General features: G+C 38.3%; 5 protein-coding genes and 1 long non-coding RNA gene across 11 annotated transcripts; 1 reads left to right on the top strand and 5 right to left on the bottom strand.

Annotated features, from left to right (window-relative positions):
- Positions 1 to 1,391: 1,391 nt before the first annotated feature.
- LOC105054837 (probable CoA ligase CCL9) lies at positions 1,392 to 3,553 on the bottom strand. 2 transcript variants are annotated; one of them, XM_029267528.2, is made up of 4 exons: positions 3,163 to 3,553; positions 2,029 to 3,100; positions 1,840 to 1,943; positions 1,392 to 1,738 (listed from the first exon to the last, which is right to left on the bottom strand). In XM_029267528.2, exons 1-4 carry the CDS (start codon positions 3,361 to 3,363, stop codon positions 1,532 to 1,534), a joined length of 1,584 nt encoding a protein of 527 aa, XP_029123361.1. In that variant the 5' UTR covers positions 3,364 to 3,553; the 3' UTR covers positions 1,392 to 1,531. The 2 variants fall into 2 exon arrangements, with proteins under 2 accessions (XP_029123361.1, XP_010934751.1); XM_010936449.4 differs by having other exon boundaries at positions 2,029 to 3,079; positions 3,163 to 3,494.
- An 18,954-nt stretch (positions 3,554 to 22,507) lies between these two features.
- On the top strand, positions 22,508 to 31,773 carry LOC105054838 (FT-interacting protein 3). Of its 2 annotated transcripts, none has more exons than XM_010936451.4 (4): positions 22,508 to 22,649; positions 22,763 to 22,840; positions 24,413 to 24,450; positions 28,551 to 31,773. In XM_010936451.4, exon 4 carries the CDS (start codon positions 28,590 to 28,592, stop codon positions 31,602 to 31,604), a length of 3,015 nt encoding a protein of 1,004 aa, XP_010934753.1. In that variant the 5' UTR covers positions 22,508 to 22,649; positions 22,763 to 22,840; positions 24,413 to 24,450; positions 28,551 to 28,589; the 3' UTR covers positions 31,605 to 31,773. The 2 variants fall into 2 exon arrangements, with proteins under 2 accessions (XP_010934753.1, XP_010934752.1); XM_010936450.4 differs by having other exon boundaries at positions 24,373 to 24,450.
- Positions 31,774 to 33,957: 2,184 nt separating this feature from the next.
- LOC105054839 (AT-hook motif nuclear-localized protein 9) lies at positions 33,958 to 43,030 on the bottom strand. Of its 3 annotated transcripts, XM_010936456.4 has the most exons (7): positions 42,181 to 42,370; positions 42,004 to 42,063; positions 41,395 to 41,929; positions 39,847 to 39,914; positions 37,387 to 37,518; positions 35,290 to 35,451; positions 33,958 to 34,503 (listed from the first exon to the last, which is right to left on the bottom strand). In XM_010936456.4, the coding sequence occupies exons 3-7, from the start codon at positions 41,867 to 41,869 to the stop codon at positions 34,273 to 34,275; spliced, it is 1,068 nt and encodes a 355-aa protein (XP_010934758.1). In that variant the 5' UTR covers positions 41,870 to 41,929; positions 42,004 to 42,063; positions 42,181 to 42,370; the 3' UTR covers positions 33,958 to 34,272. The 3 variants fall into 3 exon arrangements, with proteins under 3 accessions (XP_010934758.1, XP_010934757.1, XP_010934756.1); XM_010936455.4 differs by lacking the exons at positions 42,004 to 42,063; positions 42,181 to 42,370 and adding an exon at positions 42,621 to 43,030; XM_010936454.4 differs by having other exon boundaries at positions 42,004 to 42,370.
- A 4,897-nt stretch (positions 43,031 to 47,927) lies between these two features.
- Positions 47,928 to 51,128, bottom strand: LOC105054840 (uncharacterized). Its single transcript, XM_010936458.2, has 3 exons — positions 50,885 to 51,128; positions 50,736 to 50,797; positions 47,928 to 48,277 (listed from the first exon to the last, which is right to left on the bottom strand). The coding sequence occupies exons 1-3, from the start codon at positions 50,940 to 50,942 to the stop codon at positions 48,140 to 48,142; spliced, it is 258 nt and encodes an 85-aa protein (XP_010934760.1). The 5' UTR covers positions 50,943 to 51,128; the 3' UTR covers positions 47,928 to 48,139.
- Positions 51,129 to 54,465: 3,337 nt separating this feature from the next.
- LOC105054842 (uncharacterized) lies at positions 54,466 to 56,004 on the bottom strand. Its single transcript, XM_010936459.4, has 3 exons — positions 55,864 to 56,004; positions 55,230 to 55,559; positions 54,466 to 54,854 (listed from the first exon to the last, which is right to left on the bottom strand). Exons 1-3 carry the CDS (start codon positions 55,925 to 55,927, stop codon positions 54,682 to 54,684), a joined length of 567 nt encoding a protein of 188 aa, XP_010934761.2. The 5' UTR covers positions 55,928 to 56,004; the 3' UTR covers positions 54,466 to 54,681.
- A 6,758-nt stretch (positions 56,005 to 62,762) lies between these two features.
- LOC105054841 (uncharacterized) lies at positions 62,763 to 67,875 on the bottom strand. 2 transcript variants are annotated; one of them, XR_012135984.1, is made up of 3 exons: positions 67,169 to 67,875; positions 64,887 to 64,970; positions 62,763 to 63,596 (listed from the first exon to the last, which is right to left on the bottom strand). It is a non-coding gene; the product is annotated as an uncharacterized lncRNA (long non-coding RNA). The 2 variants fall into 2 exon arrangements; XR_012135983.1 differs by lacking the exon at positions 62,763 to 63,596 and adding an exon at positions 63,909 to 64,315.
- Between the last annotated feature and the right edge of the window lie 3,241 nt (positions 67,876 to 71,116).

The raw sequence follows: 71,116 nt of genomic DNA, 5'->3' as shown, positions 1-71,116 counted from the left end.
GCTGATTGGACCAGGGGATCTGACTTGTATCCACCATTCAAATACATAACATATGATGAGAAAAAGGAATTAAAGAAGTGGAAGAGAATCGCCACCAGCCTTCTGAGATTGGGGCTGTGTCTCACTGAGTCTCTTCCATTCGTTTTCCATGGATAAATTGGCTCTCCAACGAATAAATTTGTTAAGAATCTCTTTCATTTCCTTTTTCCGTGGATAAATTAGCTCTCTAATAGATAAATTGGTTTATTTGGGTCTCATGGCCATAATGATCAATGTTTATCATGAGTAACAACAAATGCAGTGATATTATATTTGTGGATCATGTAAAGTTTTTTTTTCCCCTTATTTTTTAATTTTTGTTCTGCAAAGTTGCACTTTTCTTGGGGATATTTCGTAAGCATGTCAAACATTTTTTCTTCAATGTCTGCATATAAGCTTCACGTGAACATAGAAGACATCAAAAGCTCATTTTAAAATTCCTTTCTCCTACTAATATTCGAGTAAGAGATAAACCTTACATGGCCTGAATTGGAGAACCAACAGGCTCATATATAATTCTCCGGTGTCACAAGATGCAATTTCTACTTCTTTCATAAAACTAGGTTTGCTCATCTTTCCTATTGTTTTTTAGTCAAAATGTGGTGGGTGTACATACCACTATCTACTTATTGGATGGATAAATAACTAATCTCCACATTAAAATTTGCAAGCCAAAACTTTAATTACATTTTTTTAATGTTAATATTAATCATGACAACAAAATATGTACCATATTTTGGGGTGACATCCCAAGAGCAACTTATCCTAAAACTCCTGGCTAGGGCACGAAAGTTCTCCCACAAATTTACTATATTGCACCATTAATGCATTCCAAAATATTTTGAACATGTTTAGAATTAGAATCGGAATGGATTGAAATAAAAATTATAATGATTTTATCTCCCCATGCATTTGATTTGGAGTTGGAATTAAAATTGTAATAGACTTTAAATATTTGAAAAGAGTTAGGAGATGGAGACATTCTTATTTCTTTCTGGAATTAGAATAAAAATAATTTTTTTTTAACTAAATTAGAACGGAATTCACTCACTTTCTAAGTCCAACTTTTTCCAATCAAACGTGCCCCTAATCCTTTCGATCTTTCTTAACCAGACAAGCTGGAAAAATGCTAGGGAATCTTGCAGGGTTTTAATTGAATGATTGCTCTGTATTTGTCGTGCATATTCCTCAATAAGGTAAGAGGGTCAGGTTGCCTGGCAATATACAAATGTAACATGGACTGTTGGGGGAAGTTGCCACCCAGCTGCAGCCTTCCAGAAAAGTCCGTTACTTATGATGGACTTGGAAATGGATTACGTAATATCATCATGATGACGGCGAGAAAGTTTGCATTTCCGAATGCATCATCTAAAATCCATTGGTATGCTGTGAGAATAATGTTCAGCATTTTCATACAACACATAGTAAACTCTGTTTTCTTCTCTTTTCTTTTTTTTTTTTTTCCTCCCAAAAAAGAGCTTCTTATTTTTCTCTACGCTCCAGCCTTTGAAGCTTGCAACGCCACGAAATGCTCGGCCACTATCCGCCGCTGAATCTTCCCCGTCGCCGTCTTCGGCAGCGATTCCGTTATAAACACCTTCTTCGGCACCTTAAACGCCGCCAAATTCTTCCGGCAATACCTCAAAACCTCCTCCTCCTCCAATTTCGCACCTTCCCTCGGTATCACCGCACAATTTATCTAAACCCAATACCAATCAAGGTAATTAACAACCACAATAAATTTTCAACGGCCCAGATTTACCAAAAGCCAAACGGCATACGCATCTAATTTTCGCTTACCTCTTCGCCGAATTTATCGTCCGGCACACCAAACGCCACTGCCAGCGCCACGTCCGGATGCGACAACAACACCGCGTCCACCTCTATCGGCGATATCTTCTCCCCTGCCACATTCCCCCGAAACCGACACCATCAGACGGCTGTACTCAAAACAATTAATTCCAAAACTTGCACGATATTTAAGGTTACCTCCACGGTTGATGAGCTCTTTGATCCGACCGACGAGATGGAGGTATCCATCGGAATCCATGAACCCGACGTCTCCGGTGTGGAACCACTCGAATTTAAAGGCGGATTCGTTAGCCTCCGGGTTGTTCTTGTAGCCCTTGGTGACGTTGGGCCCACGGATGCACACCTCCCCCGGCACGTGTGCCGTCTGGCGAGCCCCCTCCTCATCCAGAACCGCCATCTCCTGCCCCACCGGTCGGCCCACCGAACCGGGTTTGTGCGGCCCGTCTTCCGGCAGCGGGTTCGACGACATCAGATGCGACGCCTCCGTCATCGCGTACGCCTCCAAGACCGGCGCCCCGAACGCCTCCTCGAGCCTGGCCAAGATCGCCGGGGCCAGCGACGCGCTGCAGCTACGGATGAACCGGAGTTTTGGGTAGTCCGGTTCGGGCCGGGTAAAATGGCGGTCGAGGAGGATCTGGTGGATGGTAGGGACGGCGGTGTACCAGGTGGCGTCGGCGGCGCGCATGTCGGACCAGAAGGTGGAGGCCGAGAATCGGCCGGAGGCGGGGAGGACGACGGCGGCACCGGAAGCGAGGGAGCTGAGGAGGCCGGCGAGGAGGCCGTGGACGTGGAAGAGGGGGAGGACGATCACGGTGGAGTCGGTCTCGGTGAGACGGTACACGGACCGGATGTTGTTGACGGAGGCGGCCAGGTTTTGCTGGGTCAGCGGCACTCCTTTAGGCCGGCTCGTGGTGCCGGATGTGTGGAGGAACAGCGCAACGTCGGCCGGCTCGTTGATGATCGCCGAGACCGAGTCGGCGATCGAGTCGGGCCTGTGAGGAAGGGAGATCTGGACCGGGCCGGCGGGGTCGGGAAGGGCGGCGGTCGAGTGGGGGATCTGGAGCTTCGCCGCCGCGGAGGCCGCGGCGGCGTTCCCCTCGGAGTTCGTTATCAAAACCTTCGCCTCGGAATCCGTGAGATAGAACTCGAACTCTTCCTGGGTGTACGCCGGATTGAGCGGCGCGGCCACGGCCCGGGCGCGGATCACGGCGAGGAACATGATCACCAACTGCACGGATATCCAAGCAAGCTGTCATTCCGATCGCAATTAGATGGTGGAGAAAATAAAGCAAGAGATATATAGATCCAGACCTCGACGGTGTTGGGGAAGGTGAGGGCGACGACGTCGGCGGGGCGGACGCCGGAGGAGACGAGATGGGCGGCGGCGGAGTCGATGAGGTCACGGAGGCGGGCGTGGGTGAGCTCGATCTTGCCAGGGACCGAGAGGGCTCGCTGGGAGGGGAATTCTCCAGCGGCCTCCGCGAGAACTCCGGTGAGCGTTATCCCTTCCATTCTGGTACTTCCTCTACGTCGTCTCTTCCAATATCTTCCCCCAGATATATTTTTTTTTTTCCTTTTGCTTTTGGACGACGATGAGAAAAATGGAATGGAGAAAGAGCTGAACGCGTCTGGTGTATATAATGGGAAAGGAAATGGATGGAGACGGCAGGGGAGCGCCGTGGGTGGGAGGGACTCGGGGAGGTGCCGACGCTTGTTGGTGTGGCTGCTTTTTCTAGGCAGCAATTTTTGTTTAAATAAAAAAAAAAAAAGATGTGATGCTTGGGCGGTTGGACTTGGGACCACGTGTCTCTTCTTAGACACGTGCAAGGATTCTCCATTACGTGAAGACCGATGTCGTACTACCTCTTTCCGGGATAACGAATCCCCCGGCTTTTGTGAACCGAGATTGACTTGGTTCACTGAGAAATTGGTTCAACTCTAGAATTTTGTCTCCCATTAATCCGGTTCTTATTTGGGGGGGGACATCGTGGGGAAGTACTAGCTTACTCCAAATATAGGATATTCTGTGTACTCTCATGAGTTACAGCCTGGCCCGGTTGTATCCGCTGTTCAATGTTTACCTTTTAAACAAACGCGAATGGGGACAATTTAAGGCGAACCATGGCTGCTGAGGCTCGACCCTTTTTGAGCCGCCGCGCAGGGCTCCGGACCGTTTCGGCAGACATCATGTGCGCACCATAAAAATTAAGAATGGACAACATTTCTATAAAAGACGATTCTACCACGGTTATTAACCGGATCTGAGATGAGCCCGTATGATTGAGAGCTCACCCACCATTTCATGGTATATAGGAGTCCCACAATCATTCCACTGTGACGGCTATTTAATATGTCAATCAAAAAAATGAATAATATCGTGGATTGAATTATTCTTTTTTTATATTTGATCACATCGTATTGAAATATTGTATGATATTTTATATTCTGATATTTCGATCTGCACTCATAGTAGAATGATGTAATCGTTCGTTTGTATTAAAAAAAAAAAAATCAGGATATTAGACTAACCACTCCATGTACAGCTCTGTAGCAATTTTATTTTTGTCTAAAAAAGAAACTCCATTTAAAGATGCCATGCGTTTGAATGTAGTTTTGTGCCTTTATGCCTTCTCTTTTGTGCGAGTACAACTAATCATCACCTGGAAGGCATCCCTATCCTAAATTTTTTATGTATGTGCAAGACATATGATTAAGGTATCAGCAAATGGAAGCTACTTCCTACAAATATTGGTATGTGAGTTCCTTGGATGCTGTGACAATTTGTTGCTCCATCTACATGGTTGGTGGACCAAATTTCGGAATCTTTTTCTCCAAGCCTCAGCAACCCTCATTTTGAGACGTGTCCTTGTTTCAAAGTGGATATCGGAAGACGTGATTCATCCAGCTGCCCAAAGTTGGCCAAACTGCAGCTATTTCATCGTGATGACCATTGGGCATATTTATCGAAAGATTAATAATACTACAGATTGAGTTATCTTTTTTATTATCTAATATATTGAAGTTTGAATCCGACATCAAGACGGTATGTATTCTCATGTTCTGAAATATATTTTATATTTTGATTTTTTGAACTACTAGAATGATGTGATTATCTATTTTGTATCGGAAGGAAAGAAGATGGCCGAGTTGCTTGAAGGGATCATTTGATGCTGGGTTTTTTTTTTTTTTTTGATAGGAGCTGGTTCTCCTGTATTAACTAATTAGTGTTCATGCCACTAGGCATGGTGTATGCGCAACACCCATGCTTGCACCCATTCTGGATTGCTGTGCGCCTTTGCCTATGCCTATGGCGACAAAAAGAGCTAACTGTTCCTCCGAGCGATAAGATACACTAACCAAGTGGAACCACAAAGATGATATTTTATGGAAGCTTTTAGGTACTCGCAATATAAGATAATACTATTTGGACTTTGTTACCTTAAACATTAAGTAAACGAATGATTTTTATTTTGTCCAAGTAGAACTTTAGATTTGCGGGGGGAAAAGATATCATGACCTTTTTTAACCATATTTATGACTATCCTGTGGACAATTGTGGGAAGAATTACCGGACAGATCAATAAATTAGAGATTCATTTACCTTGTGAATATCAGTTAATACTACTACTAATTTGCAAGACACTATTCAGATTCACATTTATCTTATACAGAATTAGTTTATGGCACAAAGACAAAAACCTGTTGACTCTCCTTCATGAGAAATGACCATAATCAACAAGAACAATTTTTCCTATCTGGTTGCCAGAATTAGCTAAACAGTCAACCCCGGCATAGATCCTTGAAACATCGGTAAACCTCGCATCACCGTAGATTTCTGGAAGGTGTCCTTAGGTTGAGCAAAAGGTCCCTAGCATAGCTCATTGGCACGTGTAGCAAGCATGCGAGGTCGCCAATGTGGACAAAACAAGCATCCGGGTTGAATAAGGAAGCCACGCCTGGTGGCCACCTGGGGGAGGCACCACCCGGCCATGACATGAGCACCCGCGTGTCCTTCCGCAAATTGGCTTGTGCCTTTCAAAGACCAACACATCATTTGTTTTAATTCAAACTTGGAAGACTGCCATGCGACATCCGACCGACATATCAAGTGCCGTTGCTTATACGTCCACATTCAGCCTTGTTTTAAGATACCAAAAAAAACAATACACGTTGCATCGAGACTCCGGGACAAAAGACGTCGAATGGGACATCAGAGCATCACGAGAGATCTGCAAGAGAAGTTCATTTACGTCAAAAAAAAAATGCTCCGACGAAGATCCTGCAATGCTTAAATCAATCAGAGCTTTAAGCACAATGAGAAAGAGTATGCTAGCTTAGTATAGCATTATATCTGTTACATTTTATGGATCTCCAAATTACCATTTGTATAGGGGAGATATTATAGTTTATTATACCTAAATCCATAGGTTGCCAAGATAGGGTTTCTATCCATCAACTAGATTATTAGTCATGGCCATGTAGCCACGCTTTGACAGTTTGTTAGAAAATTCTAACTAATTGTCCACGTGACCCAACTGATCGATGCGCTGAGGTCAGCCTATGGCCAAAGTGTTATTCCAATCAAATTTGGCCGAGATGGATCATGGGATCTTGTCTCTTGTGATCGATAAGATCTCGATTTGGAGATCGATAGAAGTTCGAGTCCATGTTGATTGCAGGATTTCATTCTTGGCATCAATGAGATATCGACTCGAAGGCCGATGGTACTCTGAGTTATGAGTTGGGTGGAAATCAATGATGAGATTATTTCATTTCTATGCTCTGAGGCAGATTTAATGATGCTCACCGTCAAAATTCATGCTGGTGTCTCCGTCAATTCAGGATTGTCGAGAATGAATCTCGAGGATATCTATCAAGATAGTATGACCTCGTAACAATACCTATATCATATATGCACATTGAAAAATTTCAAAAGAAAATAAAATGAAAAGAAAAGAGGAAAAAAACGAACATTGTAACGCTGTAATTGTGCATTGGTGTGCGTTATATTTGCTGGAACATGAAAGGTTGTAATTTGTGCATCGTAAAGATAAATATAATTTTAAGCATTTTTCGCAAGATATCGTGTGAAGGGAATGGAAGGTATGCTAATTTTCTACCACACAAACAAAAGGAAAGGTACGCTAATTTGGCAATTTGTGCCCCAACCTCAGTTTCGCAGTCCATTACCTGCACCGCAAATGGGCTACAAAGACTAAATTATGAGGAAGAAGGATACGTTAAGCAAGGCTAGTTTTATGAAAAAAAATAAAAGAAGCAAGATTAATCACCCTTGTTGGCATAAGGAACTTTTCATGCAACTAAATATAGCCTGATAGCATTTTCCTAGTATCTTTGTGACCAATATTGATATTAAATTATTAATGTCAAACTTGTACTTCAATGGCCCACTATGATGGATCTGACGGCCCAGAATTGTGACATGCTTGGGGGAGTACCTGGCCCAAGCCCAACCTCATGAAGTCCTTGCCACACAATATTTTGGGCTGCCATCTAATTTCAACCTGATGGTGCAAAATTTCAAATCATTTTTTTTTCTTCTAATTTTTTTTAGGTACACCTGAGATACTACATCACGTATCTAATCTAATATATATATATATATATATATATATATATATATGAAAGCAGAAACTGAGAGAAAGTATGTTAGCAAGTTAAGCTGTCCATGTAAGCATCAACTTATCATCTATAAATATCATGTTAATCAAAAAAAATTTATAAAGTATTATTAAATTAAATAAAAAAAATATTATAGTATTAAATGACTAAATTGAAGTCTATGTATATGAATTAAATGATGTGATAGAAGCATGATATTATTGTATTTTTATAATTAAAATCCACTCATGTATTTAACGGAAAATATGAATTGATATAAAAAATTTAGATGAAAATTATTTTATCATTTTTAATTTATTAGTCTAAAAAAAGTAATTTTAAAAAATACTCAATGATATAACTTAGAATCCACACACAACGTGCGGGCTCAAAACTAGTATAAATGTATGTACGGTGGTGGTCGAAGTACCAAATTTTCAACAGAGGAGAAGGGAGAGACGAATTGAGATCCCATAAGATGACTCCTGCATGTTTGGCCAAATTAATTGCTTTATCTATGAACAAGTTAAATGGCAGCATTCCCTTGCCTCGTGGAAGCAACGGCTATAAATCTCCCGAAGAATTACTCACAAGAATGAGCTTCATAGTTATTAGAAGAATTCTTCAAAGTTTGAAGTTTAAATTTCACAAATAACAATCTATCAGGATGAGTTCCTAGCTTGGTGTGTTCAGTTCCTAGCTCAGAGTTCGTAGCCCAGCGTGTTCTTAGCTCGGTTTGATCAACAATAATTTCGCCTGTGAGCTCCCTTCATCGTTGCAGAATTGCAAGCCTATACTTCTTTCGATCTTGATTACGAGAAGTTTAGTGGAGGCATTTGAACTTGGTTGGTAGAAAGCCCAATAAACTTGGTTATCCTCTGTCCTTTTCTTTTTTTTTTTCCTGACAAATTGGATATATTAAACCAAACGAGTATAAATGCATCCTTGGAAAATTGCAAACAAAATATCAAACAACGAATGTAGAATTCCATAACATCGAACCATGTGATTGGCCTAACTTGATCATCCTTAGCTTGCATCGGAGCTCACCTCGCCATCTCTCACAAAGTAAGCTCTCAGCGTCCTTAGAACCAACCTTTGACAACTTCAGTACCATAAAGGTTACTAACGGATCAGTGGCACCCATTTAGCCGACTTTATCAGCATCAGTGACTACACGGAGTTGATTGTTAAAGAGTAAGTATTATGGTATGACCAATTGCTTTCATCGTTAAAGATTATAGACCCCTCGGCAAACAGTTCAGCTGGAGATATATCAATGGAGCTAATGGACCTAATTGCACCAAAAACATTGTTTGTCTACAAAGAAACGTTTCAATAGTTAACCAGAGTTGTCTATCTCTCTCTCCCAATAAGATACAAAACTTTGGCAAATTTTAAATTTACTGGAGCCAAAGCCAAATAGTGAGAAATTATTATATGCTAGATTGATTTGAGATGAAAATGGGCCTTTATGTGGGCCGACTTGTACACTGTTTGAGGCAGGTCTTTGAGGTGGCGTAGTTGAAAACCCTAAAACCCTCATCCTAGGCCCAACTCATTTGGACATGTGCATGCTGTCATGTTGTGTTATTTGAGAAATATGGTGGGAGAAATCTCAGCCAAAAGTGGGATGAAGGTAAAACTCGAATCCAAGTTATTGTACCAATCCTAATAACTTTACTAATTACACTAATCTATAATTTATCATCAGCAATGCCACATAGCATCATGTGCAACTATAAAAAAAATTTATATGTTAGATTTATCACGGACCGAAATGGGCTCTGCGAAGAGACTTGTTGAAGTTAGGAAGAAAAGATGATGCATCGATTTAGATATTAGAATGCAATTCTTTCTAACAGCTCAATATCTATCCTTCTTTATCAAGTTACCCGACCTGAAAAAATAAATGCCAATCCTTCTTCTTCACATTATTTATTCACCCCTTAATATGTACATGCTGCTTCGTGACACCCATTTACTCTTTTGAGAGACTAAAATATGAAAATCTAGCTTGACTTAAAAGTTTAGACTGTTAGATTTTGAATCAAAATGTTTATTTCAATCTTTATTCATCGCATAATTTATCTCTTGTGGCACTAAACCTTATACTTGACCTTCAATATAGATCCGACATCATTTATGATTAAATAGCATGTAGCATTATGTATCATGTGAGTCAGAAAAGCAGCTCTAGAGCTTTATATATATATATATATATAGTTTTGCTGAAGAATGTTACATTGTTAATGATATAAGAGCCACAAACTAATGGACTAATACATGCTTAGCTCAAGTTCGGATAGAAGAAATGATAGTTATACTTTTCCAGTGAGAAAACTTTTGGTTATTATGGAGTTTTGGATACTTAAATATAAATCCTAAAGCTATGACAAGTTAAAAACACCATAACAGTTACCTTTACAAGAAAAAAAAAAGGAAAAAAAAATTCATGGGATATACAGTAATTTGACAATTGTCGTACATTAAAATGAGCATAAATGCTTTGCCTTTGAGGATGGCAACTGGGTCAAGTCAAATGAGACATGGATCAGGTCAGATTTAAGATAGATAAAAAATCTGTCAATCCAAACCATATCTGTTTATTAAATCGATCAAAAATACAGATTAGAACGTCATCATTTTATTAATTAAACAGATGATTTAACCTAATCTATAATAAATTAAAAAAATTTATACGGATTAAATAGTTAAGTATTGCCACCCTTAATTGTCTTCCTTCTTTTCTTCATATACATGTAGAAACATGTTTGTAGGCTTTGGATTATAAAGGAAGAGAGGTATCCAAACTCACAATTTGTAAACTCTTATATCTTAATTAGGGTAAGATTTCAAACATATCTTTGATATAACCACTACAAGCACCAAAGGACTGTCCCACCAAGCTCTCACATTGATGCTCTAAGTTAGCTTACCTGCTATATTAATAGAAGGGTGTTTGGAAGAGAACAAAGTTGACAACATTGGAGAGGACTGCAATTATGCCTATCAGCTAAGCCACTTACAATGGCAATTTGATTATTTGACAGTGTATCAAATGAAAGATATTTGCAGAGTCATTTGCTCTGGCACAAAATTAATTACCTTTACTTAGCGAATGGTGAAGCAGCTATAATAAGAAAAGCATTTTTAAGCAAGATAAGAGTGAAATACATGTTTGTGCTAATTTTAGATATACTAGTTTTGAGATTTAATTAATATCCTCATGAGAAGTGCAACAACAAATATGTTCTTCTATAAACATGTTTGTCACATTTCATTATCTAACTCTAATAATACATGTGTATAAATTCCTACAGATTTGGATTTGTAAACAATCAAAGTGGATGTGTAAGATTATCTACAAATCAATGGGTCATCCTTCTTCTCTCTCATTAAATTAATTTTTGCTGAGAAAAAGAATTTAAATTAATTTTGTCCATAGATTCATCTAAAAAGATTATCAGCCACATGTGTAATGCATTTTTGACCATCTTCTTTTGTATATTTGTTTGTAACTAATTTCATAGTACCTTCATGCATGTATTGTGATAGCCCAAAAACCCAACCCAAACAAAGCCCAGCCCAGCAGACCAAGCCCGAAATGAAAAAAAAAAAAAAACAGAGGATGCAAAACCGGGAAGAAGACTCCCGATAGGAGTCTTCTTCTCCGGCGAAACGCAGGCAAAATCGAACTCCTAGGACCCCTCGGAGTCCTAGGGTTCCCTAAAAGAATACCCTCTCCCCCTTGAGACCAAACATCGGCCTCTTCCCTCTCTTTTTCTCTCCATTTTTCTCGATCGAAGGCCGCGGACATCGTTTGATTTCTCACCGTGATTGCCGCCGACGAGGTCATCGGAGGCTGAGATAAGTCTCCTTCTTCTTTCCCTCCTTCTTCTCCTTCCTCCCATGCTCCTGTGCGCGGCTGCCGGCGACGAGAGTCGCCGATTTTCGAACGGGAAAGAGACCCTGTTTTTGAGTTTTTTTTTCTTTGGATTTTCCGGCGCCGGCGATCGGAATTGATCGCCGGCCACGCTCCTCCGTGACCGGGGGGTGGTCCCCATCTGCCGCCGGCCTCCGCCGTGGCGGCCGCGGCCCGAATGGCCGATCAAGGCCGGAGGACCAAGGATCCCCTGTTCCGACACGGGAAGAACCAAGAAAAAGAAGAAAAGAAGAAAAAAAAATGAAAAGAAAAGAAAATAATAATAATAATAATATATATATATATATATATTTATATATATATATATATGTATGAACAAATAAATAAATAAATAAATAAATAAATAAAAATTAAAATTGATGAGAGAGAGAGTTTCTCTCTCTTCTCTCAGTCTGAACCCTGACTTTCTCTCTCTGGAATTGGACTTTCTCTCTCTACTTTCTCTCTCTAGAATTTTCTCTCTCTAGCTTGTTTCTCTCTCTCTTGATGGATTTCTCTCTCTAAAGTTATCCTTCTAGGATTAGCATAGGGGAAGGCTTCATCTGATGATTCTGATCGAGTTTAGAGACGAGTCTGATTTTAAGCGAGATTTTAATTTTGGGATTTGTTAGATTTAATTTTGAATTAAATTAATATAAAAATATAATTTTGGATAATAGGCACGGAAGAATCTCCTAGAAGTTAGTCGATCTGTTCATTCAGTGCTCCGTGAAAGGTAAGTAATGAATCATCTTCTCGAGATATTCCATATTTATTCTGAAAATAAATAATTATTCTTTGAAATTATGCATGATTTATGAAATTATGTTTTTAAAGAAAAGTGCTTTTGAAATGTTATGGTATATCGATTTATGCACATATTTAGTGAAAGATTATGATATATATTATGGTACAAAGTGTTTTGATACAGATCGAATTTATGCTCTCAGTCTAACTATGTTTCTGTGGACCCTGCCAGTGGGGGTTGTGCGCTGGTATTTGTGGACCCTGCCAGTGGGGGTTGTGCGCTGGTGTTTGTGGACCCTGCCAGTGGGGGTTGTGCGCTGGTATTCTGTGGACCCCGCCAATGGGGGTTAAACGTAGGTCATAGTCAAGGCTGTTGAGTTACGAGTGTTTTGAATCGAATCGGATTTATGATTATATTATATGTGAATATTTGAAATTATTGGATTTGCATTAAATCAGCATGAAAAATATTTTTATGTTTATTTGCAGCATTATTCTTGAAAATTATATAATATCTGAAATATCTGGTAGAGATATTTGTTACTTACTGGGCTGTCTAGCTCATTACCTTTCTTTCTATTTTTCAGATTCAAATAATTAATATCGAGCGTGGGACGAAATATTGGGACAGAACTTTTAGAGGCGAGATTTAGCATTGTCAACTTCATTGAACTTAGATCTATTATTTTTATTTTTTTAGCAAAAATTTTATTGGATGTAAGATATTTGATTTAATTACTTGAATTAAAGTTGAATAATAATTATTTGAATTTATTCCGCTGTGATGCATTGATATCGTGATGAGATGCCTTGCATGCTTATGGAGAGAGTTCTTCATGAGTATGCGGTGGTTGCCGCGATCCTCGATCCACAAATCTCGGGTCGGGGACGTGACAATTAATATGGTATCAGAGCATAAGTGGATAAATTATGACACATAGAATTTGACATAGTATGAGTGTAGGTGGGTAAACATTAGGAATATTGGGACGTTAGAGTATGAGCATCATAATAAACCCATCCTAACAAATAGATAAATGAATCTAATAAGATTTTACTACTACAAGATTACCATGTCTCCCCGTAGAATGACAAGAACTACTCAAGGAATTGCAAGAGAGACATCACAACCACGGGATGGTAGCACTCCCCATCTGACCAGTGGCACCCCTCAGGAGGAGGGAGTCGTAGATCCTAATGGGAGTGCTTCGAGAGCACGTCAAGAACCAGGTATGGCTCAGTTAATGCAGACCCTAATCAGGATGGTACAAGTGCAACAATAAATACAGCAGCAAATATTTGAACAACAGCAGATACAACGAGATACACAACAACATCAGCATCCACCACCACAACATGGAGAGCAACCAGTACAACGGAACAACATTTCAGAATTTAAAAAGCTTGCTCCTTCAGCTTTCAAGGGGACTACTGAACCTTTGGAGGCTGACAACTGGATAATGGAGATGGAGAAGGCTTTCACTATCCAAGAGTGTCTTGATGAAGAAAAGATTCGATATGCAGCTTATTTACTACAAGGAGAAGCATACAACTGGTGTCAGCGACTACAGCGCAAGCATGAACAAGACGGCGAAATACTTACCTGGGAAAGATTTCGGATTGCATTCTATGATCAGTATTTTTCTCGGAGTATAAGGATCCAGAAAGAGCAAGAGTTTATTTATTTGATGCAAAAGGGTATGAGTGTGACTGAATATGAAGCAAAATTTACAGAGTTAGCAAAATTTGCTCCGAGATTAGTGGATGGTGAGCAAGAACGTGTTCACAAGTTTGAGATGGGACTGAGAACTGAGATTCGAAAATAAGTGGTTCCATATGAATTGACAACTTATGCAGATGTGGTAAACAAAGCACTGATAATTGAAAGGGAAGTCAATGCAGAACGCATGGAAAGGGAAAGAAGGCAAAGAAAGAGAGCAAGATCAAATGATACACAAGGGCAGAATAATAAAAACATCAAAAGATCAGCTAAGGGAGCAGTAGACAATAAGACTCAACAGATTGATGGTGAGCCGTGCTCCAGATGTGGCAAAAATCATGCAGACAAGGATTGCTATTGGAATACCGGTGCTTGTTTCAAATGTGGTCAGAAAGATCATAAAATTGCTAGCTGCCCGCTAAATATTGAAAATCAAGCTGGCAAAAGAACTCATGAAGGACAACATAAGGGTGGCGGACAGATTTCTAAAACCCAGGGAAGAGTTTATACGCTTACTCAATAGAATCCACAGGCTTCCAATACAATGGTAACAGGTATGAAAAATTTCGAGGACGAATTTTTTTTTTAGGGGTGAAGAATGTGATAGCCCAAAAACCCAACCCAAACAAAGCCCAGCCCAGCAAACCAAGCCCGAAACGAAAAAAAAAACAGAGGATGCAAAATCGGGAAGAAGACTCCCGATAGGAGTCTTCTTCTCCGGCGAAACCCAGGCAAAATCGGACTCCTAGGACCCCTCGGAGTCCTAGGGTTCCCTATAAGAATACCCTCTCCCCCTTGAGACCAAACATCGGCCTCTTCCCTCTCTTTTTCTCTCCGTTTTTCTCGATCGAAGGCCGCGGACATCGTTTGATTTCTCGCCGTGATTACCGCCGACGAGGTCATCGGAGGCTGAGGTGAGTCTCCTTCTTCTTTTCCTCCTTCTTCTCCTTCCTCCCATGCTCCTGTGCGCGGCTGCCGGTGACGAGAGTCGCCGATTTTCGAACAGGAAAGAGACCCTGTTTTTGAGTTTTTTTTTCTTTGGATTTTTCGGCGCCGGCGATTGGAATTGATCGCCGGCCACGCTCCTCCGTGATCGGGGGGGTGGTCCCCGTCTGCCGCCGGCCTCCGCCGTGGCGGCCGCGGTCCGAACGGCCGATCAAGGCCGGAGGACCAAGGATCCCCTGTTCCGGCACGGGAAGAACCAAGAAAAAGAAGAAAAGAAGAAAAAGAAAAGAAAAGAAAAGAAAATAATAATAATAATATATATATATATATATATATATATATGTATGTATGAATAAATAAATAAATAAATAAATAAAAAATTAAAATTGATGAGAGAGAGAGTTTCTCTCTCTTCTCTCTCTTCTCTCAGTTTGAACCCTGACTTTCTCTCTCTGAAATTAGACTTTCTCTCTCTACTTTCTCTCTCTAGAATTTTTTCTCTCTAGCTTGTTTCTCTCTCTCTTGATGGATTTCTCTCTCTAAAGTTATCCTTCTAGGATTAGCATAGGAGAAGGCTTCATCTGATGATTCTGATCGAGTTTAGAGACGAGTCTGATTTTAAGCGAGATTTTAATTTTGGGATTTGTTAGATTTAATTTTGAATTAAATTAATATAAAAATATAATTTTGGATAATAGGCACGGAAGAATCTCCTAGAAGTTAGTCGATCTGTTCATTCAGTGCTCCGTGAAAGGTAAGTAATGAATCATCTTCTCGAGATATTCTATATTTATTCTGAAAATAAATAATTATTCTCTGAAATTATGCATGATTTATGAAATTATGTTTTTAAAGAAAAGTGCTTTTGAAATATTATGATATATCGATTTATGCACATATTTAGTGAAAGATTATGATATATATTATGGTACAAAGTGTTTTGATACAGATCGAATTTATGCTCTCAGCCTAACTATGTTTCTGTGGACCCTGCCAGTGAGGGTTGTGCGCTGGTATTTGTGGACCCTGCTAGTGGGGGTTGTGCGCTGGTGTTTGTAGACCCTGCCAATGGGGGTTGTGCGCTGGTATTTATGGATCCTGCTAGTGGAGGTTGTGTGCTGGTATTCTGTGGACCCCGTCAATGGGGGTTAAACGTTGGTCATAGTCAAGGCTGTTGAGTTACGAGTGTTTTGAATCGAATCGGATTTATGATTATATTATATGTGAATATTTGAAATTATTGGATTTGCATTAAATCAGCATGAAATATATTTTTATGTTTATTTGCAGCATTATTCTTGAAAATTATATAATATCTGAAATATCTGGTAGAGATATTTGTTACTTACTGGGCTGTCTAGCTCATTACCTTTCTTTCTATTTTTCAGATTCAGATAATTAATATCGAGCGTGGGACGAAATATTGGGACAGAGCTTTTAGAGGCGAGATTTAGCATTGTCAACTTCATTGAACTTAGATCTATTGTTTTTATTTTTTTAGCAAAAATTTTATTGGATGTAAGACATTTGATTTAATTACTTGAATTAAAGTTGAATAATAATTATTTGAATTTATTCCGCTGTGATGCATTGATATCGTGATGAGATGCTTTGCATGCTTATGGAGAGAGTTCTTCATGAGTATGCGGCGGTTGCCGCGACCCTCGATCCACAAATCTCGGGTCGGGGGCGTGACATGTATACATACATATATACAATACTACATTATATATATATATATATATATATATATATATATATATATATATATATATATATCTTTGTCTATGACCAAATATCTAACATTATTTCATGAGATTAGTATATTTCAAGAAAAATATTTAGAAGAAATTATGCAGTTTTTTGTTATGCTGTCTACTATCAGTTTTTTTTTTTTTAATGTCAAGTCATTTTTGCAGCTAATCCCTAACATTTCATTCATAGGGGCAAAAAAATATATAAAATATTATGATCAAGGGCTCATGGCTTGGCACGTGAGATATTATCTGCTTTGACTTATAGGTCTCGTATTTTGCAGTTAAAAAGGTGCCAAATATAGGGAGAATGATCATTTTCTATATAAGCTAGAATCTCTCTTGACTTACAACCAATGTAAAACTAATATGCCTTCCCTCCTACACTGCAATATAGTTCTCCAATCAAAATAGAGTTTGTGTACAGACGAAAAGTGCTCTCTTCTTTATTTTTATTATAGCCTCTAATAAAAAAAAAATCTATGTATGGACGGAAGGTATCTTTCTCCTTATTTTTATTAAAGACCGTATACAAGCGGAAGGAGCCCCATAGTTGCAAAGGTGTTCCCTATCTAACATGTTATTATTATGGTCAAGGGCTCATAGCCGAATATATGAGGTGTTGTCCGCTCTGATCTATGGACCTCGCAATTTTGTCCTTCAAAAGATGATCTATTTTTATATAAATAAGAATATCTTTTAATTCATAAATAATGTGAGACTAATGATATCCTCTCTTTTATATTATAACATAAAAACTATCTTCTTCATATGTACATAATGGCACTGCTAAGCAATGAGATTCCTTTCCTGACCATCTCTTTATGTATATAATGGCAATGTCACGTAATGATTCCATCTATAATATGTCACTTCATTTTTATCTATTCCCTAGCTACAAATCACCAAAATTACTGCCTACCTCCTTTTGTATTCATAGTAGTGCAACATCATGCAAACCTCCATTTTTCTTATCTACAATTTATACTAATTATTTATGAGGTTGTTATAAGGTCCCGCGAAATAACACTATCTATGTTTCTTCGACTTGCAGTCACCTGCATCACATGCTTCATGCTATAGTTCAAAGTACAAGCAAAGCAATTAGCAATTGTCTTAGGAGAAGAGCAAACACTTTTTCACAATAAGATAAATGATATTTTAATGAAACATCATGTTAAAAGCTCTGCCTCATAATGGATCGGCGATGCTGCTGCAGATATTAAGTTTCAGGATCACGATAGGCTTTCGTGTCGCACCTATTAGGATCACAATAGGCTTTTGTGTCACACCTACCGCACGCAACTGGATCAGCTTCTGCAAAGGCAATACGCCTTTTCCTTGCTTTATATCCTTTTCGTCTTTTTTCCCCACGCAAAGAACCAAAGGGGAGCTTCCCCGACGACCACGTGGCCCCATCTTTTCTTCCACGTCGACATGCAGACAAAATCGTAGCCGCCCACCGTGTGGACCCCATCTGCACCACGGGATACTGGATAGGATTTCTTTCGGTATTATAATAAAATCACGGGGCGGCCCTTCACATGATCCACCCTGTGCCTTTGATGATGACGATGATGGGATGGGGTATCGAACCGTGGGTCACCTGACCGACCCATGGCCACGGTAACCTGCTGCTTTGACCGATTTAGTACCGTCCGATTTGGACACGTGTACGGTTCTTGACCGTTATAAGTCGTGCAGCACCGTCCATTGGGCTATCAGGCCTTCGTTCCTCGGTCGATGTGGAGCAATTGTTGCATGCACCAGGTCCAAGTGAACCGGGGCAAATCTCGGAGAATATGCATGATGGATGGCGCGCAATCAGGAATTGTAAAATAGGAGGGGTAACGTGGCGTATTATCCACCGTGGGATTTGGTGCGGTCCAACCGTACCTGGTGCATGCGATAGTTAGACGTCGGTGTGGGGTGCCTGAGGAGAGGAAGTAAGTGGGCAAGTGAAGTGACGTGAACGCCCTACCGAGAGTCGAGATATCACAAGTTTGCCATCCTGTATAAATATACGTCACGTGGTCGATCACGAGTCATGGTTTAGGAATTCTTCGCAGCAAAGTTTCTGTTCACGCGCACGGAGGCAGTCTCAGTGCACGTATTTTCCAGAGCCATGCAAGTCTAATTTGGAGCAGCAGTTCCCTTCTCAGCTGCCTACTGACTTAGGGTGCATTTGATTAATCATTAAAAAATATATATATATATATATATTTTAATTTTTAAAAAATAAAAATTAAAAAAATAATATTTAGTAATATTACGAAAAGTAAAAAGAAAAAATTAAAATAATTTAAATAATTATTTTATTTATAAAATAAAAATTTTTATTTTTTAAAATTTATTTTCTTTTATTTTATTTGTTTTTGTGTTTTCGCACGTTTAAAATACTAAACTAAAAAAGTAAAGAACTCGAATCTCCCCCTCATCGAGCTTTTCACCTCTTCATTTCTTTTTTTTTTTTTTTTTGAATTCTTCTTTCGAGCTCTTCACTTATTGTCTCCAAATACTATCTTTTGCTTTATAGCAACATAGTTACCAAACATATTTTTTATTTTTTATTTATTTTTATTTAATAATAAAAATTAAAAAAATAACAATTATTTATAACTAAATATACCTTTAGTTACTCTCTCCCATCGAATATATATATATATAAACTTATCGAATACTCTTTAAGAATGGACAGCTAATGTACCTATCTATTAAGCTTTTCCTAACGCTCCCTTGGTGAGTGTTAGTAGCTTCATTCTCTCGAAGTAAATATATAGATGAAGCCTTTTGCTCTTCCTTTTCCAAACAACAAAATCACGGCCTTAATTTCAAGTCTACCTATTGCTATGATGTAATTTTATAATTTAATGCATGCAATTTCTATTTTGAGTACCAAGACCTGGTGAAGCATGTTCCAACATTTTAAACATCCTTCTGAATGAGAGAAGAATATCTTAACATATAAGATTGAATGTGACATACCATGCAGTTTCATGAAATTATGTTAACACGACCTTAATTATAACATTGCAAAGTGATTTTGATGTATCGTAGGTTTTAAAATTTAAAAACCTAATTTTTATTTTATTGATCACCCATCAGAATGGAAATAAAAAAATTAATAACTTGCTATAACAAATAACAACTTATAATATATATATATAATTAAATAATGATACAATATATAATTGTTAATGAGCAAAACACATTAATGAACATGTGTCAAAAAAAGGGGTTTGATTTTCTGGCATCACGGGTAATTAGCTTGACAGAGTGCTCAATAACGGGGTCTACATATATGTAAATTATATTTTTATCATTAAAAATAGTGGAAAAATATCTTGTCCTAAAAAAAAAAAAAAAAAAAGAGTGAAAAAACTTTATATCCTTAACTTATAGTCAACTATATTCATTCATTTTTTTTGGAAAAAGAATTACATTCTAGGACTAAGTAAATAATTGAAATCCGAAGAAACACATCCAATCCGATCTAATAAACATCGATTTCGATCGGTTGAATGACTTAAATTAGATTGTGATTTATAAAAAATTTGATTAATTATGATCGATTCAATTTCTACATTTTTAACCTGCATGAAATCGAATCCAACTAACTAATATATTATTTTCAATACTTAGACTGTTTAGAGAATTAGAAATTGATCATTATGACATGTTATGTATTGACTTATGGATGTTATAAAATTATTATATTATAATTTTTATATGAATTAAATGGTGTATTGATTTGTGATACTTAAAATCAACATTGAAGTCCAAATCGATATAATTTATTCGAATCTGCTGCAAATCGTTAATTTTGATTTTAAATGATTTATATATGATAAACGATCGATAGTGGATTGAATTTTTTTCAATCCAATTAAATTCGATCGGATCAAATTTTTTTCTCAATTCAATCCAATTCGATCTGTGCTCAATCCTGTTATATTTATTCATTGATAGCAAACCACATGACATGGGGAATGGATGCTTTTACATAATTTATGCAACACCCCCTTGAATCACGCCAATCTTGTTTCGTCTCATAGCCTGACAACGGTATAACAAGGAAATGGTGGTGGGTGGGTCGCGCACAAAGCATGGGCTATGGACCGGTATCGCTTGCTACCGAACATAAAAGCCATCATACCACAGGCAACATGGTGTGGGAGGCTGCATGGATGGTGATTGCTGTTAATGGAACTTCCAAAGAGGGAAGACATTAATTGCATTTTGAAATGGCCTGAGAATTTTATCGGGTACAAGAACTCATAAATCGACAGTGACAGGTGGTATCTCCTCCCCCATGCCCACGGTTAGATATGATGACAAGCATTTCTTTGAGTTTTTTATTCTTATTTATGTTCTCTCCTTTCTGCAAAAATGTGACAAAGACCTTGCCCAGTGGGACCAAATTTTATTCCCATGAACTGCATGAAGCTTCTAAAATCCAATATTTTATAGCGACACATCCGTCCCGTTTCTTTCTTTGCTACGCAAGACAAAAAGGCAAAATTGGAAGGCTTGCTTTGGGAAAAGTTTAGGGTAATTTACGTAAAAGGACAACACGCGCATGACACATTGGTCCCATCTTGTTCGTTGAGGGGAAGAGACCTTCTGGAATGCTTTCATTGTGTTTCCACTGGATTGAATGGAATCGTCGTCAGATTTCGATTGCTGACCGGGGACTTGGCGGGTTGTACACTCAACCGGACCATCGCCACCCCTGGATTTTGACTAGCCTACCCTCGAGCCTTTTTCTCGCGCATGCTCCGGTAGTTTCTGACTTCCTGCACGCTGCAAGGGTGAAATTGAATGCGTCCTCAAAGTTGAGTCAATTGAGCATGCCACATGCATGATTCAACGTTTATTTATATATGCATACCAAGTAATTGCATTAATGTCTCCTTACAAGTATATGAAGCAGCATGTATGATGAGTAGCATCTAAGTTGTTTCTTGGCTTTGATCCGGGGGTTCAACATAACTCCAAATCAGTCGTTCAAAACGCATGCTTAGAACTAGTAAATATGCTCATAAATTTAGATTTTTTTATTTTATAATAAAAAAAAATTATGAGCAAAAACTATCCCCACAAAACCTTCCCATCAAGAATAGGAATGCACCATCTTCCTTCACCTGCATTCATTGTAAACTTCTTTCAAGTGTTACTTGACATTATTTCAAAAACCCTTTTTTTTTTTTTTTTTTTTGTCATATGGTTTCGGAGTAGCAGCAGATGTAGGATGGATGGTAACATAGTAGCGACATATATAATAGACAATCGATCAAGCAACAACAATGACAACTATATTTATTGTTTCTCTCCATACTATACCATAAATCATTCACTACCACACCACCTCATTTCTGGGTTCAATTAGATTTCAGGTAGCGTGGCATCAGGTCCAATAGGCTATGCCATGAAAGGTTCGAACCGATTTGGTCAACCGGGGGTTGAACGGGTTAGACCGGGTTGATGTAGGACCCGTCCGCTATCCGGTCCATTTTCACTTCCCAAATACCCTTCGTCGGGTAGGCCTTGCACCTGCGTAGAAGACGGCGAAGGGCGAAATTCGCCATTTGATCTCTATCTTCCGCATAATGTCTCGCTCCCCATTTCCCCGTTACCAAGAAATTCGCCCTCGTTGGCTCAACCATTTTTCAAATCTAACCACGTCATCATCACAAAGCTTAAACCTTGTTACAAATCCTTTTCACCATATCCGTCGTTCATTCCGTGGACCCCAGAGAAACTATTACAAAACAGACGGCTAGGGATCCTTCACACCGGTATTTCCGACAGGCACGGCCCACACCGGACGGTTTCCATTTGTTTATAATTTTAATCTACAACGTTAAGGAGCATTCATTTTCCTTTAATCCCAACGCGAAGTTGTTTCTAATTTTTCTCTACAACGTTAAAAAGCCTCCATTAATATTTAATCCCAACCTTAATTCTAATTAGAAAGACGACGAAGAAGGGCGGAGCCGAGGAAAAAGCTTTTCTCGAGCGCGGAAGCGCGATAAGAACGAGGTTGCCACCGCCTTCCACTGCGAGCCTTCGTCTCTGAAAAAAGGTTTCCTCTTTTTCTCTCTCTTCCTGTCTCTTTTCCCCTACGCGGCGAGCGACTCCGCGGCCGTGTTTGATGGCTTTCTTTGACTGGTTTTCTGCTTGTTTTTGATCTTGAAGGTTGTCTAAAGAGCTCATTGGAGTTGAGATCGACATCCGAAGGGGCGAGAACGGAGCTGGAGGTGATCAGCCGAGAAGGTGAGGTGGTCTGCGTTTTGATTTGATTCTTTTTGGTTGTGGTCTTGTTCTTAGCGTATATTTTCGTTTTAAGGGTTTTTTTTTTTTTGGGTACGGATTGAGTGATTTTTGTTTGATTTTGAGCTGTATTGTGGTTTTGTTGGAGTGGGATGGGTTCGAGTGGTTTGAGTTCTTCAAGAACTGGAAAATGGCTGATTTGTGGAGTTGTGGGGCTTTGGACCTTCATAAAACAACGATCTCGTGTTGAGGAGATGGAAGGTGGGCTTTGATTTTTTTTTCCCCCTTGTCTTTCTTTTCTCCTTCCCTTCCGTGATTGGGAGACAGTGATTCCTTTCATCCATAATCCATCCGAAGCTGGACACGTTTCGGCACTGTTAAAGATCTTCTGTTTGATGCTTTTAATATCTCGATTCCATTCTTGCAACCAATAAGTGGTGAGTTTGCAATGGGGGCACCTCTTTCTGTTTGCTGACATGGAGAATTTTGAGTATTTTTTTCCCCACTCTGTTCACTCTGTTGCATGTGCATTTTTCTGTCTCTTTGCTTCTGTTGTTTTAATTTATGGGCCTTCCATTTTGGTCTAGCTCTGGTCAGAGATGTGAAAAAGGTGATGTTTTTTTTAGTTCTTGCATACTCGCAGGGACTGAAATGCTTGTTGATTTGTTAATTTGCGGTCCATCCTTGATTCTTCCTTCTGTCTCGTTGAGATTATAAGAACTTGACCATTCTATTTAGTTAAGATCACATCCATGACCTTTGAAAGTAAGGCATTTAGAAGCTAAGCTCGAAATCTGCGCTTGGTTCTTCTGGGCTTAAGTTGGAAAAAGTAAATGAACTATAAATTGTAGAAACTCATCCATGTTAACTGAAGCTTGAATCATGCCAAGAAATTATGCTTTTTTGATGCTTTTGTGAGTTTCCACCATGTATATTTGTATATTTTTGCTATTAGTTTCATGTAACTGTAGGATGAGACCTTTTACTATGCTTTGGGCATTTTTTATCAGATTGATTTATTCTTAATTTTAAATAAAAAGCTTATATTTTTAATTGGTCGTGTTTTGCTGGTCATATATTTTATGTAAGTTTCTGAGTGGACACACAAGTCTTTAGCTTACCAGTCTTATGGTTTATTAGCCACAATGGTTAGATGACAAGTTTTTTTTAACATACACCTCAGAAAAAAAAAAAGAAAAAAAGAAGGTATGTACTAGAAGGATTTGATCACTTAACAATTATAAATTATGCTGTGCTTAGTATACTTTAAGGTGATTTTGACACTTAAATCATGTATGAAAGCATGTGGCAGAGAACCAGTAATTCTACTATTCCGGCATGTTGGGAATATCCTTGGCAAGTATTAAAAAAGAAGCTCCATGGTTGAACTTTCAAAAATTATGGATCTTCTCTACTTTCTTTTTTAGTCTTTGTACTTTTAATTTTTTTGGCTCATTGCTTGTGTTACTTTAGGTTTAAGACTAATATTTCTTGATGCTTACTCATTGTCCTGATTTCATTTGTAAAATTTAAAGAATTTGAAGCTTCAATGCAATACTTTTGCATTTCTGCCAGGCCAACACTTCAGTTGCTTCTAGTGGGAAAATTTTGAGGTAAGAAATGTGTTCATCCTTTAAATTTACTTTAATGGTTCATTTGTTATTATTTCTCACAGATTGTCCTTCCTGTGTTTACCATTAGGAGGTGAAAAATACTAAGTCTACTAATCTTGAAAAGTGAAACTCTTTCTTAAAAAAAAAAAAAAGGAATTTGAAAATCTTTAGATATTTACTTTGATATTATCTTAGATCTTTGTTATATTCACTTGGTTCTTTAATGGTTCTGATTGTTCGGTTCTTTTATTTGACTTCCCCCCATTTGATCACAGATTTAATGATCAATCAAGGTTAACATTGATGATTTTGGCAGTAAGAGTAGTTCAAAGTACACTACTAATCCTCAAGAACTCTAGTCAGCATGTTCAGCTGTGCACTTTTTTACCCTTCAAAGATGTCCAACGTACCCATCCAAATTCTTCGACTCTATACTCTTAGAATAACTTTTCTCTGAAAGTTTCCATCAGACCTTGCTTTTGCTGTAGTGAAGTCCAAAAATGCCAGCAATGCATTTCCCAAAAATTCTCTAATGCCATGATATTTACTGATTATTAAAATGCTTTAATAGAAGTGCTACAATTTACATTATCAAAGAAAGAAACAAATTTCAGGATACATAAGCTGCCGTCTGCTATAATCAAGTGTGGTTACTGCTGAAAATTGAACTTATGTTCTACTTATGCTGCTTGCATTGAGGCGATATCATTTCTGTTTTATATTGTCGCTATGATTATGGGATCTCTCATTCATTTCAAAGTAGTGAAATCTGGCAGATAAACTCCATTACGAAGTCATATGCTATTGTTGTGGATGATAGTCCTATGCGCATGCAAGAAATTTTATCTGTTAATTCCAGTAATTGGAGAACAAAGTCTTACCCCGTGACCATATATGTATAAGTAGTAATCTTCTGAAATGTTCTCTTTCTTCGTACAATAAATGTGTTAAATTTGGACCATATCTCAAAATCTGCCCTGTCATTACATAACTGGATTCATTGCCTGCATTCTTGGATTGCAAAGTTCTGAGTAGCTCTTTGATAGATTACTTTAACTATGCTCTGCTCTAGATTTGAGATCTCAAAAAGAGACAAAAAAAAATCATTCCTCCTTGTGTTGTTCTTTCCATTAATGGTATCTACAAATTTTATAAATATTGACTGTCATTTAAAAAGTCTGAAGCATCAATACAACCAGTTATTCCAAATAAATGTCTTCTTGTTGTAGCATGTTTCAATGAGTTGGTGTATTTTCAAAACCTTATTTATGATGTTTCAACTGCTTCATGTCCCATTTTCCACTAGCACCCAAAGTTTTGTTTCAAATGTGCCCAAACCCTTTAATTGCAAATAAGGAACTCTATGATCTATTCAGAGCTAACATTCTTTCAACTTTAACATGGCTCATGATTTTCTCTTATATATTTGGTCTTTAATCTTCTTCAGAAAATGCTGCAAATTACCTCGTATACTGCCATAAAATGCTGCTTACAACTCGAACAGAAAATATAAATAATGTGGTTCGAAGACACCTTTATGCAATCAAATAATTCAATTCTTTAGGATACATAAACAACCAAAGAGAAAACTGCATGCTAACCAGAGGCCCTTGATCAATACCAAGAGGGAACCACACTGCTGGTATGAAGATTAACCTTTAGGGTGGTAAGGCTGTCTCAAATGATCATCCTGGAAAGAACTGATCTGTAGTTTTGAACATGAGAATGAGGCAAATCTCCTGCTGCTATATGATAATTGAGTAAGTGTACAACTAACTGTTATTTTTAGTTTGTAATTCTTTGGACATCACTGCTTTTTTCTTTATTGGGTCATTAGGGTCTCTTTTCATCTCATCTGAAATCCAGCAAGCAACACTACACCAACCTTCAGATTTTCTGAAAGCAGAATAGGGAGATTTAACACTGATTGGAAGTCTTAAATAGTATGCAGCAAAACGATGAACTCCAAAAGCAATAATCTATCACCTTAAATGCTCTGCATTTTAGTGGTCGTGAGTTGACTGAGTGTGGCTCTCTTGAATTTGTGGTTCTTTGCAAACCACAATAATCGCATTAGAAATTATACATGGTACAGTAGACATTACCGTTACTCCAAGTCAGAGTATAAACTTGAAAATCTGAGCCTGACATCACATAATACCTTGCATTTCTTTGGTATTTGTTCTTGGATCTAAATACTGCTGAACTCGTCATCTGTATGAAGAATCTTACAGAAGTGTTATACAAATTGAAGAGTCGGTTTTGTTGACTAGTGGACTTGCTATTGCTTCCTCTTTAGAAGCCTGATTTTTCCCTCTATAATCTCCATTTCAATAGTCCATAACGTCTGCATTTATGGGAACAATTTTGACTGTTAATGTCTTCATAGCTGCCACAAACATTCAAATAAAAATGGCTATCAAGCAAACTCTAAAATGTTAATGAATGACTAGGATTTCATGAAATAATGTTGAAGTAATCATTTTCCTAGATTTATCATTCAATCGGAAATAAGCTATCAATACAATGACAATTGTGCCTATATAAAGGATCATGGAACGTGCCTAGTTCTCCTCAAATTGTCCAGTGAAAGGCATTTTCTTTTCTGATTTTTTGAAAACAAGGTACTGTTATTAATCTTTGTGATCTCTGAATCTAGACTGCTTCAAGAGGTGAACTTCTCAGATTAATTGAGTTGGTAGGCTGCTTGTCTATTTGGTAAATGAGCTGGATGATTTGTGTTGGACCAAGGTTCTTCTTTCTGACGTCCATTCAGAGCTCACATGATCCTTAACCACCAACACATCTTTCTAGTATCCCTTCCTGTAGGTGTTTGTTCAGTGTGAAAGATGTAGATCTCTTCTTCAAAAGTCCCATTTATGGCATATGAGGTGAAGAGATATCTCTACACCCCTAAAGAATACACAGCCTAGGGCACAAAAAATGTTTCTTTATTCTTCGATCTTCATCAAAGCCCAAGATCATTAGATATTTCTAGAATGTATGGTTAAAAACATGTGTATGTGCACAATTTTAGGCAGCACAAAGTATATATGAAGTAACAACTTTCTAAAGCTTCCAATATAAGGATCTTTTTAATCTATATAAGATTACCCTTCCTAAAAGGCCAATATATTTAAACACCAAACATGTTTTGATAACTGAATATTATTGAAAGAAAGGTATTTTCCCGAGAAAAAGGTGAGAAAGGCAAAATTTGGTAAAACGAAGGAACAAAAATCTTATTCCTAAGCAAACTACTCTAAGATTTGACCTTTTAGTCTTATTTAATTGAGAAATCAAGATGCTAGTGCCTGCTAACCCTAATTGATGATGAAATAAGTATATTAAGTTGAATATAAATAAATTATTATATTCTCCTATTCTCTAATTGTTTGAATGCTACCTTCGAGCAAAGTAAGCATGCTTCTTTGAATTCAGTTGCAATTTTTTCTATTTTTGGACACCAGAAGCTGACCATTGCCTTGAACTTTATGATTTTTATTCATGCTTCAATGATATTTAAGATATACAATAATGCAAGAACATCAGATTTACCTTGTGCTCCCTTTATGTATCATGCTGGTCAATATCGGTCCTAAGATGGTGGGACTGTTGAGTTTCTTTGTTTGTGAAACACGCTTTTCAACATAGAATATTCTTGGATAGTCTGAAGGTGAACCTTGGTGCAACAAGAAGTTTGCTCCATTGTGACCTAGAGGTTATGGGTTTGAGATATGGAAACTATCTCTCTGCATACAGAGGTAAGGCTGCATACATTTGAGCCTCCCTAGACCCTACAGTAGGGGAAGCCTTGTGCACTATCCTGCCCTTTAATGTTCTGGGATAATCTTGTTCTTTTCGCAAGGTTTCTTATCAAGAACTCATCTTCCGCTTAATCATATGGGTTGCTTTGTGTTATCTTCTGAAATTTGGTCCATGTGGGTTTATGCTTCTGGTCATCTTTCTCTCTCTCACTCATGATATTAGTACTTCAAGCTTGAAAGCTATATTTGGGCATACTCTTATATATATATATATATATATATATATATGTATGTATGGATGAACTAATGTCATTTTCATTTGTATTTCACTAGGAAGAATTTGTTACCAAGAACAATCAAGGTTTGCTGAAGATGAGCAATTATAAGCTGGGTGTGGAAGTTATAAGTGCCCATGACCTCATGCCCAAGGATGGGCAGGGTTCTGCTAGTCCTTGTGTTGAACTTCATTTTGATGGCCAGAAGTTCCGTACTACTATCAAGGAAAAAGATCTCAACCCTGTCTGGAATGAGCGCTTCTACTTCAACATTTCTGATCCTGCTTCACTCCCTGATCTTGCGCTTGAAGCTTTTGTGTACAACATCAATAAGGCAGCACATTCCAGGTCTTTCCTTGGCAAGGTCCGGATTGCTGGAACCTCTTTTGTCCCCTTTGCTGATGCTGTAGTCATGCATTACCCATTGGAAAAACGTGGAATTTTTTCCCGTGTGAAAGGAGAGCTTGGCCTCAAAGTGTTCCTTACTGATGACCCCTCAATAAAACCTTCCAACCCCCTTCCAGCTATCGATCCTTTCCCAAATAATCCTCCTCCAAGGCAAACACGTCAAATGCCGGTCGAAGTCCTAAACACAAACCCAAATCCACCTCCAGAACACAAGTCTAAGTCAAGACATACCTTTCACAGTATTCCAAAGGAGGTCTACCAGCACCATGCTGCAGCTCCAGTTGGTGAACCAGTAAGGTATGTTGCTGACCAAATGAAACCTGAGCCTCCACCCCCAAGAATTGTCAGGATGTACTCATCGGCATCATCGCAGCAACCAGTGGACTATGCACTCAAAGAAACAAGCCCTTTCCTTGGTGGGGGACAGATTGTTGGAGGTAGGGTCATCCGTGCAGAGAAGCCAGCTAGTACATATGACCTTGTGGAGCAAATGCAGTACCTCTTTGTGCGGGTGGTCAAGGCACGAGATTTACCAGCCATGGATGTTACTGGGAGTCTTGACCCTTTTGTTGAAGTGAGAGTCGGGAACTACAGAGGGAACACAAAGCACTTTGAGAAGAAGCAGAACCCGGAATGGAAAGAAGTGTTTGCTTTCTCCAGAGATCGGATGCAGTCATCAGTTCTTGACGTTGTGGTCAAAGACAAAAATCTTGTCAAGGATGATTTTGTTGGGTTCATACGCTTTGATTTGAATGATGTCCCGACACGTGTCCCACCTGACAGCCCATTGGCTCCAGAGTGGTACCGGCTTGAGGACAAGAAGGGTGATAAGACAAAGGGAGAACTGATGCTTGCAGTTTGGTTTGGCACCCAAGCTGATGAGGCATTTCCTGATGCATGGCAGTCGGATGTTGTAATGCCTGTTGATGCCTCTGTTGTCAGCTCTCACATTCGGTCAAAAGTCTACCATGCACCCAGGCTTTGGTATGTGTATGTCAACATTATCGAGGCTCAAGATATTATAATAGCTGATAAAACTCGCTTCCCAGATGTGTTTGTGAAGGCACATATAGGAAACCAGTTGTTGAGGACAAGGATGGTTCAGGCACGGACATTCAACCCTCTCTGGAATGAAGAATTCATGTTTGTGGTGGCTGAACCATTTGAGGACCACCTTATCCTTTCTGTGGAAGACAAAGTAGGGCCAAACAAAGATGAAGTGATTGGCCGTGTTGTAATACCATTGGGGTCTATGGAGAAGCGAGCTGATGATCGGATGATCCATGGTCGGTGGTTCAACCTTGAAAAGCCAGTTGCAGTTGATGTGGACCAGATAAAGAAGGAGAAGTTCTCTAGCCGGCTTCATCTCCGTGTTTGTCTGGATGGAGGTTACCATGTACTTGATGAGTCTACCCACTACAGTAGCGACCTGAGACCAACAGCAAAGCAGCTGTGGAAACCATCAATTGGGTTGCTTGAGCTTGGCATCCTTAATGCTGAGGGGCTTCATCCTATGAAAACACGAGATGGAAAGGGCACATCAGATACCTACTGTGTAGCCAAATATGGTCAAAAGTGGGTACGCACTCGCACCATCATCAACAGCTTGAGCCCCAAATACAATGAGCAGTATACATGGGAAGTCTATGATCCAGCGACAGTTCTCACTGTTGGTGTGTTTGACAACTGCCAGCTTGGTGAGAAGGGTCCTAATGGTAACAGAGATGTAAAGATTGGCAAGGTTCGCATTCGTTTATCCACCCTTGAAACTGGACGTGTGTACACTCACTCTTACCCGCTTCTAGTTCTACACCCTTCAGGTGTCAAGAAGATGGGCGAACTCCACCTTGCAATAAGGTTCTCATCCACTTCATTGATCAACATGATGTGCATTTACTCGAGGCCTCTGCTACCAAAGATGCACTATATACGCCCATTAACCGTAAGGCAGCTGGATATGCTACGCCACCAAGCAGTGCAGATAGTGGCTGCACGACTGAGCCGAATGGAGCCACCCCTTAGAAGGGAAGTTGTGGAGTACATGTCTGATGTTGACTCTCACCTGTGGAGCATGCGCCGAAGCAAAGCAAATTTCTTCCGGCTCATGTCAGTCTTCTCTGGCTTGTTTGCGGTGGGCAAATGGTTTGGAGATGTCTGCGCATGGAAGAACCCTATCACAACTGTACTGGTGCATATTCTGTTCTTAATGCTTGTGTGCTTCCCAGAGCTGATACTTCCGACAATATTTTTGTATATGTTCCTGATAGGGCTGTGGAACTATCGGTATCGTCCACGTTATCCTCCACACATGAACACAAAGATCTCTCATGCAGAGGCCGTGCACCCAGATGAGCTTGATGAGGAGTTCGATACATTTCCTACCAGCCGGAGTGCAGACCTTGTACGGATGAGGTATGATAGACTGAGGAGTGTTGCAGGGAGGATACAAACTGTGGTAGGTGACGTGGCAACTCAGGGGGAGCGTATCCAGGCACTGCTCAGCTGGAGGGATCCACGGGCCACCGCAATCTTTGTGTTATTCTGCCTTATGGCAGCACTGGTGCTGTATGTGACACCATTCCAGGTACTTGCTGTCTTGGCAGGCTTCTATATCATGAGGCATCCAAGGTTTCGGCACAGGATGCCGTCACCGCCACTAAACTTCTTCCGACGGTTGCCGGCAAGGACAGACAGTATGCTGTAAATAGGGGATGTATGGGTGGATTGCTGGTGTTGTTTCAGTCAGTTAAGCTTGTTATCCGTAATTTGTTTTCCTTTGTTTTGCCCTTAACCGTTCTGTTTGTTTAATAGTTGTAGAAGTTGGCGACGATAGGTGAAGACCAGAAATAAATTATTAGAAACTTGTTTCATCAGCACGGCTTTTGCTTTTCAGTAACATCATTCTGGGTTTATCTGTAATGTTCAAACAAGCTTACTTCTTCCAGGTGCGTCTGTTGTTTAGCAGACAAGAGTTGATTAGTTGCTGCATTTACTGTGATGTCTTCAATCCAACTATGATGGTCGGGACCTATTTGATAGGAGCATGAATGAAAAATCTTTGTTCGGGAAAAGTAAATGGTCAGAAGGAAAGCAAGCCATCCTTAATTTGGCATATTAACATCTGTGCTTAATTGAAATGGCCTATTTTTGATAGTTTCTAGGTGCAGGTGCGCACTTGGAGCAGAATTTCTAGACTCTGTTATGGCTCATATTTTGTTAAGGCCAACCTTGTTTCTTCTTTGATATTTATCAGCCTGTACTGTGCTTGTAGATGGATGGTCACGTAAGTGGCCCCTTGGAAGCTTTAGTGTCTCCAGGATCCTTCCAGATCCATGGGTCGGTACGGATCCTTGGACGCCTCGCTATCGTTTGGCTTTCCTATCATTTCAAATCTAAAAACATTTTCTCCCCATCAGATTTAATTAGTAGCCCTATTGGCATATTCTATACGAAATTATATGTACAACATTACGATGCAAAGCATATGAGCTTTGTATTTTATATGCATCCCACACCCAGGCGCTGCTGGTGCAGTTGGATCGCGAACAAAGCAGGAAAAAATCTTGGAACAAATCTTATTCCCGCCAAACAGGTTTAAAAAGCAGAAATAACAGAAGAAATTTGTCCCTCTTTTTGTTCTTCGCGCTAAGCCCCTAACGTAGAACCATTCCAGCTAGATTTCTTTCTTTCTTTTTTTTTTTTCAATAAAAAAGTTATTAGATAAATAGAAAGAGGAATAACTGTTCCTAATTCCACTTTTCTTATTCAAGCCTTTTCACCAGAATGAACATGGTTGTTGTCAAGGTGCTGGAAGGTCATCATGTATCAAGAAGCTGCTGGGACTCTCCTGAGTGACCGAATGCCTTGATGCTGGATGTTAGCATGCTTCTTGTCTTCAAAGATCATCTTTGACTCAAATGCAGACATGATTCTGGGTTTTGGGCACCGCCCTGTACTACACACATGTTATTTCTGTCAATATGGATACATTTGTATTAGTTCAGTGACTTCAATCTCATAGCAGAAGGCCGACCTTATAATGTTAATTACACTCTAAATTTGATAATTTTTACATGACTCTTTTGAATGCCTTTATAATATAGTCATTTAGCACCGCATTGAGTTGAGTTTCCCAGTGGGTTCAGTGAGCCTGCATGATGCTATATCCCCTTTTATCATGGACTGACATTTAACAAGGTGATGATGGATGGGTTCTGATGTTGAAGCGTAGATCAGCCCACATTTTTTCTTTTTTTTTGGTAAATTAGTTCAGCCCTCCTCAACCTAGAAATTTCTGCTTACAACTTCAGCTCTTTCGATAATTTCTGCTCGCTTTCTAAACAACATTCAGTTAAGCTAATGCACATGGATAGAGCCACTAAACCAATCCTATTACTTTTTCTCAACACTGCATGAAGGAATGTGATTGGGCCACCCCTCCGGAGCAAGCTCCTTATTTTTTTTTTTTTTGGTCAAAAATTTTTTTTTCTTAGGCTGCTTTGCTACAAAAATCTTCACACCCTGCAGCTTGGATGCCGAAACTATAGCCTATCCAGTAGCTACATGCCCTATCCCAGAGAAAGCTTTACATTTCTTAAAAAACCCAGCATTCACCAACCTTCAGAGCCCATTCCTCATCACCTTCCATTTAGATGTGAATCTGTCACATCTAACTTGCATTTGGTGCACAGCGATAGCCTTCAACTTCTCAGCTACTTCAACCAGGCTAAAACAATGACCTCACAACCGCCCTTCTTAGATTGGACTCGATACCTCAAAACAAAGACTGATCCCAGATCCTGTCAATGGTGCTCTACTTCAAACCATGCATACCTCTTTTACTTTCTTCTCCTATTTTCTTCTCTTATTTTACCTTTGCCTATCCTTGTCTACTTTTCATACGCTAAGAAATCTGGAAGGATCTCCAACGTTTCCCTTGTCCCAAAAATGAAGAAGCTTTCCTCAGAACCTCTACGGATCATTTAACCAATCAACTTTAATACTGATAAAAGCTATTGCACATTCACAGACATGCACACACGTAAGGACCAGAAAGCTGAGACAAACTTCATGCTGACAAACTCGGAAGTTTTAAATTCAAACACAAAGCTGATAATGAAATCTATAGAAGATCTATAGAAGTTCTAATAGTTTGGGCAATGACAGAATCAGGGTTATAGCACAAAGCTGCAGATATGGTCATTCATATGATAACAGAACATAATTTTACTAATTGGAATCTAATGGTTTTCTAGCTGCAAAAATATGTTAGTACAAAATGTGATCGTCCTAGATTTCCCCCAAAGCCACCCCCTATCACAAGCACTAAAACATGCACACAATTCCCATCTATAACTATATCCAAACCAAAGCTACCCACGAGTCAAATCAATATCAATGTGGGTGTCCCTCATTTCCATTTGTCTAGGACCAGCCCAACCTCCCATAGCCGAAGAAGGGGTCAAATTTTGATTAAGCACAGAACTGGTTGGTGTACTTTGTTGTTTATCACCCACAGGAAGTTCAGACTCGTGGCCTGTTTTCCGACCTGTTTTTTTGTTCTTTGTTTTTGAGCCACCATAAACAAAACTACCAACAATCACCTGCAAGTCACCAGCAAAAGATAAAGCATAAATATAAGATACACAAATTAGCAAACAAGGCAAGATCTCTCGATTTGGTAGCTGCTGTCATTTACCTAAATACAGCACTCGATGGACAAATAGCAAAGCAGAAAAGCTTCATAAAACAATGTTTTAAATTTTTAGGATTCACCTCACTTGGATTCCTATTGAACCAAGAGGATTAGCAACTTGGACATCTCCTGAGCCCATTGAAGAAAAAAGTTTAAATACAATATATATTTTGTTAAAAGACAATTAAAATCCATTAGCATTCGAATCTTAAAAGCATTAAGACTAAAGAAAAGGCCCATGTTGCAGGCATCAGACCAGTGACATCATCAATAAGACTACTTTTTATGCATGCAAATTGTTTCTGATTAGAGAGAAGAATGCAAGGATCCAATGGACCTTCCTAGTAGATGCAAAACCAGAAAGACTGATAATGAAAAAATCTATTGGATCACAGGGTAGTTAAATCTCATACAACAGATACTGAAGAAGACTACTCTGATTGGGTGCCAATTAACTGTGAAAATTCACACCAGATATTCATGCTAAACCTATGGTACTTCATTATCCACGCATGCTTCTGCACTGACTAGTTCTGAAGAAAAACAATATTTCCAGGTCAAGTTGCTATCTTTGGACGACTGATGGGTATATGGTGCTCAAGCGAAACTCTTTACATACATTACAAACAGAAGAAGACTACTCAGGACAGTCATTGAATAATGCAGTAACAGAACAGAAAGTCAAATCAATTACCTGGACAGGGCTTGCTGCCCTGAGCAACCCACCGACACCACCACCAATAACTCGACCATCAGGACTCGACAAAGAGATGCTTAGGCCCCCACTTATGCTGCGTGATCCACCACTATCAGTCAGCAAGTAAGAGCCAGACAAGCACAGTATTTCAAAACGACCCTGCACAGGCACCACCAAGCATGTTATGAAAAACTCATCTCTTCTTTCAAATATAAACTACATAAAAGAGAAAACAAGCCTATGCAAATGGAATCAAAACCCCGAACTTACAGAATGCCAGCAAAAACTTCTGACATGCACATTTGTCACGCAATCAGTTTTATCAGAAAAAGTGGAGCAAGAAAATCTATGTGCGTTAACTTACAACTGCGAGACAAGCAATGAAGTAGCCTGGTCCCCTCTATCTGGGATTGGCTCCATGGATCAAGGTTTGATCCACTAAAACTAAAGAATCTTTAACAGCTGGCTACCAAATCTCATGCCACCCTATGAACTGGTACCTAATTCATAGATAAAGTAAATATGCACAAGGAGATCTGCCATGATAACCTAGAAGGCTGAAATGAAAGTAGCAAACCTACATACTCAGACACATTTCCTTTTTCCAGTCTTAATATAGAATAATAGTGGATATACAGCGTTGTTTCATTAAGGTAGAGAAATAGTCAAGGCAAAAGAAAATGGGGGAAAAAAAAAAGAGGGAAATTGGGCAACCAACGGCAGACAGAAAACAGCACAAGCAACCATCTGAGTTTTCCCTTAAAAAAGTGAAACTGCCTTGATAGATAGACTGCAACCTTTTATGTGCAATCAAAGCAAATGGCCTGAAGATTTAATGGAACTGGCGGTGGGTCAGATTCTAACAACCAAAATTCCCAACATGCATAAGTATTAGCTCTCCCTGAAAAGGAGGTAATCCAGCCATACAAGAGGTTAGCCTCAATTTTCAAGTTGAATAAACTCAATGGGAAGTCAGGTACTTGATTGAGGGGTGCAATAGTGGCAACTTACATATTTTCTTTTCAGGAAAAAAAAGAAAAAACAACAACAACAACAACAACATTTAAAACATTCTTTTTGTTAATGCAGACGAGTGATTTGATATACCTGGAAATAGGCTGAAAACAACACGAAGGGCGTAAGAGTTTTACAGGCATGAACCTATTAAGGAGCACAACCAAACCCAAACACCAGTTCCTCTTTAAGAGATACTTGCATTCATTTTTTTGCTCGGATGGGCATCTACTAATAGGGCGTAGGATGTGGGCTAGGTGGGTGACGGGATAACAACTTTTAAGAGGCCAACATGAGCTCGTAAAGAGTTATCAAGAAACATAACATAAAGGAAGGTCTCAATGAAATTCAAATTCCAATACATCCCATGTTCTATGCAGAGTACTAATCATGCTTCTTCATAACCAACCCAAAAATCCATAGAGGGTGAGGGGCAAGCCTTATCCATATGCTCTGGCAACAACCAGCACATATCTGAAATACCAAAACTTTAACAGGGGCAATAGTCCACCACCCGCCATGGTATCCTACTAATCACGGACGGTCAGCCATAGCAAATGAAATTTAGAGGATGGCATTTTTGGATTAAAAAATACGCATCAAGTTGTTAGGCAAATGAAGTGTAAAGAAGCATAGCATTGAGGAAGATCATGTATCACATGGATCCTCAATTTGGCAGGCAAGCATGAAGTTGGTCTATACATACCAATAAAACATGACATTTAGAGAACGCCATAAGAAAAACTTTGCAAACATGGAGATACTTGAAACTCTACGCAACCACCAAGAGATTTTGCTAGAAGACAAAGGAGTGCCCATGCCATAATCACCTTTCTGAATGAACTTCAGAAGAAGAATCCATATTTATTACTTTTCACCTATAACTTCCATCATTAAAGTTTTTGCTTATGGACAGTGTGTTAGTCCTGATGGTCAGAACAAGGGAATTAGCATAACATGGTCAAAGAATAGATTGGTCGTACTTTGCATGGACTCTAATGGATCGGCAAAGAAAAGAGGGAGGGGGGGGGAAGCAATATTTGGTTATGCTGCACGGAAAAAGAAAAAGCGTATGCCTACCTCATAGGTAACTGTGCCGCCAGAACTTGAAGGCTGACGAAGTGTCACAGTGGAAACAGAACCATTTGCTGAGAGTATACATACAGCCCTTGGGCCCTGTTGTGAGAACGACATTATCTTCGTAGCAATATCCTGTCGAAGAAAAGCAATGAGCAGTCAAATCATTGAAATAGTGAAAAGTCAAAAAAAAAAAGGGGGGGGGGGGGTGGGGGGGGACAAACATATCTCCTACCGAATGGAGAATTGATTAAGTACATTTGAAGCATCAGGATTTAAATAACCATGCCAACTAATGCTTAGGAAATTTAAGTTCTGCCTTTATACCCACATGCAACAAAAAAAAAAAGGGGGGGGGCGGAGGGGAGGGGGTGCGGGGAGGGGAAGCAGAAAGGAGAAAGTAAGACCCATCAACCATCTCCATAGAAAAGAAAGAACAAATACCTATACCATCCATGCTATATTGAAAAATGACAATTTTGAAACCAGGGAATACTCCCTCTTGATTTTGTCTGTAAATTTTTAAGCTTAAAACACTCTAGTTATTTATCTATACTATATAAGAAAGTATCCATAATTTATTCTAGAAGTTTTCGTAACAATTATATTTAACAGGTAATAACCATCCAAACAAACAACTCTTCAAAAAATTTGTCCTACATGTACTTCCACGTGTAGGATTCCCGTCCCATCTCCAACTGGAAAGCCTTCCTAGAATTGTTTTAATGGATTATGAAAGCATCATGAAAAGATAGATTAGAGGAAGGTAGCACATATGGAGGCATGAAGGTACAACTGGATGGACACATACATCCAATTTCCTGGAGCATCAGCTAGAGATTTCTGGGGTTCATATGTTATGTGGTCATGAAGAATTTTAAGGAAATGATAAATTATGAGTAGGCGCCCTATTAGGATTTGTTATTGCCTCCACTTTTGTTATTTAGCTGTTGGATTTTTTTTTAAAAAGTTTTCTTACTTTTCAACATGAAACTTCTTCCAGGATGATCAGCTAATTAGATTGAAATTCTTTGTAAAGTTTTTGGACTATTGGCCTATGGACTGTGTTAGATAATCAGGACCATGCCTGCATGTAGGTGTTGCAGGAAGCTTTCAGTTTTATTACACGCAAATAGTTGGTGATGCTCATGAAGAGAAATGGGAAAAGCAAAACATAAAGTTAAAGCAATTTGTTGATTTTATTAATTCTTTAGCTTTGATATATATATTTTTTAAATGCACTGATGTATTTGCACTTCTATCCATTAGCTAGTTACTAGGGTCTAACCTAGTGGACCGCAACATACGTAGGGCTTCCTAGGTTGGCGCCACATACATAGAGCTTCCACCCTAGGGCTTGCCCCTCCTACCATAAATAGGAGAAGAGATAGCGCAGGGGATATGAGGGAACAGGAGCCAGAGAGAGCCACAGCAAGGGTGCCCAGGAAAAGGCACAGAAACCCTAGTGTGCTGCTCAAACAAAAAAGAGAGACAGAAAGAAAGAAGAAAGGAAGAAGGAGACGAGGAGAAGACCACCAAATAACTCTTGGAAGGCATGCCAAGTTCGAGTCCCTCGTGTAGTACCTAGAGAAGTCTTCATCCATCTCCTTTTACCTTCTTGCGTTCTCATATCCTCATTATAAGTATTAACCTCTCTTGCTATGTGTTCAATATATTTATGTTATTGATGATTTATCAACAAAGAGCAGTCCAATTCTAATCATCTGCTGCGCCCTTCATGTTGGATCACACCCAACTCCATCACTCTAGTCAGGCAAGCATACAATCTTTTATACCCGTCATTATGACAAAAATTTGATGCATCTGGACATCCTCTAGGAACTTTGCCTAGAGCTTAAGCAATGCACTTGGCTGAAGTACAGCTAGGCAAGCACCCGGCAACATGCTATCCCAAGCCATTACAATTTTGTCCCTCTTTCCTCTAGCATCTTTTTTTATCGTTTTCTCTCACATTATTGGCAAGCATAGGCAGCTACTTTTACAGCTAGAAAATCCATCAAAGAAACATAAGCTGATGAAAGAAGGTAGGGAAGGAAAGGGAAAAGAGAGAAGCAAAGCAAAATAAAGAATTGAAGAAGGGAAAAAATTATAATGAACGAATATTTAAAGACCCTTGTTATTTGTTAGAGGGCATCTATTCAAACCACATGTAATATTTCAAAGATTTCTAAAATACCAAATGAGAAATTAATGTGAACCATATTCCAGTCCCCTTTTTCATCCATAATTTTGCAAATATTTCTGACTAAACTAAATGCAGCAGGAAGTGCCCAATGCACTAATGGCCACTGCATCGTCACTGCTTCATAAGGTTTTTCTTCTCTAAAACCAACCAAAATGAATATAATTATGGAAACTGTACACTGTCAGTTCAAGTGTCATCACACTCACAAAGAACTTTATAATCAGCTACTCAGAAGAAATTAAAGGGGCAAGTCATACCTCTCCTACTGGAATTGTGATAATATGTGGAGTAAAACCCATTCCAGCCGAGCCAGCTATCCATTCCCCTATAACACAGTCGGCAAGAAGATGTCAAGTCATAGCCAAGTAAAAGACACCCGAACACCAGCCCCCTTCAAACTTCAACAGGAACGTTTGAGAATCAGTAGGGGACACCACATCAAAAGACATGTAAAGGACACTCCAAGAAATTTACATTAAATAAGCATAATATGATAAATAAGTATAAATTGCAATAATGGCATGCCTAAGAATGAAGGCATTTAAATCTTAAAAAAAATCAAGGAGCATGGTTCTGCCATTTTCATGCATCAATAGTGCTCTAAGACCACAATGAAATAAATAACGGCATCTAATTATCAAAGCAGTTACTTAATCTTGGACAACCATCCAGTTATTTTTAATAATCTTACATGAATTATTTGTTTCTTGCATGTAATGTACATGATGATATGGAAAACAGATAGAAAAAATAAAAACCAGAACAGAAGCAAAAATTCTCTAAAAACCTATCAAAGAAAAACATTTAAGTTCTGTATTGCTTTCACACAGCTAGGCATAGCATAATAGAGATAAGTGTTGGAATTTTTATTTCACCAAACAATTAACCCATGTTATGCTCCCACAATAGTGAAATGTTCCTTATGCAAGACCATGATGATATGTAAAACCCTCGGTGGGCTATCAACTCACAAAAAAAAAAAAGGTCCAGAATTTGGCAGTCCTTAGGCATATGGAAACAAAGTGAAGAGAATACAGGGTATGAGCAATATTCCAATACCACTGTTTTATAACTAAATCCAGCACGTGGCAATACTTCTGGTTCTGCAACTTCAATTTACAATGTTTCTCTAAAAACTAAATGAGCACAAAATACACAAAAGATGACCGATACCTCAGCTACTATGTCAGCTACTAAAGCGGTTACTGGAATAATTTAATTCTAGACAGTGAATGCCTTTCAAAGGGCTAAACAAGCATTCAGCCTAAAGAAAAGTCAGCTTCCCCGATACGATAGATCACATGCGAATGCTAAAAATTGCACTGAGTTGCCACCAACAATTAGAGTTGAAATACAATTGCATGGAGGCAAGCCAAACACCACATAGAATCCATCATCGAATATTTCATTTTGTCCTATGCCCCAATTTATGAAATCTTTCAGACATCACAGAAACATACCTTGCAAAATTTGCGAGACTAAGTGCCTGTCAGGCGTGCAATCATAGGTTACTATGAACCCATTCAACCATTAGTATTTCCACAATGGCAAGAGACTGGCTAGAAAAGTAAACAAGTAGAAGCAGTCATCAAACCCATCATGCACTATTGAGCATGAAGGCAGTGACAAGGAAACACAAATTGTCTTCAGTCAATGAATCAAATATTTAATAAAACTAATATAGCCACAATATCCTAATTACCTAGGTAGAATAAAAAATAAGCCCCAAAGAAAAAGAATCTTAGTTCAGTCAATATAAATAGCAATTCTTGCCAAAACCACATGAGAGGAAAAGGGAAGCTCACCAAGAGAAGCCAACTGCTGTTTGCTCCCACTTCCGGGTGGCCGCCCTCTACCCCGCCTTTGCATTTGAGCGGCTGACCCCGACCCTGACACCGATGTTGCACCAGACACTGAGCCTGACCCCGACCCTGTGGGAGTCGAAGACAATGGCGAGAGAGCTAATGCCATTGTTCCATCTGGCCCATACTTCCGTGGCCTTCCCCTTTTCCTCTTTACAGGTTCTCCTTGAGCTGCGGCACCCGCACCGACACCATGCGGTGAGATCGAAGACGGAGGCTCCACCTGAAACGCTGATCCAATAGATACACTTCCAGGGTGCTGTACAGGTAAGCTCGAGGTGGGGTTCTGCATCGAGCGGATGCCGGGAGGTGGTCCATGCAGCCCTGTCTGTGTTCCAGAACTACTCCCACCCATACCTCTGTGTTGGATGTAGTATGAAGATGGACCAGACATCGATATGGCATCCCTCCCATCCATGCATGGATTCGATTGGTTCTCAAATGGAAGATTACGAAGAACGAACACAGCTTACAGTCCCTGGTGATAAAATAACAAGTGTTCACAAAACATAGAAGATCAGAAATGAAAACAATTTTCTTTTTCACTTTTACCTGCGAAGTTGGGATGGTTGAAAACAATTAGAAATCTAACATAAAGAAAACAATGGAAACCTATAAACAAAAAGGAAAGGTAAACATTTATGATCCTGGACTCCACCGTCGAAAGAATATTAAGAACATTGGAAGCAAAAAAATAAAGCGAGAGGGGAAGGAAAGCTAAAACAAGACTTGATTTGACAAACGAGAGGCCAAATGTAAACCAAGCATCGATCTTTCTAGCACCTGAACAAACCCTAAGCACACAATACTCCGCAAAAAAATAAGAAACACCGGGAATTATAAAAATGCAACCCAGAACCCAAAAAAAAAAAAAAAAAAAATTCCTATCTTTTTGGCCCCAGCTATGCCCTAGTTCCGCCAAAACGCCACAAAACAACTCCTTTACGTTATCCCACGGAGAAAAGCCGAAACTTGAGGTCATTTCCGCCACATCCGGCTCCAAAGATAAGAAAAAGAAAACCGTAACTTTGTTCCTCTCCTAACTTCCTCCCAACCAAACCCAAACCAGATAACCCTAAAACCGTCCCGAGTTAAACCCCGACCCCATACCCGACCAAAAGCTTGAACCATTAAGTGCTGAAAAGAACCCCAGAGCTTAAAAACCCCACCTTTTAGACAGGAAACAAAGGAAACGATGGCGACGGAAGAGAAACAAGCCGCAGAGCTAGAAGGCCTGGCGATAAACTCGAACGGTTCAAAGAACGCCCAGCCACCAAACCCTCCGCCAAAAGCAATGACACCAACCCCGGCCTCCGAAGCCCGGAGGCGAACGGGAGGAAGGCAAACCGCAATCAGTGTCCGGAAAAAGACCAACGGTTCCCCAAAACCCTCCTTTGCCAACCCCCCTCTTCCTCGCCAAATGCGACTGAGAGAGAAAGAGGGATCGAGAAGAATACAGAACGCTTTTTTTCTTCTTCTTCTTAATTTTGGTACACAACAGAAGGCGTTTAAATGGCGAAACGGAGAAGAAAGGAAGCAGGAGAGAGAAAGACCGTGGGAGTACGGCGGATACTGGAAACACTGATAGGGTAATTACAAATCTCCAGATAACAATAAATAAACATCATAAATAAACGACAACGAGTAAGCGAATCCCTCGCTGTCCGGATCACAACAGCAAACATCCGACCTCAGCCCATCATTCTTCCAACATCTGTATAAAACTTCCGTGGGGCCCACAATTGTATGTGGACCCCACCTCTGGCGTTGTAATACGGACGGAAATACGGGCGGGACGTGTCGATATATAATGGAGTTCATGTAAGAAGTTGGAGGACAAGTGGCTGGGTGGGACCCAGTGTAACGTTTGGAAATTTTTTTTGGCCGGATCGCTGGTAGGAGTATATTTTAAATACTAATTTACTATTGGGGTACTGGCCGTCGGATCATGAGTGCGGACAATTCCGGCTTTTGGCTTCGGAAGTCGTGAGGTTGTACTGGGAAAAGCGGATGCCCGTGCACCATCGCTGCCATCAAGAGGATCCACTGTACGACATGGTTTACCTTTTTGATATTCCAGCCAATGTAACAATGACACGTTATAAAATAGGTAAGGATGAGAAAGGGCCGCGGCGGTGTTACTGTGCCATTGTGCTGCTGTCGCTTTAGGGGCAGAGTGGGTGGTGTGAAGGGTTTGGGGCTCGTGCCCTGTTTTTGACTTTTATTTATTTCGCACTTCTCGATTCAATAAAGTAAAATATTTAAAATTTAAAAAATATGGAATAAAAGCTGGCCCCTCGTTCTTCCCCTCTCACTCTAGCCGTTCTGCCCCTCAATCATGACCAGAGTAGAAACCTTTTGAAATTTAAATTTCAACTCTCTTAACAACGTTAATAGCAATAATAATAATAATAATTATAATTAAAATATAATAATCGATTTTATGGTCATTATTAAGAAAAGGACCCGTGGTTTCCTCTTTATAATATGGTGCGTGTTATGGGGGCGATCACGGTACGTTTTGAGTACATTGGCTTCCACGTGGAGGTGGGAATCTCGGAAGTGGTTGCAGAGATATTTATATAGTGTTAATCTTGGATTATTCTTTTAATGAACAGGGATTAGATGCTTTATAATATTCTGGATTCTTGTGACGGGGATAGAGGACTAAAGAAGATGATATCTTTTAAGATGAAGTGATTGGTGGGTTTGTCTCGAACGCCTAGTGGTCCATATTTTATGATCGGGACAATAGGAAGTTAGCTTTGGCAGGCCAACTTCATATCATGAATGGTGGTTAACCCGAATTGGGAATGGGAAAGGAGCGTGGGAGAATCATTTGAAGGTTCCTTTCAAACAATTTGTTTATGTTTTAGATTTTTTTTTTTAATTTTTAAATGATGATGTTTCTTTCATTATTCTTAAAAATAACCAAAACAATGGACAACCATTGGTTGGTTGGCCGGTCTTGATTGTACTGATCAGATATATAATAAAATGGAATTGATAGATGGATTCAAAGTTATCTTGGAGACTCTGGTGATTTTTTCTTTATAAAAATGATTTCAAATTTCCATCAGGGGCAACCAACACTCCCCTTTTTTTTGGTATCTTTTAAATTTAACACCGGCAAAATTAAACCCACCTAAAAATAAATGTAACCAGAATGGTATCAATCTTTTATGTGAATAACAGATTCTATCTGGTCGGCTAGATAAATGCATCATGACAGAAGGTGGGACCGATCCATATCACATTTGCTAACAATTGATACTCCCCGTGTGCTAATCTTAATTATATTTTTTAACATCTATGCTATTAGCAATGCTAGCTCCACAATTTTGTATTGGTTGTTTCTAAGACACTAAACTTTGACCAATCAGATTTTTGGCAGTCGGATTGAGCAGATTGATTGAGGAGTTTGGTTTTCATCAAGAGATGCGATTAGATCTTGACTTAGTAAAAGGACTTCACAATTACTCGTAGGATGAGAGTTATACAAATAATAAAAGCAATAATGAAAATAATAACTCACCCATAAGAGAAATTTTCAGCTGAATCAATTATAATGAAAAAATAATTGAGAACAAACAAAATTCTCCGGCATGAAATGGTTCATGAACTAACATACAAAGAGTTCATGAATGTTTCCGCGAAGAACTCGATGCAGATATAGGATAGTTGTGTTGAGTTGTTGGTGATGCCCTCTTCAAACATGGTCTCATTTCTTTGTACTCCATAAATACAAGAAACCATCCCAGAATAATTACATTATCCCCTTAATATTTTAAATTGTAGTTGATCCTCCAAACTAACCCAACACTCTCGTGCTCGTGGTCGGTTCGACTGCAATCAATTCTCGGGACTACCTTGACACTCACATGCTTGCGATTAGTTCTCAAAATTATGTCAACACTTACCTGCTCAGCGGCGGATTTTAGAACTGCTTCGATAACTCTGTGCATGCTTCCGGTTTTCTTACGTCAAGCATCAATCAGTCATGAGATAAGTTGGTGAGAAATATGGGTGGGCCAATATCCAATCAAATCCTAGCCATCACTTGCCACAAGGTCATAGAATAAAATTTAGGGTAACCAGGTTCACATCTAAATGATGAACAAAGTCTTTATCCATCATGATGAAACCAAAGCTAAAATTTCATTCAATATCTTCACATTGCTAAGGGTTTCCATAATCCCTATCATGATATATATGTCAAAGGCAAATGATCTAATTCTTAATTTAGGTCGTAGTTTTGATTTCATTTTCAACGGTCATAGAGAGTTTGAAAGGAAGATTTTCAACTTGTATCAAGACCTGATTTGAGCTCATTCGGTATCTTTTGACATTCTTGAAACTCTAATGGTTAACAATACGGCAAAATATTTACGGTAAAGTTGTGGTCCTAGCTATACAGTCTTCTTTTGTTAAATTTTAGGACCAATTCAAAATGTGGACGAGGTAAGTTTATGCCCACCTATTATTAGGAAAAGTCCGAAAGAAAGTCTTGATCTTGTCCTAGTCTCCATTCCCTATAGTTTGGACAAACTAGTTCCATTAAGGATTGACTGATATTAGGGGAATCGAGAACTTTGGATTAAATAGCGTTGCAATGGAAGAATTAGAAAAGGTTAATTTATAAAATGATCAAACCATGCTTATCCCTTTCTTCTTTTGACTCTGAAAATAATATTATATTAATTTATTATATTTATTATAACAATATATTAGTATAAATATATTATCAATAATAAATTATATCATAAGTCTTTATTACTTATTATATCAGTATATCTATACTAATAATTTTAGTTCATTAATATTATTATTAATTTTGATATGATAATGCGATTCAGATGATCTTCCTTACATGTTATAGTAATATTATACTTAATTAAGACATTGCAAATTAATATTGGAAAGGCAAACTTGTCTAATTTGAAAAACTTAATTAATATATATTTTTGTATTATTAATGATTAAAATTCTCAATTATGTTAATTTATTCTGATTATTCTTCGAAACTATCTATACTGCATATAAATAGAAGATAATAGGTATTTCATGTGCAAACTTGCCCATGACCGGAACACTTCACCTCCTTCAATGCTATCCCTATTTTCATCCAAACACCATTTTATGATCCTCAAAATGCATCCAAATCAGAAAACAACAAAACCATAATCATTACATGAGATAACAGGATAAACACCAAATAAAAATTAGACCCAATCCCATCCAAACCTATCAAATCTAACCCTACCGGTATAAAACTCATATGAACATTTCAGCCGAGCATTTGTCCAAGAGTTTGAATAAATTTGAACTGCCGTATCATGTTCAGCATGAAGTCCATTCTTTAGAAAGAAATGTCATTTCTTGAGAAACATCATCATCATCCACAAACTGCACTCTTTGATTCAAATATACCACCTATGACTTCCAACGAAAAGGAAGTGCCATCCCTTTGAGTGAACACCACTAGCTCAATGGTGGGACTCTGACCAGACCGAAGGGAATATGACTCATCTGGCAACAGAATATCCTGCAGACAAATGGATGAGGGTCTCTTCCAACATCCCTCCGCTGCTTCATCCCCCGAGAGTGGCAGCCCCATGGCTTCTTCCTTTATGGCCACCAATTTGAAGAAAACCTATACCTCAAATGTTCCCTAGTTCAAGCTTTTTGCAACTGATGCACCGACCAAAAGGAACTGCAAATGTTCCTTTCCTTTTCCTTAATGAATGAATATCTATATACTCTGGATGGAGCATGACATGGAATACCATTGTAAGTATTTTTACGAGGCAAAAATGACAAACAACCACGTAAAACAAACCATGAAGATTTCATTAGTTGTGTTTTACAGTGCTCAACGTTTGATCTGACTAATAAACTTCACCTCGATGTACCAACTTTGCCTCATTATCTTTGTCAAAGTTTACATTCAGATGCAGCAGAACCTCACACCTAGAAGAAGAAATAGACCACTTTCGACGAAGTCGAAAACAAATTGAGAAACAGAATTCATCATTCCCGCATTCATCCTTTGATGATTAACCACCTCTACTACTTCCAGACAACCCACCAGTGTTAGCACATCTGCCCTCATGTTCTGCTTCAACATAAACAGTCAAATCTTCTTCATATTGTTCGTTTGCAAACCACAATTTAACATAAAATGCCCAGTTCTGCTGCCAGTGTCCAACCATTAAAACCACTCAGATACAATTACAGATGGCTTGACCTACAACAAACCTAGATGAACAAGCAATGTTAACAGTGCAGGTTTTATACAAATCTATTGAGATGCGTCTACAGACCCAACTTAAGGCTCTCAAGGACAAGCCAACAAAAGTGGAAGTTCCGCTTCCTTTACCACTATGCTTGTTATGAGGCATGTCTCCTCAGCACTTCAAATGCATATAAACCACTTCAGAAATAATGTAATTTAAACCATCATCAACACAGCCAAGTCAACAAGCAAACATATGAGATTTCAATTTGATGCTGTCCACTTGCATGACAAGTGGAAACTACACTTGCAAAAGGAAGAGAATGAAAAGTCCGACAGCGCCGTTCCAACTACAACATTGTGTTTAAGGCTCAAAATAGATGCGATATATTGTCCCAAGTCACAATAGCATAACAAGCTACAGTCCAATGACCTTCAACCATATACATAAAACTAAGACTGTTTATCAATCTCCATTGCTTGGGCTGCTTTTGCTTTTGCCAGAGCTGACAATTTGGTTTTCACCTTTTTCTTCCCCACCTGAAATCTTCCTGAATTTTTCCCTTTTCTTTTCATGTCACTACCATCAACCTGAATCAAGCAAACACATAGAATCCATAAAAAAGTCAAAATATTAATATGCATTAGTATGACATCTGCAGACATCATGGTAACAGCATTGCAACCATCGACAGTGTCAGCAGCACCGAAATATACCATACGAAAGATCTAAAATCTGATGCAGTGATTGTCACTTGTCAGGCTGTGAAACCCAATAGTAGGGATCCACTTTACTGTTCAGCATTTGGGTAAGCAAGACTTATTATTTGTTCTTCAGTCTCAGAAATACACTGTATTAGACTCAAGATTCTTAAATCAATTAAAGAATATTCTGTCCAATGAATCACGTGTTTCCTTATTTTACTAATCCTTTGCCATCCATAATTTCTTATTGTGCTTCTTTTTTTTTAAGACTTACATGTACATCATGACTGGCACATGGCCCAGAATTTGGGTTACATGATTCACAGCTCACAATTTGAGCACAACCAAAAGCTTCAGTATTGATCCAGAGCACCATAAATGTACATCAAAAGAACATGAGAAGAGTCCGATGGGTGAGAATTTCTGAAAACATGGGAATAATATACGTCTGGCAAGTCTTTGTGCAAAATACAAGATCTTTGGACCAATGGAGGACATGAAAAGTTGCCTTTCCTCCCCTATATCATCTTTCATTATTTCAATCCAGGTAAAAAAGAGCAACCCTCACTGGCAAAGGCATTTGTGGTCCTTCTCCATGAGGACCGCTTGCTCTTATTATACATGGTTAAAATTATATCAGTTGATATGATTAGACACCAAATATTTCAGGCGGACAACCAAGATTTCTAAATGGATGGATAGTGGTGAGCAGGGGCAATGATAGACTTATTTAATTTTTGAGCAAGATCAACAGAAAACTTTTATAAAATGGATCTCAAGCCATGAAAACTCCATGTACTAATTCCTATCAATTAACAGAGGCCAAATGTAAATGGGATGCAGCTACATTGTGGAATCATGTTCAATAATAGTATGCTAACATGCATGCATAACCATAATTCTCGATCCTTGTCCCAACTACGCAGGGTCAATTTTGTGAATTCAAATTTGTCAAAAATTGATTTTTAGGGATTCCTGTGAAGTCATTTCAAGCTCTGATATGTCCTTTCTCACAATTTTTCAGTTCTTTCCCTCATCTTCCTATATTCTTCGACAAATGTTACAGTACCCCTCTTTATTGCAGATGTCAAACCTTTATTATACATGTCCAACCAATCTTAATCAATTCTCCATCACTTTGTCTACAACATAAGCATATCTCACTGTAGACTTCCTTGTATGCTAGCAGACATAATATCTTGATTTGTATGGCTTTCCAATGAAGTTCTAGTACAGCAATATACCTCGTAAATCTTCACAACTATATCAGGCAGACAACTCAGTATAACTCTACATCAAGATTTCCCATAATGTTTACTCATATTGGAACTCTACAGTCCAGAGATGTCCAAACATCAAGCTTCAAGTGAAGCATAAATCTTTAAGACATAAAAATCTTGTGGAGGGCATTCCTAAACCCAAATTCAAAACCCAAGTTCTGTTGGCATATGGCATATAGAGTAAATGATATTTTAACTCTTCAAAATGACCATGCTGCTAAAATGCCCAAAGAAGAGCAGAACTGGAAGCAGACAATATCTCTAAAATGATTTGATGTGTAATCCAACAGCTGTGCACCCCACAATCCATGATGCAAGTGTGAAGAACCTGAACCTTATTTAAGGTCGATATAATTTTCGAAATACTGATCTGTATCAGGGTATAGTATCATCTTTTAGCCAGAATCTGACATTTTTTTCAGCCACACCAACATCAAAACTACCATTTGTTATTTTGAAGCCACATACCAGACAGTATCCTGCGATACCAAAGCATGACAATCAACAATTGTTCACACAATTTAACATACCACCGCATTCTGACAAGTTATATTTTTAATTCTTTCTTGGCAAATAAGTCCTTCCAGTTACTAGATTAAAGTTGCTTCAACCTATATCCATCTAATATATATTGAGAAGTTTCAAAATAAGCTAATTGAAAAAGAAACACATAAAGGCATTCCTTCTAGCTTATGAAGAACATAAACATGTGTCTCAGAAATAATCTCCTGGGTAGCCGAGTTGGCTTCTTTTTTACTTTTCTTTGTTTCTACTGGCTTTTGGATTCTAGTCAGCATAGTTTCTTGTTTTTTTTTTTTTCCTACTGAGTACTAATTCTGGGGTACTTTGGCCAATATTTTGACTGTAACTGTATCATCCTATTCTAATGAATCAAACCAAATAACAGATGCAAAACTAATCCCAAACACATAAAAAGAAAATAAAAGAAACATTCTTAAAAAACTGTAAATCAAAACAAGAAAAACCCTGAGGAGGGAAAGAAACCAAGGGGACATCAAAAATATAAAAAGAAGATGAAATAGATAAAAAGGGATGATGCTCACCTTCATCTTGGACTTCTTTGCCTGCAGCTTTTTCTCTCTCTTTTCTCTTTCCTCCTTCTCTCCTAATTTTACCAAACAGGAAAAAAAAATTAGGGCTAATCGAAATAAATAGATTAGAAGAAAAAATTGCTTCGAATCAAAGGTTTTACTTTGGATGTCGAACTCGTGCTGCTTTTTTCGCTTCGCTAAATTGTTCTTCTTCGACATCTTTCTTTCTCCCTCGCTCTCCTTCGCTCGCGGGTACCTTCAGAAACCCTAGATCCCCCGTAGCCGGAGGTTACTTAGATTTTGGTCGGTTGCGGGGTTTAACCCCCGCGTCCAATCGGTAGGGTTAGCTCGAGCTTGGATTCTGTGAGGCCGAGTCCATACTTTGAGCTTCTTTTTGGACCGGGGGGGTCGCATCTATGTATTCTGGTGTTTTATTTATTTATTTATTTATAAAAAAATTGAAGCTATGCCCTAACCAAAATCACTTTTTTCTTAGTAATGCACTGCAACGTATACTTCATGAATATAACCCCGAGCGATAAGTGGTGACTACATGATCCAATAGAACGAAACGATGCGTTCTACGTTAGATTGTTTACATCGTGAATGGTGCATAAAAAATTTTTCAAGCAATACAATTGGCAGCCTACACAATTACATAGCGTACGTCATACAAGATATAATTTCTCTTATGAAATGTATTAGTTATGGAGATAAGTCCATCTCAAAGGCTCTGCTAACAAATTGATTAGAATTTCAGTGATGATCACATAATTGCTGGTTGTTAACTTTGATATCAACCATCTAAAACGTATAATTTATCAGGGACCCACATACCAACTTTACTCCCGATGGTTCAGAAAAATCCATAAGTCGAGCAAATTTTAGGAAGTCTCGTTTCAAAAGAGACATTGCCGAACTCATTCTCTGACGTGATCGAAAAAAAAAAAAAATCTTCTATTGTTAATTTTAAGATCATCATCTTATGCTCTTGCTCTCGCTTGCACGTGAACCTTTTAGCACGTTCTTGATGTCAATAAGGGGCAAAGGATCCAAGTTTCCAACGCCAAAGTCCATGCTTGGGGACCCATTTTCTGCACTTGACTTGATATTCTAGGCCTGGCCTTGACTTGATGTTCTGAAAGAAAACAAGTTAGCATGATCTGAGCCTAGACTGGCTCAAACAAATTACTTATGTCACGCCGAGCCTGGCGTTTCAAACGCATGAGACCAATATGTCTTTCCATACGAAAGGGCGCATGACCACGAGGACGCGTGACATGACAAGGCCACCATTGACCATAGCAATGGAAGTTACCTCTCCATTTCGTGCAAGATATAACGGGAACCATTACATCCAATGGAAAACCAAATTGAAGCAGGTTACATTGGGTACACCACCTCTTCCTTGCTTAAAACATGAAGAACTCCTTCTTTCTCATGAAAAGAAAATTCCGCCATTGGAAGAGCAAGACTTCGTTCTAAGCATTTTGGGTTCCGAGGTTCTATGATTGGTATCCCTGCCCCTTTCTTAAAGAGTTTAGAGAAATTCAAGTAAAAAAAAGAAAAGAAAAATCAGAATAAAAACCTCTCGAAACCTCAGTTCACATGTAAAAAGGAGGTAGCAACATGGTCAACAACTAAACTCCTTTTGTCTATATTTGAGTCAAAAGCGAGAAAGGTCATAGGTCGTGCCATGCAATTGTAGGTCAGCATCATCATTTGAAAATTAACTCATTCTACACTAATCATCAAACCTCAGAGCCATCATAGGGAACCTATTCAAACTAATGTTAACATGGTCTCTGGTCCAAGGGAGAAGCAACAAAGTTAGTGACTTCCTCGAGTATTCTACGTAGTCAATTCAAGCATATAAAGCTCATTTTTGAATGAGTTGGAAAGGTCAAATGAATCAGTTCCTTTCGCCGTGTTTGGCGGAGGCAAATGGCAAAGTGGCATCTCATGGTAATCTTTCTCATTGCAATGATGGTATGGGATTAGTCCAAGGGCCGCATCTCAATTCCCACTGTCGAAATTTAGCAGTCACTAAGAAAAGTTTGGACTGAAGTCACAACATCCAAGTCAGTTGACATTTCATGTCCTTGCGAAGGTTTTTTTTTTTTTTTTCCCTTCCCTAGAGTTGTAACAATACATTTTAATGGACAAATATTTTTAAAAAAAAAAATATTATGATTTGAACATGTAAGTTGTTGCCATGATATTTCTGAAATCTAGTTCAAATAGCATGACCACTTGTCACATAAAGCAAGAGGTGAGGATTGATTCCAAAAAATGCTGACCATTGAATTGGATCCATTGTACGGTATCATAATATTGTCCAAGACGATATTATGATGCTAGGTTTTGCGAGTGCTAGGTTCAGTCTGTCCAAGGACATAAACTTTGGTCCAAATGGAGCTGGGTGTGGAAGAGGGGTGGGTACAAGGGAAAGGGTGGGGTACTAATAACCTTTCTCAATTCTTTCTTTTTTCCAGAGAAAAGAAAGCTTTTTCTCATGAGGACTTAGGATGACCTAGTACTTTTTCCAAAAGAAAAAGAAAAAATCTCATCTGAGGAGGATGGTTGCAAGTACAACAATGCAAGTACTTGCTTATAGTACAGCTTGCTGGTAATTTGGAGTCCAGTTGGATCACTTAACCTTCCAAACCATGGACCATCTTGTAACATAAACAACTACCCTTGATGTGTGGATAAACCTTTTAGCTGCAATTTCTCAGAAAATGCATCAGAGAGCCATATTGAACCACGCTTAGTTCGTTGGTACCTGGAAATGAATGTGAATAAGCCCTTCACAGTATCTCTTTCTTCAAAATCGAAGATACACTTTTTCTTTTTTCGAAAGACCTCTTTTACTTTACCTTTCTTTGTTTCTTTTTTGGTAAATTACTTTAGCTTTCTTCAATTCAATTGATTGCATGAATACAAATTTCTTAAGTTCTACACCTACCACCTTTTGGTTTGAATTTAATATGCTCGAATCCTGTAATATGTCATGGACTGTGTGGTAGCGACTAGATGTAAAACTAAATGGGAGAATACCAATACCAAAATGGTTAACTAACCTTCCAATTATAAAAATCAATCATGTCAAGCTATTTAGCCTAAAAAAAATGTACAAACTCTAAATTAACATAAAAAGGTGAAACATGAAAGTTTTCATGATCTTCTTCCTCATGACTTGTGATTACAAGCCTTTCATGCAGATACATATAAGCTCAAAGCCATCTTTAGTTGCTGTGGATGGACCAATAGGATCCCACTTTCACGTCACTTTATTGTCCTCAGCTTCCACAAACTCAGCAATATCGCGATCCAACTCAATAATAACACAGTAGAACTTGGCAATGATTTGACTCAACTCCTCAACAACTCTGCTGAACTCTGCCGTGTTGAGATCTTGACTAAAAAGATAGATATAAAAATAAAATAAAAACCACATGATTTTTTTTTTTTTTTTTTTTTGACATGCTAATTCAATTAAGTCATGAAAGACTTGGTCTGTACTTGCTTAATTTTTAATACTATCAGACTCCTCTTGGTAGTCTTAGTTTTCGGCCTATCATGAGTTAGCGTCCGCGTTTTCCAGCCATACCTACAACCAAAAGCCTTGAAAACTCGAGTCCACATAGATACACATGAAGGAATATGTGTACATCATCTTAAACTGTAACAACAACAGCATTGCCACATACCAACTCATTTTCATCTCGAGGTAGAAAAATTGAGACAGTAAAAGTATTCATAGCTTGCTCATACTATAACATTTTAGGGATATGGACCAGGAAATGGCATGTCATCCCCTTTGATGGCCTCTACCAATCACGTTCTAACCCGGAACAAGGGAAAAAGAATTCTAACAAACATCTGTCTTATTGTCCGACAAGTACAAAACACGCCATGCATATCCTAAATATTCTTTTTATATTTCACAAAAATGTCACATAGGTGGCTCTGCTGGGGCGAACAACACCCTGGACCGAGTAGGAGCAGAAGCATCAACCTTTCCCGACTCAGAAGACGCCGCAAGCGATGCACCAGAGCTTCTGATCTCAGCCATGGCTCGACGAACGTTGGTTTCCTGCGCTTCGCATAACTTGGGAAGAAACACACCTTGCACAAAAATAAAAACAAATGAACAAATAAAATTAGAACACAGAATGATATGCCAAGACGTGATTGGACGACATCCAAGTTAATGCTAATGGAGCTCCATATCATTCGTCCAAACATTTATATACTTTGATCCGGTGGTAAAAGGAAGCTAATGGTACTGCAGATTGGATGGCGAAACATATGGATAATCAAATGGGAACTACAACGTCAACTGTTTCATCCAATTTATTAATTTTTTTCCCAGATTCTCATGATTGTATGGATAATAGATTGGTATAATAAATTCAACTTTTTATCATGTAAAAAAAAAAAAAAAGAAATTTATTTACGAGAGGCTTAAAGATCAGCACGTGGCATCACGACGAATAGTACCTTCACCGGCGGCAAGATTGAAGTAAAGATCGACGACATTAGGGCAGCCCCGGTAGCAAGCAGGGGAGCACAGCTTCTGCCTGAAGTTGGAGTCCAGCAGCGAATCCGAGGAGATGCCGAGCGTGCCTCGATTCAGCCCACACGCTTCCACGCACTCGTCCGTCTCCACCCGATCCTTGATTCCATCTGCCTCGATGTCCGACGTGCCGCACGTGTACACCTCCTGACCTCCCCTTCGCACATGCTTCTCGAGCAGGCACCGCATCCCTGCAGAGGACACGGCGTACGCACACGTGCTCTTGCCCAAACTCTCGCATGTGATCCCTCCACCTGCAAAAATGGTTCCATGTTAATTATATACACGATTCAATCTAGCGGAAATGGAATTGATTTAGACCTCCATATATTTCAATCATAATAATATACTACAGAATTAGAGGGGGAGGTGTTGGATGAGATTGGTTGCCACTCTTGTATGCACCATTTTTTTCGACAGAATTCGCAAGAATGGTGAAATACATGGAAAGCATTATATCTCATCAACCGCTCTCCAATTTTTTGTTCTTGAATATATACGTATATATGTATGTATTGCGGTTTATGTTGTTTTCATTGAGAGAACGAGGTAGCATACCGAGTGCACCGGACGCGGAAAAGAGGAGCAGTAGAGGTAGGAAGATGAATGTCTTGGAAGCCATTGGTAGGAGAAGAGTCTTGAGGTCTCTTTGAACGAAATGGGACGCCTTTGTGAGGGATTCTTGGAGGGGTTTTATAATCGATGTGGGTTGCTGGAAAGCATGGGTTAGGTGACCAAGGGACGACTTGGAAGTCATGGGACATAGCTTTAATTTGGTTCGCAGGGAATGTTAACATGATCAACCATGGAGGATCCCACAAGGCCCGCCTGAAGTGGACTTTGGAAGGGGGGCAGGTCTTCCATTTGCCCATCATCCACGGAGCACGTTTTGGGGGCTAAATTGCACAGTGCTTCCTAAAGGAGTGCCAAAATGTCAAGGACTTTGTATTGTAATCAATACAAGTGCTTGATGAGGAAGGAAAAAGGAGAAGCATTTGATTTGCAAGGTAGGTATGGTTCAAGGAATATGGTTGGGTATTTGTTGAAGTTGCATACACTAGCTGGCTAATTGTCATACATGAAGCTAAGTTTGTAGGTTTCTGCGATCATAAGCAGTCATGATGCAGCAATGCACATCACATGTGCATGCCAGGGCATGTGACGAGCCACATACATCTGATAGCTATGATGTTGCGGTCCATGTGGATCATCAGACGGTCTGCTATGGGACATGTTAGGCTTCACTGCAAAGTAAATTGTGTTGGATTGTTACATACATGATGGTGAAATGTTATCTGAGCTTTTGAGCTGATGCTAAAAGTGTGATGCTTTAGTGTTGGCATGGTGAAATGCTGAAATTGGTGGTGAAGTGCAAGGCAGAAGGGTACAAGTAGTTGGTGCACAGGGGTTAAGACAAAAAGGTTAACTACATGGACAGGGTGGTGTTGGTTCATGCAATAACTACATGTTAGGGCTCTGAATGCGGGTAGCGGTTTCATTTCTCCTTGGCCTTGGAACAATAACTAGATTTCAAGATGTTGTTCTACAACTCCAATTCCTCAGATACTCTGATTTTAGAAAAAGTGTAAGCAAATTGGATTCTTGGACGGATCTTTTGGTTTGTGCTTGTTGCTTGGTGGCATAGAGAATATGTTGCTTGTTCCAGTCATGCACCCAAAAAAAAAAAATCTTTTGGTTTGTGCTTGTTGCTTGGTGGCATAGAGAATATGTTGCTTGTTCCAGTCATGCACCCAAAAAAAAAAAAAAAAAGCTCATAAAGCGTTTAGATAATACCCGATAAACCAATAATGCAATACAAATCTCATTTAAATTCATACTTCCAATAAATACTTATAAATCAATTCCATGCATGACTATATAAGACTCGTCATCCATGACGGGTCTTCCATTTGACAAACAAAAAATAAACAGTTAACCAAATTTCAAACGGTTAACATATGCATTTGATGTAAATCCATAAAGTTAACAAACAACTTGGTGAAGTCATCCTTTTTGATAATTGCTTTACTTCATCATTTGGGAAATATTTTAGAAGTCAATACTGCATTATATTAATTACCATTAGAAAGCACATACTAACCTTATGATGTGTACGTGTCGGTAAATTAATGTCGCTAAAATGTATTAAAAAACCAGAATTGGATATGTTAATAGAATCTACTAGAACCAAAGAGAATGTCGCAAACATGCGCTTCAATGGTTGCCGGAGGAGTTCGGTCTGGTTTACCAACATTTACTTAAGCCGCTGTAAGTTGTTATGTTAGACTCATCAGTTAATCTAAAGAATTAATTCACTAAGCAATTTGATCATGTGGAAAATTCCAAATAGCCAGGCAATTAATATGTGATGGAAGTTGAGGGTAGTTGCAGTGGTGGCGCCCCCTAGATAGATCAAAAACATAGTTGAAGGGCTTTTCTATTTGCAAGTAGTCCAACTGAAGCCTTTGATCCCAGCAGTGGCTCAGCTGGTCTTTCTGGCTCTTAATATTCCACAAAATTGGATTGGAGACTAAACTGATAAACCAAGAACCATTTTACATTCAGCCTTTTCTATGGTGAAATAATTGGAGGCCCCTAAGTTTAGGCTACACAGTGGAGGAGCAGTCTCACACAAACATCCCTAACAGCCCAAATCCAGGTGAAGGTAGGTTTTAATCCCAAATTATGTAATACGACTGGTACAGTTTTTACAATCTTGGTAAGCTGGCGGCCTTAAATTTGAAGCATAATGTTGGGTGCATCAAAGACCAGTGTTTGTGTGCGACTCCAGTTGGGTTGTGAGAGAGAGAGAGAGAGCTAGACAGAGGGAGAGGGGCATAGTCGTTACAATGTGAACATGCATCTCAATGACTTGGACTTCTACCAAAATAAAAAAAGACTTAGAAAAGGAGGCCCATGGATGACCTTCGGATCATGACCTTGACAGGCATTTTAATAATAAAGTAGTTTTTCTTTAGGAAAATCAAAGTAGTTTGCTTCCTACCGGGAGTAAATATTCGTTGCAAATGTGATACCACGTCAAACCTCGTTGAATCGGTAAAATACACTATAATTCATGAAATGGAACCGTTCTCATTAGCTTGTTGCAAGTTTGACATGGTATTACCGTTGCAACGAATATTTACTCTCCTACTAAGTGAACAGATATTTAAAGATATTTAAAATTATTAAAGCAGCTTAACAGTTGCATGCTTAAAGATCATGTTCATAAAAACCATTGTTCTGATTTGACCTTGTGGTAGAGATATTTAAAGTGCAGAACCGGAAGCTTGGCAGTGGGGTAAAATGTTTCTTTTAAAAGAGCTCCTAACAAGGAGCAGTATTTGAAAGTGATCATATTGGAAGGAAAAATGCTGAAGCCCTTTAGATTTCTGCAATACATGAATCCCTGAACGATATGTAGATGGTTCAACTGGAAAATGCCGCCGCCAAAATGTAGCCCAACCATTGCTTTAAGATTGGGTTTGAAGATGTTGGTGAAGACTTAGATCGGACCTGTAAAATCAATTTGAGCTTCTTGTTTATCTCATATCCGAAAAAGATGAGCTGGTTGATTGTTACATGCTTAAATGAGGACACCAGCACCTATTCTCCAATCTAAAATAAGAAATAGAAGGCTATTTGCTTAAATTTATCCAACGAGATATCCTCCGATGCTCAAGTTAAATAAAAATTTTAAAAAAATATAAAAACTTAAGAGAGAGAGAGAGAGAGAGAAAGAAAGGGAGAGAGCAGCATAAATTTGGAGGATGTCAACAGAGCGCCAAAAAATATGCATGAAAGTCCTTTAGGTGTTGCTTATATAGGCAAGGGTTAGCATCCATCATGGAGTACAGTGGTCATATGCCTTAAGTACTCAGTAACCATCTGCATGTTACATCCATATGTTATGAGCCAAGCTGTAATAGCTGGCCTTTGGTGAGAATTTAATTGGTGTCATGATGGTTTTTAATGCGGGCAGCATGACGAACTTCAATTGATCAATATATCTACATCGGCGGAGATAAGTTCCAAGGTGTACGGTGAAGAAATGCTTTTTAAACCACATTGAGCATGAAATGCTTGTTGCTAGTAATTACTTTATACGGTATTGCTTGAGCATTTTACATTGTTTTTGCAAGATAAAGCAAGCTACAAGCTATTAGGAGGTCAAATACTGCTGATATTTTTGCTCGGTAGTAACGATCATGATGATGGTGGTGGTAAGTTATTGAACTTCCGATCAAAATGAAGAGAAGGTACAATTCTCTTGTATATTCTGCAAGCCAGATTCCAATATCATAATCTAGTATTTTGTTTGAGCAATCAAATGGAATGATCATTTGCAACGAAGGAAAATTCACTACAAATCAAAATTTATTGTCCTTGGAGATTGGACTTGTTCCTTTACCTTGTCAGAATTAACCTGTCTGCTACCGAAACCACCATGGTATCTAGAGAATTTACTTTTCAATGTCAAGCTATTTATGAAACAGCTTGGTGAGCTAAAACTTGTTGCGTCAAAGGTTTAATACCAAGCAAGATAATTGGTTAGCTAACGCAGAGATAGAAGTGATGCGAAATTGTATGGCCTAGATTTGATCAGCTTCCTTTTGAGCTTAAGAGTAGGGCTAGAATCTACCCCTATTCGAGTCTGACCCAAAAAAAATTTTCGAACTTCGGGCTAGATTTAGACCTGATTATTTGGAAAAAAATTAGCCCGAGCCTGCCTTCCTTCCCTTCGGCTTCGCTGGGCTCCATGGCCTCTACTGGAAACTCACCGACGACGCCACCAATACCGTCCTCGGCTCCCAAAAGTGAAATCCATGCTCAAAAAATAGGTTAGGATTAGGGGTAGTCGGATTATTGAGGTTTTGGCGGATGTAGAGCGGAGAATCAAGGCTGAAGAGGTGGGAGAGATAGCGAGGTCGATGAGATTAGAGGAGGGGAAGACCTAAGAGATTGCGATGGACACGTTCTCCCCCTTCGCCTTCCCCTTCAATTTATGGGGCTCTTTTCGGTTTAAGCGGCCGGTGAGAGGAAAGCATGGAGAGTAAAAGCGGAGGCAAAACAAAAAAATGAAAATCAGAGGAGATAGTTTTTTTTTGGAAGATCTATGGGAAGAAAATCACTTGAGAAGAAGACTGACGCTAGTGATGGTGGGGAGAAAGGCGACGGTGCAGACCCATGGGAGGCGGTGGCAAGTAGAGCAGGGAGGAGACCGATAGAGAAGGTCGATGTTGGTGCAATGAGGAGAGCAGAGAGAAGTGAGCATCTGCGAGAGCTTCGATAAGCAGAGCGGAAGGTTCCAGAAGTCTCGGGAGAGCATTGAAGAAGCCAAAAAAAAAAACACAGAAAGGGGAGTTCAGTCCTCCCCCTTCCCACTTACCCTTCGGCCTGGGCCGAATTTTGGGCTGAATTTCAGGCTCGGACTAGGCCACAGGTCAACCCAAGCCCGGCTCGAAAGCAAAATGGGTTCTATTTTTTTGATCCGAGCCCGGCCTAAATGGTTTCGGACCGAGCTCGAAGCCCAACTTGAAGCCGGTCCGGCCCGATGAGTCTCGGACTGGCTCGAGCCCACTTCCAACCCTACTTAAGAGCCTTGTTAGGGTGCATTACGCTGTAGCATCTTCTAGAAATTAATGTAAAATGCCTTTGTGTTCTTGTCAAACACATAAAAAGCATGACCTATCTGATTTAGGTCAATCTTCAAATGCTTCACCTTGTATCCAAACTAGTATTTAAGGATTGACCCATGTGTACCCATCTGATTCAATACGTTGAACGATAGTCGTAACGGGCCCTGGGCTTTTCCTATTCAACATACAAAATAACAAAAAAAAAAGCACAATTCTTTATGCACCATGGGCAGTATAGAAAATCTGATGTAGAGCACACTTTCTTATCCGATTGGTCCACGTTGTTACATTTTCCAACATGTATTTGATGTCTGTAGATTGACTTTTTCATTTAAAAATTTTGTATGATGAAAATATCTCTATTTTTAAAAAAATTATGATATTTTATGTTCATATTATGACATCCTACATTCAAAAAATTATAATTTTTGTCCATAGGATGTCATAATATAATGTAGGATGTTATAATATGCACAGAATGTCATAATTTTTCTCAAAGAATGAGGGTATTTTCGTCATTCAAAATTTTCAAACAGAAAAGTAAAGCTGCAGGTATTAAATGCATATTGAAAAGTAATTGAACAAAAATATTCTTTTCATATTATGATATGTTAGGCCATATTATGACATCCTGAGCCGTATTATGTCACAAGATGTCATAATTTTTTCTAAAGGACAGGTATTTTCATCATACAAAATTTTTAAATGAAAAAGTCGATTTATAAACATTAAATGCGTGTTTGAAAATGGTGACTATGTGGATCAATTGGATAAAGCAGTGTGCTCTACGTCGGATTTTCTGCATAGCTCGCGATGCACAAAGAATTTCTCAAAAAAAAATGATGTCTTCACTTAAATTTAACGTATCTTAATTCAGCCATACCAATTCAGCATTTGCTTGGCTTGCTTAACACTACGATATAACATTAGAGGTGACAATTTATGATTCATTCCATCAATCCGTAAGTAATCCATTTTAAGTAAGTTTGAATGTAACATAAATGAGATTGGATCATAATTGCGTCAACTCATCTAGATTATTTATTAAATAGGTCAAATTCAAGTTTAGACCTTTTTTATCCATTTAGCTTATTTTGAACTGTTTAATGACTAGGTCAGATCATGATCTGACCCATTTAAGATCTATTTAACTTGTTTAAAATCAGTTTAATTTATTTTTATTTTATTTAACTGGTCTACTTAACCTATTTAATCCATTTAAATTCATATAATTTGTTAAAAATTTATTTAATCTATTTAATTCATTTAATCTGATTTGATTTGTTTAATAAACATGTTATGTGAATCAGATTAGATTATTTATTTAATAAATAGATCAGATTTACATATAAATTTTAGATCTATTTAATAAATAAATCAAATTGGATTGATAAATTTTTGATCCAATCCATATCTAACCCATCTCTATTCGATTGCCACCTCCATTAACACAAACTCCCACATTCATAAAGAATTTAGGAGTGAAAGTAGATCAGATAATATCCATCTGGATCTATTTCTATATCTGAATTTCTCAGTATGTCAACAAAAATTTACATATTTGACTAATATCCATATCCATGTATGTATCCATTAAAAAAAAATAGATATGTAGAGAGACAATTATTGAGTCTGTTTCTAAATACCTGATTCTATTTGTAATTCTTTTTAATTTTATATAGTACTCATTATTTTAAAAAAAATATACAACCACATTAATATGCTATTAATTTTATTTACCATCCACTTATTCATATCTTTGATTCTGTGTTCATAAAATCTATTTATCCGACTTATATCCATATTTATATTTTCAATATTTGCTTTGTATTTATATTCATTAAAAATAAATATGAGTATGAATTTTTTAATTCGACTAATATCCTAATTTATATTTATTTTTTTAATAAGACGGAACACTTATACAAATTTAGTATGAATACAACTAAAAGAATTTAAAAATAAAATATCATGAAAAAGAATCAAGCCATCCCCATCTCCATCTAGAAAACATCTTTAGAATGCTCTGCAAGAAGCGACTCAATCAGTGATATTGTTCATTTCACAATAGATGTACTTATGTTTATAAAAACGCACCTTCCCAACAACCTCCAGATGTCATGGAGGAGCGGATGCATGATAATAATCCTCGCCTACTCCTGAATCTAATTTACCACCATGATTAAATCTTTCTTGATGATAAAATGATCAATCTTTAAGACCAATTTTGTATATACAATATTTGTTGGGATCGCTCATGATTTAGCTCCAAAAATATAATAAATATGAATATAAATATACTACTATCTCATTCATGTCCGATCCCATTTTAGCCTCTGTCGATTTAAAACCGCATTAGTCTTTTACGGTGAAACTTAGTTGAGAAAGCTTACCATATATATATATATATATATAAAGCCATTAAGTTGAGGTGACATCCTATGAGCATAACGGTTCCTTGGCTGCTCCAACAATCGAATCAGTCCAAAGGTTTTCTGATATCGTGCCAGCCAGTCCTGCGGTGCATTTCCCTCTATGGGACATGGCCATGGAATTCCACATCTTTCTTGTTGTCGGACGTACGCCGAGCCTCGTGCCCGTACGCCAAGCCTCGTGCCCACGGGTCACATTGTTTGCGCTTGGGATTCGTCCCTAACAAATTAAAATCGGTTGGGTTTATTTATTTATTCATTTACTTATGGTAAGGGAGGCCAAGAAAAAGATTTTATTCGCAAAAAAAAAAAAAAAAACTAAGTACAACGAAGGTAAGAGTAAAAAGTGATAAAAAAATGTGGCAATCAATCACTCTTGTTGTCGGGGTCCTTAATGGATGAAGAGTAATGATCTCCAACATCACCATCTTCTCCGTTCCATTCATCAATCAATGCACCACAGATGAATTGGCCAATGTGGTTCTTTGAGGATTATATTACTCATCAAGCACCATAGTATTGCTGGATAACGTACTTCAATAAATTAATATTATAATTATTGAGAAAATAACTCACTTCATCACTGATGTCTTTCTTGACCATATGAGATTGGATCTTCTCTTCTTTTTCTTTTTCTTTTTTTTTTTTTCTGTTTTTTCCGGAGAAACTGTAGGAATTCATCATGTATTTACAATATATAAACGTAAACAAAAGAATAGCAATGACCACATACTCTCTCTAGTTATCGAGGGATGCAAATCAACCAATTGAAATTATTGCATCATCCAGTGGAGCTCTCAGACCAGGATGGTATGTTCTGATGTACCCAAGTTGTTCAATCAGCAATAGGTTATTGGCTCACGAATGGTGAGGGTTGATTAGACTAGACATTCCGGTCCAAACAATGACAAAAAGGTCCCGACTCAATGTTGACATTGTCTACAAAGATTAATTTAACAAGAGATGGGGTAGATTGTCAAAAAATGAGGCTAAAAAGAGAGGCATAGCTACATGAAAAGATAAATACCATGGTTTGAGAAACAATCAAATGGGGATGGTACAATCAACACCATATTTATATCATGAAACTGACAACGATATGGATGAGGAAACACTAAAAGAACTGTATTGATATATATTGGCCACATCAGTTTTTATCAATCCACACCGGTGTGTATTGGCCACGAGGACAATTCGAAAATAGTAGGTAAAGTATCAATATTTTTTTATAAAAAATAAATATTAATTTATGCACGCTATCTTCGAACGAAAATTCTAAGACTTATAAATTTGTTATGCTACAATTAATATATTATTATTTTTATTATTATTTTTTTTATTTTTAAAATATTTTTAAATCATGACTAAAATTAATTATATCTAATAAATAATTATATCTAACATTATATCTAATTACTAAAATAATAAATAATTATTTCTAATGACTAAAATTAATTGAGAAAAAAAGAGTAAAAATTAAAAAATATAAAAATTAAAAAAATACTCTCACCTTCAACTCTCCTGTGAATCCGACAGCTGTACAGTGACGGTGACGGTAGCCGGCGATGGTGGCGGCGGCCCAACGGCGGCGGTCCTACGAAACCAGACAAGCCAGGTGTAAGAGAAAGAGACAGGGAGAGTGACAGAGAAAGTGAGGGAGGGAGAGTGAGAAAGAAAATGAGGGAGAGGTCCACTGATGGTGGAAGGGAGGGCTCGATCGGTGGCGGGGAGGGAGGAAGAGTGAGAAAGAGAGGGAGAGAGAGTGAGAAAGAAAGTGAGGGAGGGCTCGACTGGTGGCGGGGAGGGAGGACTCGACCAGCGGTGACACAGTGGAGATCGAAAGGGAGAGAGAGAAAGAGGATGGTGCGTGGAGGAGAGGGTGGCGAGGCGGGAGGGAGACGGCGCGCTGGGGGTGGGCTCGATCGGCGACGGGGGGTGGGCTCGAGCGGCGACGATGGTAGGGAGGGAGGGCTCAACGGCAGTGGGGAGGGAGAGAGAGAAAATGGTGGCGGGGAGGGAGAAAGAGAGGATGGTGGCGGGGAGGGAGAGCACTTATCGGGAAGGATGACCGACGATCGAGGAGGGAGAAAGTGCTTTGACGACCGCGACAGCGTGGGCAAAGGAGAGAACAGGGAGTTTTATTTTGAATTGGGGCAAAATTTTGCCCTAATTCAAAGAGCTTCTTTTTTTTAATTAAAAAATATTTAGTGACGAAATTAATTCATTGCAAAAAGTAATTTTATCATCAAAAAATATATTTTTTGCAACAAAAATTTTTTCGTCGCAAATAATTAATTTTTTACAACGAAAATTTAATTTCGTCGCAAATATAAAAAAAATATCGTAAAAATCAAGTTTTTTGCAATGAAAAAATATTTCATCGTCAAAAATCAAATTTTTTGCGACAAAATTTTTTTCGTCGCAAAAAAATTAATTTTTAGCAATGAAAAATTTTTTTGTCACAAAAAAAAAAGATTTTTTGCGATGAAAAAAATTTTCATCGCTAAAGATTAATTTATAGCAACGAAAATTAAAATTTCATCGTAAAATATTCAAATTTTTTCAACAAAATAAAATTTAACGACAAAATAGTTTCGTTGCTAAATATAAATAAAATTGATCAGAAAAGTCCATATTTTTTGCAACGAAATCTAAATTTCATTGCAAAAATTATTATTTTTTTGCGACAAAATTTTTTTCATCACAGAAAAATATTTTTTTACTACGAAAAAAATATTTCATCGTAAAAAAAATTATTTGTTGCAACGAAAAAAAATATCGTCGCTAAAGATTAACTTCTAGCAATAAAAATGAAAATTTTGTTGCAAAAGATATAACTTTTTGCAACGAAATTTTTTTTATCGTAAATACCTAATTTTTGGAGACGAAATTTAAATTTCATTGTAAAAATTTAATTATTTATGATAAAATAAATTTCGTCGCTAAAATTTCATCATTAAAAGTCAAATTCCTTATAGTGTTGGTTTGTACCAAGATTGTACCATTCCAATGAAAATATGACATAGCATTTATATCGTATGTAAATTTTATTCAATATTTCTTATTTTGCCACTGATGGTTTCAGATCTAAAATATATATGTTGTATTCATGCGAAAGAGAACTATAGGTAACTTAAGAGATTTCGTGATGAAATATGCTTTCTACTTTATATTTTTGAAAGCAATTGGGTAATGCAAGCGATGAGCCACAAATTTGATGAATACTTGTAAAATCACGATTAAATGGGGACAAAATGATTATGTGCATTCATGTCAATAGGCAAGGCCAACTTTCGGTCCTTGCTTCATATCTTTTCGGGTAGATCCTTAGACTAGATCTATTAAAATTTACATATAGTTTATGGAGATTTAGACCAGTGGTATCTCTAACCATGTGTAGCATTCATTAAGTCTATCATATCTATTCTACCTCAAATGACATGAACAGAGAGTACTTACAAAAAGATGTTATTATAAACCAAAGAACATCTTCCTAATGTAATGCAAGGAAAAAAATCACATTTGTTTTTTCTCTTAATAAAGACTTTTTGCTTTTTTTCCATTTAATTATATAAGTTATAAAAATAGAAAAATATATTTGAGAAATAAGAGAGAATAAAAAATAAATAACCATCACACTTCCATTCTCAAGAAAGCATCAAGATATGTATTCTAAACTTTTGAATCTTTTCGACATAAATACGACATATTACATAGAAAATTAAAACACAATATTTTTTTTAAAAAACTTTTCTTTATAATATTCTTACTAATCAAGATTAGAGTGCATACCTTCTAGACGATGCCTCCATGATATCCAAGTGGAGAGGAAAAAATTCTCTCACCAGTTTGTAGAGGGGAAAAAAAAAAAAAAAGGAAGCAACAGGCGGAAAATTCCAAAGGAATCGCATGATCTCACAGCACCATCAAGATAGAGAGGGAGAGATCAATGCGATCCCTTTGGAGTTCTCCATCAGCTGCCCACACCAAATAACCCGGCCCCTAATTAACCAGATATCTTCATATTTTATTCCAGGTCATATGACTCTCTTCTCAGCTTTATTCCTCTTCCCCTGCTTCTGCCTGTGTGTGTCCACCGGGTACTGACTGTGGTGCAGTGGGCTCTCCTCAGCTTTATTCCTCTTCCCCTGTCTCTCCACGTCTCTGCCCTCCGACTACTGTGATGCAGTGGGGTGGGAGTAAAGGATGTGGGAGTGTTTGAGGTTTTATTTATACGAACAGAAATAATACATATTATTTTAAAAAAAATAAAAAAGGGAGGAGGAAAGGGAAGAGCGTGGGGGAGGGAGGAGGTTGGAATGGTTAAAGTTAACGGAGCGAGACTCGCTGTTGTCGTTGCTGTTCTTCACGCTTTGGACGTGAGACCGTCGGAAAGCGGGGGCCATTTAATTTAAGAGATGCTGTTCCCGCACCAAATGACCTAAATGCCCCTAATCCGGTCCATTGTGATGCGCAAGTTGCACCGCATCATCCTATGCGGTCCCGACGGCTACCACCAGAAGATTGTACAGTTCTGGATAGCTGCTATCACAAGATTATGCAGCTCTCGATGGCTATAGTCAAAAAATGTATAGTAGTCAAATAATGTGTGCCGTATATGATATGGTATGTGCTTGAAAATAGTCTCGTTTGATGATAATCTAGTTTTTGACGTCAGCCATTGAATGCTATACTATGTGGCTTATACAAAGTCATGCTTAAATGCTTTTTCGTAGTCTGATTGTTTTGTTTTCTTTCTTCTTGTCTTCTCTTTCTATAAAATTAATATCTTTATTACTTATCATGGGCCATACATAAGTTTGACTCAAGGATGCAAAGATTTGAGCTACAATCTGAAGAATTGGTTCGCAATCATAGCCTATGATATAACAAGCTTTATGTATTGCAAGGATGATTGTCCCATGTACAACACAGATTTTGATAGGTTTTTGCCATCTTGCAATATGTGGATGGTCGATCTCGATCAATCCATGTTTGAGTAAATTATTTCAATTAGACATTAGTGTATGTCATGGCCGATATCCATATGGTCATTGGCTTTTACAACTCTACTAGAGAGCTCCGGGACAAAATCTTGATAAAAATACACAGGGCTTGCTTTGTGTATGTGTATACAAATTAGTGATATAATGATAATCATTTCACCAAGAACATGAGATAATCGATGAAGACTATTTCAGAGTGAAACATGTAATCAGCCTTCAAAATTGAAGTCAAGGGATAGTGTCTGCTAAGCATCTCTATCCATAAGAAAATATCTTTTGTTCTAGAAAAGTTTTGGAGAATTGACACTTGGCGCAAAAGTTCATAAGCCAACAAATTAATAGCTGTTATGAGAGTTTTATATGAAATAATATTGAATTGATCCTGATTGTTGCTTGCCGTTATCGATTCTTCCCAAAGTGCCATGGAGTTGGCTTCCATGATAGGACCCGTTCGCAAGTGGATGCAATCCATAAGAAAAGTTATAATACCGTCGCAGCCTTGAATGGTCTTGAGTGTGCTAGTTAAGATTGCCAGGGCCATTTTTCTAATATGAGAACACAAGGGGCATGGCATCCACTGTTGGAAGGTGGTCCAACCTTCCTAAGGTTGAAGTCATATAATGGAGGAGGTCACTTTCTCACAGTTGGATTCTTTCCAACTACTGTGCCTTGAAGGGGAAGAACTTCGTAAGGCACAAACTTTTGTTTTAAATGCCATATCAACTGGGGAATAACACCCCTCTGGTTCCATGGAATTGTTCATCTTACCCTCTAACTCAATCTTTCTTCCTCCAAATTATGATAGGTCATGTTAGAAGTTGCATAGTTTATTTATCAAAAGAACAAAATTAAAATGCTGGTGTCATGAGTATACTTGGGAACTTAATCATGCTGTATTAATTGTTTTATTCACCTATTTACATTGTCTTTAATAAATGAATTTGAGCACGATATACTTGATTCCAGTTCTAGCTATGCTATGTTGTGATCTAGATTTAAGTTTATTCAAAAGTTGCTAATTAGGTTGGTATCATGTGTTAAAATGTGTAAAACAAAAAAAACAGAAAACAAACAAGAAAAAATTGTTGTAAGATGGAATCTCTCAGAGGAAGAAAAAGTATATTTGTTGTCAAATGAGTAGGAAAAATGGTATGGGTCATATCAGTAAATGCATGGTGAGATAAAGGTAAGGGTCTAATTCTAGCACTGCCAAAGGCCGGCAAGAGTAGCAATCAAGCGCCAATCTTGATAGGAAGAAAGAGAGCAATTCGTCCATCCAAGAAAATGACATCCAATTTACTCATTTCACTTTCTTGCCTGAACAAGAAGCTCAAATATCCTCGATTTTTTCTTTTTGAACGAAGGCGAGTAACAGAGGAATAACAAGTGAGGGTACGAAGATGACAAGTAGCACCACCAACAAAGCTCAATTAGAAAGTTTCCAAGAGAAGCCATCTATCGCCCTGCAATTATTTAAAAAACCAAAAGTTATATGTCAGCCTGCAAAGCAATGATGTTGTTTGGGAGAAAATCCAGGCAGGCTAGGCCGAGGCCTCAAGTCCAATGGCTCAGAGGTTTTAAAAGGCTGATCAATGTGAAAGGACTTACCCAAGGGACCGAAGTGGGCATGTACGAAGAGTAGCACTGGATTTGCGGAAGTAGCTTACGGTTGTTGCAGATCAGGATAACTCAACGGATGGGACTATAGTTGGAGGACTTCTCCTGTCCTTTTTTTTTTTTTCATGGTTCTTCTTTAGTTGTTACACAGGACTATTGTGGGAGCCTAATTGTTGGGGCAAGTATAAAAACTGTGTTGGTAGATTGCTAGATGTCCATGTCAACTTCCATGTTTATCCATTGGAAAAAGATTAGATCCTCTCTCAAAGATTTAGTCTTATTCGTTAGAACCATTCTACCGTATGGACTTTTTGCATCAACTAATAAAGAACTTTCATATCATCTATTATGGATAAAATTACGCTGTTATCCAAGTTCGACCAAAAATTTTGAATGACAAAAATTTCATTGATTAACCAACTGATAAATTTTATTATTTTTAATAAAAAAATACATATTTATGGATGATGTGATGTCTCTTTATTGAATGATTTAAGATATACATGATAGAACTATTCTAATCAATAATTTTTCCAAAGAAGATATCATCAAAAGCTATAAGAAATGTTGTATTTGATGTATTTCAAAACGGATAGAATATCATAAAACAAAAATTTGGAGCTAAAAAAAAAAAAAAAAGAGAAGAAGAAGCAAGACATGTATTGAACTTGAAATTACAGGCAATAGAACATCCATATAAGCATTTTTTTTTCCAGCTCAACAATAAGAAAAATTAACGAGTCCCTATCCCTCTTAATATATTTTTTTGACCCTTCGGAGGTGAGAGCAGGAAGTCTCACCTTATGGAACCAGTTTTAGTCCAAATACATCAGGAAAAAAAAAAAAAAAAGGGAAAATCCTCAGGTAAGGATATGGAACCTCCACCAAGCCGACCTGGGGTGCAACTACTCCATTATTCACATGAAGTATGGAGAATCTCACAATGTGAAATCCTGATATTGAATTCGTATACCGGCGGAGACATGTATAAGTTCACAGATGGGATGATGGGAACGTGCCCCTGCACTGATGAAAGAATGAGGGGACAATGAGTTAAGCCGAACGGGACAGAGGAGCTCAAAACGGGACACAATTCAAATAGGCTGTACCAACAGAA

Source organism: Elaeis guineensis, chromosome 12 (assembly GCF_000442705.2).
Source record: "Elaeis guineensis isolate ETL-2024a chromosome 12, EG11, whole genome shotgun sequence".
NCBI classification, from domain to species: Eukaryota; Viridiplantae; Streptophyta; class Magnoliopsida; order Arecales; family Arecaceae; genus Elaeis; species Elaeis guineensis.
This window is presented reverse-complemented; position numbering and strand designations above follow the sequence as displayed.

Bases quoted from the DNA above. Each gene is read 5' to 3' on its own strand.
- LOC105054837 (XM_029267528.2), bottom strand. From the start codon at position 3,363: ATGGAAGGGATAACGCTCACCGGAGTTCTCGCGGAGGCCGCTGGAGAA. The intron at 3,101-3,162 runs GTCTGGATCTAT...TCGGAATGACAG, and splicing joins CCTTCCCCAACACCGTCGAG to CTTGCTTGGATATCCGTGCA. The intron at 1,739-1,839 runs GTAAGCGAAAAT...TATTGGGTTTAG, and splicing joins ACGATAAATTCGGCGAAGAG to ATAAATTGTGCGGTGATACC.
- LOC105054838 (XM_010936451.4), top strand. From the start codon at position 28,590: ATGAGCAATTATAAGCTGGGTGTGGAAGTTATAAGTGCCCATGACCTC.
- LOC105054839 (XM_010936455.4), bottom strand. From the start codon at position 41,869: ATGGATGGGAGGGATGCCATATCGATGTCTGGTCCATCTTCATACTAC. The intron at 37,519-39,846 runs GTATGACTTGCC...TTTCTTCGACAG, and splicing joins TCACAATTCCAGTAGGAGAG to GATATTGCTACGAAGATAAT. The intron at 34,504-35,289 runs GTAATTGATTTG...GGTGACTTGCAG, and splicing joins GGGCAGCAAGCCCTGTCCAG to GTGATTGTTGGTAGTTTTGT.
- LOC105054840 (XM_010936458.2), bottom strand. From the start codon at position 50,942: ATGTCGAAGAAGAACAATTTAGCGAAGCGAAAAAAGCAGCACGAGTTC. The intron at 50,798-50,884 runs GTAAAACCTTTG...TGGTAAAATTAG, and splicing joins GCACGAGTTCGACATCCAAA to GAGAGAAGGAGGAAAGAGAA. The intron at 48,278-50,735 runs GTGAGCATCATC...TGCTTGATTCAG, and splicing joins CAAAGAAGTCCAAGATGAAG to GTTGATGGTAGTGACATGAA.
- LOC105054842 (XM_010936459.4), bottom strand. From the start codon at position 55,927: ATGGCTTCCAAGACATTCATCTTCCTACCTCTACTGCTCCTCTTTTCC. The intron at 55,560-55,863 runs GTATGCTACCTC...CCATTTTTGCAG, and splicing joins TTCCGCGTCCGGTGCACTCG to GTGGAGGGATCACATGCGAG. The intron at 54,855-55,229 runs GTACTATTCGTC...TTTTTGTGCAAG, and splicing joins CAATCTTGCCGCCGGTGAAG to GTGTGTTTCTTCCCAAGTTA.